Raw genomic sequence first — 67,242 nt, 5'->3', positions numbered from 1 at the left:
TGTAAAGAAATGCTGTTGACCAAAAATGGCTTAAAAATAATAAAACAATTTCAACATTAAAAAAATACTATTATTGCTATTAAAAAAAAAAACCATTGTGTGAGCAACAGTTCTGTGGGTGGAAACAACTTGTTGATAAGAGATGTCAGAGGAAAACTGCCAGATTGTTTTGAGCTGCCAGGTAGGATACAATAACTCATATAATCAGTCTTTACAACCGTGGTGAGCAGAAAAGCATCTCAGCATGCGACAGCAGAAGACTACATTGGGTTCCACTCCTGCAGCCAAAACAGCAATCTTAGAATCAAGAACAAGTTCCTATTAAAATGGCCAGTGAATGTATAAGGTAATAAATTCAGAATGTTCTTTTATTCTTTTACATGCATGTCAGCCTGAGCAGAAGCAAATTGTTGCTTAATTGTGTCAAATCTGACTTTCTAAATTTTTGCTTCTTACATGGTCTGACATTGTAAACAATGACCAAGTCAACTTATTCATAAGAGATATTCAGTAAAACCATTTGTTTTAGCAATGTAAACTGATACATGCACAATTACTGATACATAGTCTATTATTAACTCACAAGTTAATCAAATGACATGATTTACTTTTGCCAGCTTGTTTCTATACCATTAAATAATTTCCTCACAGTTGCAACAGGAAGTGTTGGTTGTTTAACTTGGATGTGCATGGAGTTGGCTATATAAAGGCAGCCAGGCCTGAAGCTGTGTTTCTGAGAAGCTCTTCACTAAACACTGGACTCTCAGAATGCCACATCAGGTGGCAGGTCACTGAGGGCTTCAATGCAAGCCCTGTGCCAGTTCTCTGCCCTACATGGTGACAAAGAGTGTGAGTTATACTGCCAGAGGCTGCAACGAAAGCTCTGTCACCTGATGCCACTGGCATCTGGGGTAGTTTGATCCCATAGTGATTCCACTGTCTTGTACACACTCCCATTTTGCACATGCTAAATACAGAGTTACTCCTGCAGTCCTTTGCCTCAAGCTTTAGTGGTTCATTCCCATGTGCTCGAGCCTTCTTTTTGCCTTGAGTCCACATTTACAGACATGACCTTTGTGTTCATAGAATTATGAGGAATACATTGCCTCAGATTTCTCTCTCTGTCAATTGTATTCTTTCTGTATTTATGGTATTAGACAAATGTTTGGACACATTGTCTATTTCAATAGTTTTTTCTTTATTTTTATTAATTACAAGACACTTCATGTCTCAAAATAATGATGGACTGTCATTTTTCTTTACAATGTAGAAAACAAAGTACAGAAAAATGTATGAATGTGTAGGTGTGTCCAAGCTTTTTCACACACACACACACACACACACACACACACACACACACACACACACACACACTATAGATAGATAGTAGGGATGGATTGCCATGCCTGTAGCCATAGTAACCATTTATGAACCATCTTCTCCCTTTCACTGTACGGCATTGAACACACCAATCCCTGTACTCGACGCCATGTTCTATCTCCACCCATTCTTCTGACTCTCTGTAATGGTATTGAATACAGAGATGATACCAGATACTAAATACAGTGACATCACGACTGTGCTTAAAACCCGCAGCGAAATCGAAATTCTCTTCTGATCACCATTAGTGCCTTAGTTATCATCATATACACTACTGAGGTTTCAGTTCCTTGTTTCTACACAATCTTCACCCATGTGTGCACACTTGCATCACGCTAACGTGCCGACAAGGTGAGAAAACAATGCAGGAAATCAGACAGATGGCCCAGATGACATGGGAGACAGTTGTGCGCCCAACCGACAAGCCGGATGAGGACATAAGGGTGCTCAACGTACAGTCTCAGGGTAGTGCATTGTTGGAATTAGAGGGCTGCAAAGTACTGTCAGAAGGGTCAACCTGAAACTCAACCACCCAGAACTGCTTCCCTCAAAACCACCAACAGGGCCAGTGGAAGAGCCAGCGAGGCGAGCCCAGGAGAGCTGTTGGTTATGGTACCAATGACCCGAGCAAGCCGGACGGCCATCACCCACAAAGGGAACCGACCCACCAGGAGAAGAGTAATCGACAACAAGATCGTTACCCAATGAGCCACAGAGAAATCATTTTGATAGGAGACCAAATCGGTCCAGTTATGGCCCCCAGCATGGGTTCAAAGGCAAAGAGACCGAACCCAAGGGCCAACTTAGGGCAGAAATAGAAACCTTGAAGGAGCTCGTGGCTGACATCAAGAAGCAGCTTGCTACGTCATATAAATGCTTCCCCCGTCCAAAGGGGGGTGGATAGCCGTAGCGGCCTCACTGCACCTTTTCTTTTTTTTTTTACTTTGCATGTGTCGCTAACCCCATAGGCATGCACCACCATTAAGTATTCACCCAATACCACTCAACTCAAGGTAATGAAACCTTTGTCCAACAGGACCAGCTGCAGGGCCTAGGCAGAACCCTGCAGGGAACCATTCTTACAGTGAACATGCACTCAGCATTAATAAATAACACCATGCACGCTTTAGACACATTGTCAGGAATTGTACGGTCAAATAAAACCTATGTGCATGAATTAGAGATCTGATGCAGGACTTGTTGAGAGAAGTTAGTAGCTCAGTTAACAACTTAAGTGGTGGAAAAATCCCTCCTTACCTAGTTCCTCTTAGCATGGTCGAGAACATACTGAAAGCTACTACCACCACTAATGTATACACCTCACAAGTACACCTGGCATACACTACCATTCAAAAGTTTGGGGTCACCCAGACAATTTTGTGTTTTCCATGAAAAGTCACACTTTTATTTACCACCATAAGTTGTAAAATGAATAGAAAATATAGTCAAGACATTTTCCTGGCCATTTTGAGCATTTAATCGACCCCACAAATGTGATGCTCCAGAAACTCAATCTGCTCAAAGGAAGGTCAGTTTTATAGCTTCTCTAAAGAGCTAAACTGTTTTCAGCTGTGCTAACATGATTGTACAAGGGTTTTCTAATCATCCGTTAGCCTTCTGAGGCAATGAGCAAACACATTGTACCATTAGAACACTGGAGTGATAGTTGCTGGAAATGGGCCTCTATACACCTATGGAGATATTGCACCAAAAACCAGACATTTGCAGCTAGAATAGTCATTTACCACATTAGCAATGTATAGAGTGTATTTCTGATTAGTTTAAAGTGATCTTCATTGAAAAGAACAGTGCTTTTCTTTCAAAAATAAGGACATTTCAAAGTGACCCCAAACTTTTGAATGGTAGTGTATAGTCTTGGCAGTGCTATTCCCATATTTGTTAACCTGCAAGACCTGGAAATAGGATTCATACTTAATCTACCCATCATTGAGAAACAGAACATCTATAGGTTGAAATCTGTCCTAAACGTAGGCTTCTGGAAAGACAACATCCACATACATATCAAAACACCACCCATGTTAGTGTACCACGATGATAATCCATCTCTATCTCATCCCTAACTTGAACATGTGCACCTCCACCAAAGATACACACTGGGTCTGCCCAAGCAACACATTCATTAGGGACACAACTGAGCGTTTGTGTGGACTGAGAACCAATGCCCCTGAACAAAAGTGTGTCGGTAAAGTTCAATCTGGAACCAGCTGGACTAAAAACCATATTCTCCAACCAATTAGTCAGACAATCATCTAATCTAGGACACCCTGTCCGTCTGGTTGTCCTGGGACTCCTCCTCAGTGGCTGGGTCATCACAACAGGAATTGCGTACATGCTATACAAACACATACAAACACTACAAACTAAACTTGACTCCATAGTCAGTCAATGTACCCAACAGCTGGAAGCGCTACAGTGTCTGGTACACCCCCTCCGCAGGCCGCCACTAACCTTCCCAAAGAATAGGCTTGCTAACTCCTATAACTAACACCTCTTTGTTTCTCTTTCCAGGTATACTTGAAAATATACTTGAAGTATGTTGAATGTATTTTGAAATGTAACCTTTTAAAGTGTAGACTACCTCATAGTTACTTAGTGTTGCTTAGTTACACCAATAGTAGACATATCATCTGCCCAGATGCTCACAGCCTTATATGTGCCCAGATGCCAAAGCCTGTATAAACTGCTAATGTTTTCAGGACTGAAAGAGCGTGAGTGGACTACAGACATGGACTATACAGCCTTCTGTTGCTCTCAAGGACTATGGAAGAACCCCAGTCTTGAGACCAAAGGGGGGGGATGTAGGGATGGATTGCCATGCCCAAAGCCATAGTAACCATTTATGAACCATCTTCTCCCTTTCACTGTACATCACTGAACACACCAATCCCTGTACTCGACGCCATGTTCTATCTACACCGATTCTTCTGACTCCCTGTAATGGTATTGGATACAGAGATGATACCGGATACCAAATACAGTGACGTCACGACCGTGCTTAAAACCCGCAACGAAATCAAAATTCTCTCTCTCTGGCGGTGAATTCCACACGTGAAAAAGAATCTGATGCATCAGTGCTTCAGAAGGACAAAGAACAAAGAATGAGCTATTGATACCAGACCTTTAGCCAAAGTTCAATGTATTTGACCTTCGCATAGTTGTAATAATAACTGAACCGGTTAGTTACGGCAGTATTTCAATGAGAAAAGGTGACCGGATCCCTTTTCCCTTTCTCAACGTCGACAAACTATAAACAAGATTTCTTCCAGATCATCGGACGACCAATGGAACACCGAAGATCTTCAGCTGACGAGCTGTAAAAGTGAAAGGAACAAAACTGTTTTCTCCCTGGACCTGCACTCCACGCTGTCTTTGGATAACAGAAGGCGCATTTTCAATCACTAAGCAAGAGTGATCTCAAGTAAGGCTGGCATCTGGGCAATTGTTAGTCTTAGTTGTGGCTAGTTAATGTGGAGAGTGTTGTTTATTTGAATTCATTTATAGTTTAAATGTACACATTTTGATTCACATGAAAGTCGGTCTTAGACCACGTGTTGTTTGATTTACTTTGTTTACTATCTGTATTTGGTTAGATCGTGCATGCGTTCTCTCTCTCTCTCTTTTTAACTCCTTCTGTCGTACTACACTTCTCAACATTGGGATTTCAGGAGTAGCTAAAGTAGAAGTAGGGTTTAAGGCCTAGCTGGACTAGTTTAAACTACAGATTCCTTTGTCTCTCTTTCATGTGCTCTCCCTGTGTTGACCATCCCCCTCTGGGCATGGCCTGGCACAAGGCTTGTGCATTCCATTCGCATTCCATACACACACACACACACACACACTCTTACTCATACACACACCCACACACAAACACGTGATTTCCCTCTCACATTTTAACATCCACTCGCCCCTACACTGTAAACTTGCATATAGCTTATTACTTCTGATCACCATTAGTGCCTTAGTTATCATCATATACACTACTGATTCTTATTTGTATTCATTGTATCACTATTTATATTTAATTATTCCTTGGCTGCTATTGTTGCTATATCTGATCAGTATTAGTTTGCTAATTCATGTCAGCTATCTCAATAAATGGTATCTTTGGAATAAACTGTGTCCTGTTTATTGCTACAACATTCACTGAGTGCCAACCTCTGCCAAACAAGTATTCTAATTGCCTTTGCCCATTTGATTGTTATATAAATGTTCTAGATTTAGAGTAAACATATTCCATTAGACCTACAATACTCAATAAACTATAGCAACATCACCACCAAGTTATTCCAGTGATTTTAACAGTTTAGCTATAAACTATTAGACACTTGAATTAATGATTAATGAATTTATGAGACTGAACCCTTTTTACATAAGACTGATTTGATAAGCCTATTGCACCTACTAATATATATATATATATATATATATAAAAGGGCGGCATGGTGGTGTAGTAGTTAGCGCTGTCGCCTCACAGCAAGAAGGTCCAGGTTTGAGCCCCGTGGCCGGCGAGGGCCTTTCTGTGCAGAGTTTGCATGTTCTCCCCGTGTCCGCGTGGGTTTCCTCCGGGTGCTCCGTTTTCCCCCACAGTCCAAAGACATGCAGGTTAGGTTAATTGGTGACTCTAAATTGACCGTAGGTATGAATAGATGTCTGTGTCTATGTGTCAGCCCTGTGATGAACTGGCGACTTGTCCAGGGTGTACCCCGCCTTTCGCCCGTAGTCAGCTGGGATAGGCTCCAGCTTGCCTGCGACCCTGTAGAACAGGATAAAGCGGCTAGAGATGATGAGATTATATATATATATATATATATATATATATATATATATATATATATTGTGTGTGTATGTGTAGGCATTATCTTAACCAGCGTCATGAGGTAGTCACCTGGAATGCAACATCAATTAACAGGTGAGCCTCGTCAAAAGATAATTAGTGGAATTTCTTGCCTTCTTAACATGTTTGAGATCAAACAGTAAATGGTAAATAATAAAAATACAGTAAATAGACCTATTCCACAACTGTAGTAATCCACATTGTGTCAAGAACTGCTCAGCTAAGTAAAGAGAAATGACAGTCCATCATTACTTTAAGACATGAGGTGTCTTTTAATTAATAAAGAAAAAACATTTAATTAGAAGGTGTGTCCAAACTTTTGACTGGTACTGTAGATATATTTACATTATTCTTACACTCACAGAACATTTTATAAGGAACACTGTTGTAATACTGAATAGAGCCTCCCTTCACTCACAAAACAGCCACAATTCTTCATGGCATGGATTCCACAAGATGTTGGAAACATTCCTTTGAGATTCTGTTCTCCTGGGAACACTCAAATGTGCTTTATTGGATTCAGATCTGTGACTGGGAAGGCCACTGAAGAACACTGAACTCATTGTCTTGTGCAGGAAGCAGTTTGAGATGACTTTTGATTTGTGGCAAAGTATATTATCATGCTGGAAATAGACATTAGAAGATGGGTAAATCGTGGTCATGAAGGGATTCACATGGTCAGGAATAATATAGATATATAAACAATGCCTAAAAGTGGAGCTCCTGATGAGTGTATGAGCAAAATATTTACAAGGGCACAAAATCAATCTGAATAGAATAATAATATTACAGTGCATGAGCCAAGTGGGAGCACACACTGACATGACATTATGAAGCATTGTATTAAACTGGTTAACTAAGAAGTTTCAGATTTGCTTACTTTATTTTACAAAAATAATCTCCCTTGAATAGTTTCCCAGTATAATAATAATAATAATAATAATAATAAATTTTATTTATAAGCGCCTTTCAAGGTACCCAAGGACACTGAACAGTAAAAAAAAAAAAACAATAAAAGCAAAACAATAAGATAAGAACAACAATAATAAAAATCATGAGAAATCAATAATGATGATAACGTTATTAAAAATCAGAGAGAAAAGGCCAAGCTAAAAAGATGTGTTTTTAGCTGTTTTTTGAAAGTGGACAGTGTTGAGCATTGGCACAACGCTAGTGGCAGGGCATTCCACAGCTTAGGGCCATTAACACTGAAAGCCCTGTCACCCATAGAGCAGAGCTAAGAGTAAGGGACTACTAATAGGTGGACATCTGTGGAACGAAGATTTAGAGGTAGCTGATTTGGAATTAGGAGATTTGATAAATAGGGAGGGGCCAGGTTATGTAGGGATTTGTAGACAAGCAGGATAATTTTGTACTGGATGCGGTATTTGACTGGGAGCCAATGCAGGTTGTAGAGAATAGGAGTAATATGATCCCAGGGCCTGGTGTGAGTGAGTACCCTAGCAGCTGAGTTTTGGACATATTGCAGCCTATTTAGTCGCTTGGCTGGAATGCCATCGAGTAGGGCATTGCAGTAGTCCAGTCTTGAGGTGATAAAAGCATGTATAAGCGTTTCAGCTGCAGATGAAGTTAAAGAGGGACGAAGTTTGAAGAGACTTTTCAGGTGAAAGAAAGCTGTTTTAGTAATATTTTTAATGTGTGAGTCAAAAGAGAGAGTAGAGTCCAGAATAACACCCAGATTTCTTACTTCAACAGTAATGAAAGTGAAATAACCAGGAATAGATAGCTGTGAGTGCTCCAGTTTTTTCAAGATAGAAGGGGTGGAAATGAGTATGGCTTCTGTTTTATTTTGATTTAGTTTAAGAAAGTTCTGCACCATCCAATTGTTAACTGCATTTAGACAGTTGACAAGATTGGACGGAGGGAATGGGTGAGAGGGTTTGGTTTGAATGTAAATTTGGGTGTCATCTGCATAACAGTGAAAGTTGAGCCCATAATGCTGTATTATGTGGCCAAGAGGGAGGATGTAAATTACAAATAGTAAGGGTCCCAGGACAGAGCCCTGAGGGACACCATGAAGGAGGGGTGATTTAGGGGATCTAAAGTCTCCACTTGACACAAACTGTTCTCTCATGGTAAGATAAGATTTGAACCAGGCTAAAGAAGAACCAGTGATGCCAAGCAGAGTTTCTAAGCGGCTCAATAAAAGATTGTGGCATACAGTGTCAAAAGCTGCTGTAAGGTCGAGGAGAACAAGTATACTGACATGGCCAGTGTCAGCAGCTAACAGCAAATCGTTGACAACCTTGACCAGGGCAGTCTCAGTGCTATGCATGGCCCTAAACCCAGACTGAAACTTCTCCCAAAGATAGTATCTGGTTAAATGCTCTTGGAGCTGATTGGCAACAATACGCTCTAGAACTTTTGCAATGAAGGGAAGATTGGAAATGGGGCGATAATTTTTAAAATCATCAGTGGCTGCTCCAGGTTTTTTCAAGATAGGAGTGATGGCTGCTGTTTTGAGAGCCTGAGGGACTAAGCCAGTTGAAAGGGACGAGTTTATTATCTTGACCAGCAGAGGGCAGAGAACTGGCAGACAAATCTTAACCAAAGGGGTGGGCATAGGGTCGAGGAGGCAGGTGGTAGGCCTGGATTTAGATACTAAGCCAAGGACATATTGCTCATCAACTAATGAGAAAGCAGAGAAAGATCCAGCTGGTGGTGGACAAGGAGAGGGGACATTAAAAGGAGTGATGGGAGTGGATTTGATCTGCTTGTATATAGAGCTAATTTTGTTTTGAAAAAATTCAAGGAATTTACAACAAAGATCAGTGGAAGGAGTAAGAGGAAAGTTTTTAGCAGACAGGAGAAGTTTGTTTACAGTAGAAAAAAGGGCTCTAGGGTTTCCTTGGCCTCTGGTAATGATGGTGGTGTAATAACTGGTCTTGGCATCAATTAGAGACTCTTTGTGGGCAGAGACATGGTCACTGTATGCCAGCGCATGAACTGTCAAGCCAGTTTTATGACTAAGTCTCTCCAGCTGTCGACCAGCAGCCTTCATTTTATGAAGCTCAGGTGTGAACCAGGGAGCAGAGTGAGAGAAAGAGACAGTGCGCGTCTTCAGGGGGGCAAGGTGATTGAGAGAGAGTCAGCAAGATGAGAGTTGTATAGCATGACTAACTCCTCAGGGGATGAGTTTAATGATTTAATGGTCAGAATAGGATGTAATGTGTCAAATACGGTAAATCAGCTGTAACTATGTTTTTTGTATTCCTGTATGTGATGGTGCGAAATGCACGCCTGCGATGGAGAGGCTCAGGGACAGCAATATTAAATAAAATGGCCATGTGATCAGAAACACAGAAATCTCTGGAATATAAATTTGATGGTTTGATGCCAGAGGTACAAACAAGATCTAAGATATGGCCCTTTGAGTGGGTGGGAAAATCTACATGTTGGGTGAAATCAAAACAATCAAGGACAGCCACAAAATTTTTAGCAAGATTACAGTTATCTGAGTCAACATGAATGTTCAAATCACCAAGCACCAGTATAGATGGACATAGAACACTGACAGATGAAAGCAGCTCAGACAATTCATTAATAAAAACAGAGGAAACTCTGGGAGACTGGTAAATGAGCAAAAGCAGTAGAGGTAGACCACCAGTAAATTTCAGAGCAAGACATTCAAATGATGAAAAATCCTGCAAGGGCATAGATACAATCCTGTAACTGGAGCGATAGATCACAGCAAGACCGCCCCCCCGCCCAGTTAAACGTGGCTTCTCCATATACTCATATCCTACAGGAGTAGCTTCATTTAAAGCCAGAAAATCATTTGGTATTTGCCAAGTTTCAGTTAAACATAGTAGATCTATGCCAACATCAGTGATCAAGTCATTAATGTAGGGTGCTTTTTTTTATTGAGAGATCGCACATTTAATAAAGCAAACTGCGCATTTCTTGAGGAAGGGCAATTCTGTGAAGTTTTAACTAAATTTATGGGACACAAGTTCGTAAAGTCAACAGAGCGCCTCTCAACAACAGTCTGCTTGATGTTACGATTCCAGCTCCAAAACGAATTAATGTTGTTTGGATGTTGGTGGCAAGCAAACGTCCGTCCAGAGCCCCTATGTATATATTTAGGCTGACGCAGGAACCCAAGATGTTTGTGCGCAAGCAGAGTGTCAGGGAATTTATATGTTTTATTCCCCAAATAGTGGAGATAGGCAGATGAATATTTAAGCGCCATGGAGAAGTCCCAGGAAAGCTGATGCAAAAGTTTTGGCTCACTGTGAAGCCAGTGTAGGTGACTTAGATCAAAACAAGGAGCCAGAGTAGAATCACTGTTGCACGCATTTGAACAGAATAACCTACGTATGACAGGTCACCATCCATCCAAGCAAGCAAGCGTAGGCTACACACAGAGCAGCTAGCCAGATGCCTGTGCCCTGATCTTAACACGTTAGCCAACAGAATACAGCACTTGACACTCCAAAGGGCAGGCAACAGAAATAGCCAGCCCTAAGAGGGCTTGCGCAAGGTAATACAGAGTAGTCAACGTTAGTAGTAACCTAGTCCATCAGTTTGGCCAACAGTTCAGTAAACTCCTGTTTTAAAGTCCGGACAAATAGATAAGATGGATCCCCAGTCAGTACATAGTCTATATCCTGATTTCAGCAGTAGCAGATGGCTTGTCTTAGGATGTCAAGAGCAAACAGGTTTCCAAGGGCGTTGGAAATATCTGACACAGGTAGTCCTGGAATCCGCTCAACAGGTAACGTTACTGTTTAGGCTAGTATTTGCAGATGACATGACATTCAAGGAAGCGTGAGATAAGAAACCCATCTCCCAGAGAAGCGTGAGATAAGAAATCCATCTCCCAGAGAAGGTTTGGGAAAATAAAACACACAGATAGCATGAAAATAAAATACTTAAAATGCTAAAAATAACAAATCAAACAGATGCGGGACCAGGGAATACCAGCAGCCAAATGCGCCAGCGTTCACAGTATGGCTAATTTTGCATGATAGATTCTTTATATATAGTGATGCACGAAAAATTGGCCACGATAATCATTGGCACTCTGCCCTCTTGGAAAGCTATCTGGAACACTGTTCTATGTCATGAACATACCTCAAGGAACCCTTAGCTCTGGCAACCTTTGTTCTTATGCTCTTGCATATTCTGACTGAAGCCTTCTCTTTTGCACTGCTCAATGGTGTCGAGCATCTTAAAGGCCCAGCCACGATGATGGTATGCCTTGCGCACACCATCGCATGTGTTACAGCACCTAAATGTTAGTAAGAAGGCCAGTAGTCTTTAGAGTTCTTTTACGGTCTCATCTATTAGCTACATTACATTATTTGTTACATTAAATAGTAAAGTGTTCTCTTCCTGTCATGGAGAAATAGCCAGTTTGAATCCGAATGTCATAGCCATCTGTGGCCAGGAGTCCAAGAGAGCAAAATTGACCTTGGGAGTGATGGCATTACTCTCTCCCTGTCAATCAGAGTGACACTAGCCAATCTGTGTGTTCATGTATGCAGAAGAGGGCAATTAGTACTTTCTTCCAAGTGTTTTCAGCTGCTATGACGTAGCATGATCAGCCAGGTGAAAAGACACAGTGGCTTGGATGGAGCACATGCTAGCCTTCACACTCCCCACATCATGAATTCTGCCAACTATCAGCATATATTAGTCAAAACTCAGTTGCTTCTTTCAGGATGCTGACTTGGCAGTAGATAGACATTTAAAGATAAGGATACCAAACACACATCCAAATAAACAAAGGAACCTAAACCTATTAATTTCCAAACTGAAGAAGATGAAACAACTCTGAAACTCCTAAATCTCCCAGTCATTGTCTAAGTATGCAACACAAATATTTGTATTGAGGGATCTACACCAAACATGTGCACATATGCCCACCCACTTCTTTTGGAAAGGTGCAACAAATGGAATGGCATTGTTGGTATGGCATTGTTTTAATGAATTTTAACAAAAACCTTGCAAGCTAAGTGTGGACATAATTGATTCAGTTCGTGATCAGGTACCAGTTGTTAAAATGTCTGCATAGACTCACAAGTGGTACAACAGAAATGTGGTCTGGTGATGGAGAGTTCAAACCATGACAATGCTACAACCACCTACAGTATACACCGTACTTCTCATTCTTATTGCAGAACAGACTATCCTGGCTGTGGTCTCTCCCCAACCACTTGTTCATCCACATCCGAACTTATTTCTCTTTTTCTTCTTTCTATACAATACAGTGCAGAAACAACCACCACAGCCACTTGCTCAGACTCCATATTGACATTCATGAAAAAGTTTAAATATTTTAATGACTTAATAAAAACACAGGGGCGGCACGGTGATGTAGTGGTTAGCGCTGTTGCCTCACAATAAGAAGGTCCGAGTTCAAGCCCCGTGGCCGGCGAGGGCCTTTCTGTGCGGAGTTTGCATGTTCTCCCCGTGTCCGTGTGGGTTTCCTCCGGGTGCTCCGGTTTCCCCCACAGTCCAAAGACATGCAGGTTAGGTTAAATGGTGACTCTAAATTGACCGTGAGTGTGAATGGTTGTCTGTGTCTATGTGTCAGCCCTGTGATGACCTGGCGACTTGTCCAGGGTGTACTCCGCCTTTCGCCCATAGTCAGCTGGGATAGGCTCCAGCTTGCCTGCGACCCTGTAGAACAGGATAAAGCGGTTAGAGATAATGAGATGAGATGAGATAATGAGATGAATAAAAACACAAAGAAGGAACTAAGTCAACAGAACTGACTGTATTCATCAGTGATTATTTCCTGTTAAGAGCAGTCAACTGAAGAGAGACTACAAGGCTCATGTGTAAATGCTGCAAGTGACTTTTACCTCAGGTGATGAAACAGAAACTGAGGTGGAAAATGCTGATAAAGTAATATAGACATTTAGGCACTGCCTAAAAGAGGAGCTCCTGATGAGTGTATGAGTAACATATTTGCAAGGGCACAAAATCAACATGAATATAATAATAAAGCACATGAACCATCGAACTGTGTCGTTTATTTCACGTTAATAAATTGCTGCATTGTCTTGTGACAGTGATACCAATAATGAGAGACACATCCCAGTTACAATACATATTTATTCCTTTCTTTGACACCGCATGCTATGTGCCAGAAACAACACCACGACATTTATTATGGTGTGACCCTGCTGTGTGCCTGTTGGACAACAGTGAACCAGCGCTTTCACTTTATATCATTACTATATAGTTACAATCAAATGTTAGACATAAGAACTAAACAATATCAATCTGTGGTAGTTTTAGATTATCTGAAACTAAGGAAAGATGCTCATAATTATTACTGAACTAGACATTAATTATGTTTATATGAGTGTGCAGCGAGGGTGACACGGTGGTGTAGTGGTCAGCACTGTCGCCTCACAGCAAGAAGGTCCGGGTTCGAGTCCAGTGGCCAACGAGGGCCTTTCTGTGTGGAGTTGGTGTGCTCTCCCCGTGTCTACATGGGTTTCCTCCGGGTGCTCCGGTTTCCCCCACAGTCCAAAGGCTTGCAGGTTAGGCTCAATGGTGGCTCTAAATTGACCGTAGGTATGAATGTGAATGGTTGTATGTGTCTATGTGTCAGCCCTACGATGACCTGGCGACTTGTCTAGGGTGTACCACACCTCTCACCCATAGTCAGCTGGGATAGGCTCCAGCTTGCCCGCGACCCTGTAGAACAGGATAAGTGGCTACAGATAATGGATGGATGGAGTGTGCAGAGTAAGAAATTGTTCAGATAAAAAGCATACAATGCAAAGATGCATTGCCCGCTATGAAAACAAACAGTAGGAAAAGACTAAGAAAAAAAACCCTATTGGAAATCATACTCTTTGACCAAATGCAATTTATGAGCTCCAAGGGTTAGAGCTTCAAACCTGATGTGTCAAACAGTTGTCTGGTTACAACTGTCAACACGCTAGTGGACTAATAAAACTGTTTTAACTAGTTTTATATGAAACTGTTGTGAATATTTTCCATAAAATGTGTTAATAAATAATCCCATGTTATTTTTAAAAAACAAATTAAAAATAAGCACTGGATAAAAGCCCATCTATTTTATGTAAATGAAGATACAAATTTCATTGTCCAGTAGTCAAGTGTTTATGAGATATGTTGCCTTGCACTTACAATTGGGTTGCCTGTGGTGGTACACATTTGTCATTTATACATACGGTGCTTAAGCATGCATTGATGTACATTAAAACAAACACAAAGCTTTTATGATCAGCTTCTCTTTGATCTCCCCCCTCCTTTTCTATCCTCCAAAACACACATCAACAACAGGTGTCCTTACTTTGCTACTCACCTTCCCTGACCCCACCCTCCATTCACAAACTGATGCTTAGCCACACCCCTGCTGCCACATACCCCCACCCCAGACTTTGAAAAATCCCTGTTCTTTAAATAAAACAGGGTGCCCACTCACACCTGATTGTCATCCCATTCATTGAAAACACCTGACTCTAATTTCACCTTCAAATTAACTGCTTATCCTAGAGGTTCACATACTTTTGCCACTCACAGATATGTAATATTGGATCATTTTCCTCAATAAATAAATGACCAAGTATAATATTTTTGTCTCATTTGTTTAACTGGGTTCTCTTTATCTACTTTTAGGACTTGTATAAAAATCTGATGATGTTTTAGGTCATATTTATGCAGAAATATAGAAAATTCTATAGAGTTCACAAACTTTCAAGCACCACTGTATATCTGCATGATTTAATGCATGGCACTGCTGCCACATGATTGATTAGATCATTGCATGAATGAGTCGGTGTACAGGTGTCCCTTATAAAGTGCTCAGTGAGTGTATATATTGCAGTCTGAAGACTGTATTGTTAAAAAGGATAAACCAAAATGAATATTGAAAAAAGATGGGAAATTGATCAGTCATTGCACAAACACTGGGTATATCCAATACAACAATTGTGTTGGAGAAGGAAATTAGCTGATAAGTTTTACTGAGCATCTTGCAGAACCAGCCACAGTTCTTCTGGAGACTTTGACTGTTGCACTTGTTTCTTTTTGCATGCAAAACCCATCAGTTATGATTTTGTCTGAAAAGTGGTCTTTTACATAATAATGTATGCTGCTTTCTTTACCAACATACAAACATAATTTGTTACTGGAAAACTAATATTTGGAAATCTAAAATGTTTTTGTACTCACTCAATGTAGAAATCTCATTTCATTATCTCTAGCCACTTTATCCTGTTCTACAGGGTCGCAGGCAAGCTGGAGCCTATCCCAGCTGACTACAGGCGAAAGGTGGGGTACACCCTGGACAAGTCGCCAGGTCATCACAGGGCTGACACATAGACACAGGCAACCATTCACACTCACACCTACAGTCAATTTAGAGTCACCAGTTAACCTAACTTGCATGTCTTTGGACTGTGGGGGAAACCGGAGCACCCGGAGGAAACCCACGCGGACACGGGGAGAACATGCAAACTCCGCACAGAGCCGGCCATGGGGCTCGAACCCGGCCCTTCTTGCTGTGAGGCGACAGTACTAACCACTACACCACCATGCCGCCCCTCAATGTAGAAATCATAAAATAAAAATCTGTAACAAAGTTTGTACTTGAAAAAAGAGGGTGCCTTAGACTTTTGCACAGTACTGTATATACACAGAATATACAACCCCAATTCCAAAAAAGTTGGGACAAAGTACAAATTGTAAATAAAAACGGAATGCAATGATGTGGAAGTTTCAAAATTCCATATTTTATTCAGAATAGAACATAGATGACATATCAAATGTTTAAACTGAGAAAATGTATCATTTAAAGAGAAAAATTAGGTGATTTTAAATTTCATGACAACAACACATCTCAAAAAAGTTGGGACAAGGCCATGTTTACCACTGTGAGACATCCCCTTTTCTCTTTACAACAGTCTGTAAACCTCTGGGGACTGAGGAGACAAGTTGCTCAAGTTTAGAGATAGGAATGTTAACCCATTCTTGTCTAATGTAGGATTCTAGTTGCTCAACTGTCTTAGGTCTTTTTTGTCGTATCTTCCGTTTTATGATGCGCCAAATGTTTTCTATGGGTGAAAGATCTGGACTGCAGGCTGGCCAGTTCAGTACCCGGACCCTTCTTCTACGCAGTCATGATGCTGTAATTGATGCAGTATGTGGTTTGGCATTGTCATGTTGGAAAATGCAAGGTCTTCCCTGAAAGAGACGTCATCTGGATGGGAGCATATGTTGCTCTAGAACCTGGATATACCTTTCAGCATTGATGGTGTCTTTCCAGATGTGTAAGCTGCCCATGCCACACGCACTAATGCAACCCCATACCATCAGAGATGCAGGCTTCTGAACTGAGCGCTGATAACAACTTGGGTTGTCCTTCTCCTCTTTAGTCCGAATGACACGGCGTCCCTGATTTCCATAAAGAACTTCAAATTTTGATTCGTCTGACCACAGAACAGTTTTCCACTTTGCCACAGTCCATTTTAAATGAGCCTTGGCCCAGAGAAGACGTCTGCACTTCTGGATTGTGTTTAGATACGGCTTCTTCTTTGAACTATAGAGTTTTAGCTGGCAACGGCAGATGGCACGGTGAATTGTGTTCACAGATAATGTTCTCTGGAAATATTCCTGAGCCCATTTTGTGATTTCCAATACAGAAGCATGCCTGTATGTGATGCAGTGCCGTCTAAGGGCCCGAAGATCACGGGCACCCAGTATGGTTTTCCGGCCTTGACCCTTACACACAGAGATTCTTCCAGATTCTCTGAATCTTTTGATGATATTATGCACTGTAGATGATGATATGTTCAAACTCTTTGCAATTTTACACTGTCGAACTCCTTTCTGATATTGCGCCACTATTTGTCGGCGCAGAATTAGGGGGATTGGTGATCCTCTTCCCATCTTTACTTCTGAGAGCCGCTGCCACTCCAAGATGCTCTTTTTATACCCAGTCATGTTAATGACCTATTGCCAATTGACTTAATGAGTTGCAATTTGGTCCTCCAGCTGTTCCTTTTTTGTACCTTTAACTTTTCCAGCCTCTTATTGCCCCTGTCCCAACTTTTTTGAGATGTGTTGCTGTCATGAAATTTCAAATGAGCCAATATTTGGCATGAAATTTCAAAATGTCTCACTTTCGACATTTGATATGTTGTCTATGTTCTATTGTGAATACAATATCGGTTTTTGAAATTTCTAAATTATTGCATTCCGTTTTTATTTACAATTTGTACTTTGTCCCAACTTTTTTGGAATCGGGGTTGTATTCAGTATTTACATAAAAGTAAACCAACATTCAGAAACCAGGTAGGAAAAATAAGTACACCCTTTGTTCTTCCACAAACACTGAGAGAGTAATTAGCAGATGTGTGCGCATGCATGCATTTGTGTGTGTGCTTGCATATCCATCCATTTTGGCATAGCACTACAGTGACATGGCCGCTCTGATGGTTTCAGCCATCAAAGTGTGGGGTTTACATTAGACCATATCAGCGGATCATCAGATTAACGTTTTTAAAACGATTCGCGTGCACACAGCAACGCCAATACATGATTCGCATGCACACAGCAACGCCAATACACGGATACGCTCGGCTCTGCAGGCATCCTGCGCTCCAAATCACTCCGCCCTGAACAGCGAGTGCCCTCTGGAGGGTGCGCACTCCGGCCCTGCACAGCTCACAGAGCGCGCGAGTGAAGCGCACGAGCAGTGATTCGGGACTCAGCCGCTGTGTGTGTGATCTCAGTGCATATCGGGCATGCGCGTCACTTACCACTTGCAAGTGGAAGGATGGCAAGCCTAAAGACAATCATAACTACACAGTGGGCAGTATTTGCGTCAGTATTTGCAGTATTTTCATACTTTTATACTCTTTAATGAAAGGTGATACAAGGCGGAAGTCCGCGCCGTTTTTCAGCAGTCGCGTCACATGACCAACGCCAGCAAATCAGGAAGGTGGATGTCACAGTGACGTTGTCCAATGACGACGCCAGCTAGAGCTCAGCACAGCGTATCCGCGTATTCTCAATGTTTACACAGCACCGGAGCTGACACGATCTGGATTGAATACGTGGACCCTGGCGGATTCCCGTTTCCCGGCGTTTCCAGGCGTTTTAATGTAAACGGACAGTGCATCCGCGAAGAAAACGAGACAGATACGGTCTAATGTAAACTTGGCCTAAGGAACATTACAGTAGTGGTTTCCTGTTTCCTTCTACTGGATTATTATAAAGGTTTTCTCCTCTCAACCATTCACATCTATGGACAATTTAGAGCCACCAATTAGCCTAACCTGCATGTCTTTGGACTGTGGGAGAATCCAGAGGAAACCCACACAGACATGGGGAAAACATGCAAACTCAACACAGAAAGGCCCCCGTCGGCTGCTGGGCTCGAACCCAGAACCTTCTTGCTGTGAGGCAACAGTGCTAACCACTTGCACCTGTGTGTGTGTGTGTGCATACACAATCCAAAATCAGAAAATTTGTGATGATAAGGAAAATGCAAACAAAAGAAGAAAGCAGTTATTCCTAGGGGAATTTGGATAGATCACTATCTATCTATCTATCTATCTATCTATCTATCTATCTATCTATCTATACACACACACACACAAGTGCATCTCAAACAATTAGAATATTGTGAAAAAGTTCATTTTTTTCATAATTTAATTCACAAAAGGTAAATTTTCATATGAAAATCAAAAAGCCAGTATCTCTAATTATTAGAATATTTCCTATGATCAATAAAAAAAAAGGATTTACAATACAGAAATATCCAACTTCTGAAAAGTATTTTCATTTATACACTCAATACTGGGTGGCACGGTGGTGTAGTGGTTAGCGCTGTCGCCTCACAGCAAGAAGGTCCTGGGTTCGAGCCCCGGGGCCGGCGAGGGCCTTTCTGTGTGGAGTTTGCATGTTCCCCCCGTGTCCGCATGGGTTTCCTCCAGGTGCTCCGGTTTCCCCCACAGTCCAAAGACATGCAGGTTAGGTTAACTGGTGACTCTAAATTGACCGTAGGTGTGATTGTGAGTGTGAATGGTTGTCTGTGTCTATGTGTCAGCCCTGTGATGACCTGGCGACTTGTCCAGGGTGTACCCTGCCTTTCGCCCGTAGTCAGCTGGGATAGGCTCCAGCTTGCCTGCGACCCTGTAGAAGGATAAAGCGGCTAGAGATAATGAGATGAGATGAGACACTCAATACTTAGTTGGGACTCATTTACCACAAATTACTGCATCAATGCTGTGTGGCATGGAGGCGATCAGCCTGTGGCACTGCTGAGGTGTTATTGAGGCCCAGGTTGCATTGATAGTGGCCTTCAGCTTGTATATATGTTTGGGTTGGGTGTTTCTCATCTTCCTCTTGACAATACACCATAGGTTCTCTATGGGGTTCCCTCCCCATGGTGCTGATACCTTGTTGTGGTGGTGGTGGGGGGGCTTGCGTGCATCAGTGACCCCTGAGAGCTATACCAACGGGGGCACTGCCTGTGGAAGGTTCTACCATGTCAGGCAGGTCTTGGGGATAGATGTCAGACAAAATTCAGCCCGTGGTCCTCCAGGTTGGGGGTTGGCCTGCTGTGCCATACCTACATTCTTACACACCCTGACTTACCAGGCCTTCAGCTTGTGGCCAAGAAAAGCACCAAGTTTTGGCTTAAAAGCCCCCACACTAGAAAACTACAGATGACTGTCATTGTTCCTGTAGCCCTATAGACCTGCTCTTCTGCCTGCCCTGTTTGTTGCTCTTCTGTCTGTTGTTCTGTCTGTCCTGTCTGCCTTTTCTGGCTTGGCTGGACTGTCAAAATAAAATATTCCACTTTTGTCCTGCCAGTGGTCTTACCCTTCGGGACATCTTACCTTTGAAAGAATTCAAATAGTCATGTTGGTTTAATAAATCTACGCAGTCACAACAACATGCCTTTTCCTGGAGGACAAGTTTCTTGTGTTTATTCTGAATCTTACCTGCTCTGATTGGTAGGCAAGCCTACAGCAAAATGGTCACGTTCTTTGATATTACAGGTGACCATGCTTTATTTACTTTAACTGAGCAATTACATACATCATAAATAATTAAAAATAAATACCCTGTAAATAAACAATAGGTATGGTGGCTAATGGCTCTTCTTGTATTTGTAATATTATCTCTTACTTGCTTTATTTTACAACATTTCCAGTATGGCTTCAAATAAAGTCATAAAGTATGATAACATACAGTAAACAAACTAAAAATGCACCTTAATAAACGTGTGCTAAGGAGGTGCTCTCCCATGCTGCTTGTTGGCGAAGATAGAGGCTGTGGCACAGCAGTAGGCCTATAATGATTTATCATGCCTAGTACACAGCTCCAGACCTGGCGGCAGAAGTGGTCTAGTAGCTGGGCATTGCACTGGTTGGGGGTGGGCACGCATTGGCGAACCCATTTTACTAGGGGGGTCCGGGGGCATGCTCCCTCGGAAGAAATTTTTGAAAAAAACACTCTAAAATGGTGTATTTTGAGTTCTTCAGACACCCTGTTCCGCTGCTATATATTGTCCGTCACTGAGCGCATTTGCAGGGAATATTCCGTTTCATACGGAATATTGGCAGTATTCTGTTTGCACACGAGTCATGTTGTAAACTCGTTCCGCATACCTAACACTGAATGCGCAAATGGATGATTGTGATTGCAATGTTGACAGCCAATTAAGATTGATATTTACAATTAAGAGTGCGCAACAGATTACATCACACTCATCCTCCCTGCACAAAGCCTAACTGCAGTAACTGAATCCCTTCTAAGTGAAACCATGCACATTAAAAGTTTTATGTCTCAAATCTAGTTTTGTGAAGCATGACAACATTAATCTTTAATACAGATGTGTTTTGTAGGTTAACTGAAATGTCAAAACCAGTTTCTTACCTCCAGTGCTTAGTTTGCAAATCAAACGCCAAGTGCATGACAGCGCAGGGCTGACGAGATGGGCGCAGGCCGAAACGTTAAGAAAACAGTGTGTCGTGTATACACATTTTAAATTAAGGACTTTTTCTTTAATATTATGCCCTTTTTAAAAAAACAAAAGCGTTTAATTGTAGTAGCCTGCGATTTATTTATTTATTTTAAATATTGTGTTAAGCTGTTGGCCCTAGCCTATGACAGGGCGGGCCCACGTGACTAAATGGGCGGGCCTGGCCCCCAAAGACCCGCCCATCGTGCCGGGCCCGCACAGCTCTCGATATGGCATTAAATATTCTCACAACACTTATAGGCTAAAACGATTAAGAAGCTTTATATAAGTTCATAATTACGCCAGTAACGCCACACATTGGCGTGCATATGTACAAACCTGTCTGAGACACCCGTCTTCAACTCAGATACCTTCTTCTCCCTCCTCTTCCTCTAAATTGACGGTAGGCAATTATCCAACTTCCGGCGAGTGCAGCATCATTAGATGCGCCACCTACCATAGGGGAGTGTGTACAGAAGGGAACACCTCTCTGCCTGTTTAGCCGTGCATAAGGCATAATTGATTGATCGCAAGTGGTTGGCGCGACGCAATGGGTAGCCTAGATCAGATAGATAAACTAGATTTTTTTCTAGCGTGAGAAATCGGAGGTATGGCGTGTGAGCGTGTGAAGACAATCAAATGCATGTGTCTCACGCTCATTGCGTGAGAGTTGGCAGCCCAGACTGTGTCATTGGTGGAACCATCTTCCCACATAAAAACATTCATAAGCTTACTTGGATCTTGCCGGATGGTAAAACATCCAACCAAATTGATCACATTGCAATTAACGGAAAGTGGCGGAGATCCCTACTAGATGTGAGAGTATGCTGCGGCGCAGAAGTATATAGTGATCACCATCTCCTAGTGGCAACCATCAAGCTTAAACTGCACAAAACTGCGATGGAAGGATTGTCAAGGAAACATCTAGACATTGCCAGACTAAAGTGCCCTAAGACTAACCAAGAATTTGTGATAGAACTGAAGAACTGCTTTGCTGCTCTCGCTGATACCAACAATGAATGCAACATGGATACTAACTGGAAGACCATAAAGAACACCTAGGTTGAGATGGCAATAAATAACCTAGGCTACAGAAAGAAAAGGAGCAAGGAATGGATAACACCAGGAACGTGGCAGAAAGTCAGAGAGAGGAAAGACCTGAAAACCAAGTTGTTGAACACTAAATCACCAAGGCTCTTACAGCAGGCCCAGACAGCCTATAAGACCAAAGATTATGAGGTGAAGAGAACTGTGAGGAGTGACAAGAGGTCCTTCGTGGATGAACTTGCAAGAGAAGCTGAGCATGCTGCTGCTAGAGGGGAGTTGAGTACTGTTTATAAGATCACCAAACAGCTGTGTGGCAAGAAAAGCTGCCACTCTCCCCCCATGAAAGACAAGGAAGGTAATAACATCACTACTGAGTGTGAACAAGCAGTGCGCTGGGTGGAACATTTCTGTGAAGTCCTTAACAGACCAGAGCCAGAAAACCCTGCCACTACAGGAACACCAGAAGTTCTCTTGGGCATTGACACTGGGCCACCCTGTGAAGAAGAAGTCAGGCTAGCCATCAAAGCCTTGAAGAATGGAAAGGCCTGTGGAGTTGACAGCATCCGTGCAGAAATGCTAAAGGCCACTATAGATACCTCAACTAAGATTCTAACAAATTTCTTCCATTCTGTTTGGGACTCAAACATCATCCCAGAAGACTGGACTAAGGGCCTCATTGTAAAGCTCCCGAAGAAAGGGAACCTCCACAGCTGTGATAACTGGTGAGGCATCACACTGCTCTCTGTACCATCTAAAGTGTTCTGTTGAATCCTTCTGGTCAGAATTGACGCAGCTACTGACAACAAGCTGAGAGAAGAGCAAGCCAGCTTCATCATCAACAGAAACCTATCTGAGTGGTTCCCTGTTTAGTCTGGTGTGCGACAAGGCTGTATCATCTCGCCTATGCTCTTCCTCCTTGCCATCAATTGGATTATGCATAACACCACAGCAGACAAACCAAGAGGTATCCGATGGACTCTGTTTTCCCACCTGAAAGATCTGGATTTTGCTGATGATCTAGCCATTTTGTCGTCCAATCAAAACCATCTACAGGAGAAGACCGAAAGACTGCATAATTTTATGAACCAGACTGGCCTGAACATGAATACCACCAAGACACAAACCATGTATATCAACCCAACTACAGCAGCACCCATCACAGTAGACAGCAAACCACTTGAGGGAGTAGATGAATTTATCTATCTGGGCAGTATTGTGAGTTCTGATAATGCAGCCGGCAAAGACATCACTGCACACCTTGGAAAGGCACAATGTGCTTTTACTGCACTTCGTTCCATCTGAAAGTCTAAACAGTACAGTCTATGCATGAAGATGTGAATATATAACAGCAATGTTAAGTCAGTTTTGTTATATGGCTCAGAATGTTGGAGAGTGATACAGAGTGACATGAGGAAGCTGGATGTTTTTCACAATAGATTTTTGAGAAGGATTTTTGGTATCTTCTGGCCAGCAGTATTATTGTGGCAGCGGGGGCGTGGTCAAGCATCGGTCTGTGACTGGAGGGCGGAGTCAGGGAAGGTGAGTGGCAGAATCACTACACCTGAGGTCGATTAACATGTGTTTGTGTGTCTTCCCCAGTGACCGCGCCCTATTTAAGGAGAGAGCGAGAGCGGCTCTCTGCCCAACCAGACGACTTGTGTGTGTGTGGCTGGGAGAGTTGATTTAGAACTGAAAAGTGCTAAATAAACGAGTTTTGGAACTTGAATTCTGGCCTGCCGTCTTTCTGTGCTCCTCCCACTCTTATGAACTGCCACAGTGGGTTTCAGCACCACTGTGGCAGTTCGTAAGAGTGGGAGGAGCACAGAAAGACGGCAGGCCAGAATTCAAGTTCCAAAACTCGTTTATTTAGCACTTTTCAGTTCTAAATCAAATCTCCCAGCCACGTGCACACACGCGCACACACAAGTCGTCTGGTTGGGGAGAGAGCTCCTCTTGCTCTCTCCTTAAATAGGGTGCAGTCACTGGGGAAGACACATAAACACACGTTAATTGACCTCAGGTGTAGTGATTCTGCCACTCACCTTCCCTGACTCCGCCCTCCGGTCACAGACCGATGCTTGACCACGCCCCCGCTGCCACAATTATCTAACCAGGAGCTATACAAAAAGACCAGAAGCCGCAGTGTGGTTGATGAAATCAAACGCCGACGCATGAGATGGCTCAGGCATGTCTTACCAACAGCGGATCCTCAAAGTTGCCCTAATGTGGACATCCCCTGGAAGGCGGAAGCCTGGAAGACCTAAGACCACTTCGAGAAGAACTATCACCTCTGAGCTATCCAAGTTAAATCTATCATGGGGTGAGGCACAACATCTTGCTAAAGACTGTCAAAAGTGGAGGTGCTTGTTATTGGCCTTATGCCCCACTCAGGGCGAAGAGGATTAAGTAAGTAAGTCTCTATGGGGTTCAGGTCAGGTGTGTTGGCTGGCCAATCAAGTACAGTAATATCATGGTCAGCAAACCATTTGGTAGTATTTTTGGCACTGTGGGCAGGTGCTAAGTCCTGCTGGAAAAGGAAATCAGCATCTCCATAAAGTTTGTCATCAGATGGAAGCATGAAGTGCTCTAAAATCCCCTGGTAGATGGCTGCATTGACTCTGGACTTGATAAAACACAATGGAGCAACAGTAGCAGATGACATGGCACCCCAAACCATCACAGACTGCAGAAACTTCACACTGGCTTTCAAACACCTTGGATTCTGTGCCTCTCCACTCTTCCTCCAGACTCCAGGGCCTTGATTTCCAAATGAAATGCAAAATTTACTTTCATCTGAAGAGAGGACTTTGGACCACTGAGCAACAGTCCAGTTCTTTAGCCTTAGCCCAGGTAAGACACTTCTGACGTTGTCTCTGGTTCAGGAGTGGCTTGATATTATGAATGTGACAGTTGTAGCCCCTTTCCTGAAGGCATCTGTGCATGGTGGCTCTTGATGCACTGGCACCAGCCTCAGTCCACTCCTCTTGAAGCTTTCCCAAGTTCTTGAATTGACTTTTCTTGACAATGCTTTCAAGGATGCAGTCATCCCTGTTGCTTATGCACCCTTTCCAGCCAGGCTTTTCAGCAATGACCTTCTGTGGCTTACCCTCCTTGTAGAGGGTGTCAATGATCATCTTCTGGACAACTATCAAGTCAGCAGTCGTCCCTGTGATTGTGGTTGCATGTATTGAACTAGACCAAGAGATATACTGTATTTATACTGTTTTACTCAAAATGAAATACTCTAATATTTTTATTTTATTTTTGTGCTGTAGGCCATATTTATCAAAATTAAAATAGAAAAATGCTTGAAACATTTTAGTTTACATTTTGCAATATAATGTGCAATACCTCTCCTGCTGGACTTTTTTCATATTTTATTTTTTATATTGGTATATAACATGCAATATAAAGTGCAATAGCTCTCCTGCTGCCCCCCTTTTCCCTTTTTTCTCCTCTCTCTCCCCTCTTTCTCTCTTCCCCATATCTTATTCTTTTTATATTTGTATATGTAAATACTTAATTTATTTTAATTTATCTAGAAGCTTTTCTCTATTTCTTTTCTCTGTTTATCTGTAATGATGCTGCTGGAATCTTAATTTCCCTGAGGGAACCCTCCCAAAGGGATCAATAAAATTTTATCTAATCTAATCTGTTAATACTTAATTTATCTAGAAGTTTTCTCTATTTTCTATTCTCTGTTTATCCTGTAATGATACTGCTGGAATTTTAATTTCCCTGAGGGAACCCTCCCAAGGGGATCAATAAAGTTCTATCTATCTATCTTGCATGTAATGAGTCTAGAATGTATAAGTTTTTCACTTTCTTAAATAACTGATGGAAAATATTGAACTTTTCACAATATTCTATATGTCTGAGATGCACTAGTAGGCCTACATTATCTCATCTCATCTCCTCTAGCCACTTTATCCTGTTCTACAGGGTTGCAGGCAAGCTGGAGCCTATCCCAGCTGACTACGGGCGAAAGGCGGGGTACACCCTGGACAAGTCGCCAGATCATCACAGGGCTGACACATATGCCGCTTTTCCACTACCAACGCGGCTGAGTTGGGCTGAGCCGTGCCGTGCTGAGTTGGGCTGAGTCGAGCTGAGTGGGGCTGTTGGAGTTGCATTCCGACTACAACCGCGCTGAACCGTGCTGGCTGGAAGTGGGTGGACACATTGGGTGGAGTCCGCGAAAGTGGGTGGACGTCATGTGATGTCGTTAGGCGGCGCAAACAGTGACATCAGTGACCTTTTAAGCGGTAGCCTCATGACCCGGATAGTAAACAATAAACATGGAGGACATGGAGTCGTTAGTGTTGCTGGTCTTGGTGCTGTGGCTTGTTGTCACCAACAACGCCAACAGATACTGGCAAGAGCGTATAGATGAGGCGAGGCGCATAAGGCTTCAGAAATTCTCGTAATTCGTAATTCTTCTTCTTCCGGGTTTACGGTGTTTACAGATCCCAGCGTGCTCGCGGGGCGTGTGTGGGCATGTGAGGACACTCCTCCTCACCAATCAGTGCACAGGGGAGTGTCTCCTCACGCCCCTAGCCCCACTCGGCTCAGTTTGGCTCGCTTCAGCCCCACTCCAAAACCGTGCGAGTTTTGGGTGCTAAGCAGGGCTGAAGCGAGCTGAGTCATGTTGCTCTAAGGTAGTCGAAACGCGAGCCGTGTCGGGCTGAAGTGAGCTGAAAAAGGGTAGTGGAAAAGGGCCAATAGACACAGACAACCATTCACGGTCAATTTAGAGTCACCAGTTAACCTAACCTGCATGTCTTTGGACTGTTGGGGAAACCGGAGCACCCGGAGGAAACCCACACGGACAGAACATGCAAACTCCGCACAGAAAGGCCCTCGCCAGCCACGGGGCTCGAACCCGGCCCTTCTTGCTGTGAGGCGACAGTGCTAACCACTACACCACCATGCCTACATTATATTCAATTTAATTTTCACAAAGCAACCACACAACAAGCCTGATCAATGTCCTTAAGGAGAAAGTTAAGGCCCGGTCCCACTGCACTTACGGATGCAAAGAGGATGTAAAACGTAAAAAAATCTTTGCCATCCGTTGGAAAACGCTATGCATCCGTTGTGTACTCATTGCATACGTGCTTCATACGCTCTATCCATCAAGCATCCGTCCACTGTGATTTCATCCGTGCAAAAAGTTTTGAGCTGCACAAAACTTTTAGAACGGATGAACTTTCCGCCGTGTACGATGTAAATCCTCGACATATACGAGCAGCAAACGTTCTATGTCCGTTATCATCCGTTAAACGTCTGCTGTATCCTCTCTGCATCCTCTGGGCATCCTCGCAACTCACATCCGCTGCAGCTGAAAATGGAAAGAGGGAGGAAAGATAAGGTACATGAAACGTCTATTCATCGTTAGTAGCACAGAAATAGAAAGGATGTAAGCGTATGCATCTCGAATATAAAGTATTCAAAACGGACAAAGCGTTTATATCTGCGATGTATCTCGTATATTTAGGATGTCTGGAGTATGTCTAGAGTATGTAGAAGGACACCTAGCGGACAATCAATATTTTGTATAAAAAGGGGGAGAAAATCATCTAGTAGTAGAGATGTATCGATGTAGCCGCCAGCACGTCTTTCCGCTTTATGCTGACGGCGTGCGTGCTGCATCCCTTTATTTCCGCGGAGCAGACGCAATTCATACCCCCCGCATGCGCAGTGAACGGTCTGCATCCGATATACATCCGCGCAACATCCCCTTTGTTTCCGTTAGGCGTACGTGATGCATTCCCTTCATCTGCTATGCATCCGCTCTTTCTGCTAGGCGTCCGCTTCTCAGTTATCACCGGTAACCCCTTTGGAGCTGTCATCCACTTCCATCCGCTTTCATCCGCTAGGCTTCCTATGAACATGCGTTTAACATCCCCGCTATATACTACCCACGTCCGTTCTTTTCCGTTCTGTTTTCGCAAATTTTCGCCAATTTTGTCCATTTCTGGAGCGGATGAAAACGGATAGAGCCACCCCCGAAATTTTGCTCGTCCGCTGTGTCCTTTTTGCATACGTTTTGTGTCCATCGGCCAGTGGGACCGGGCCTTTAAATGGAACACTGAACGGTAACATTTTCAGATTTTCATTTTACACGTTTTACAAATGCAGGAGTCGAATTGACCTGTAGGCGGCGCGTGCACTTTAGAAAACCACATCTGGCATACAGAACAAACTGAGCAAATAAAGATCAAATGTTAATGACTTTCACAATAATAAGCATTGTGTTTTTGTTTTACATTGTGAACATCGGTATTACATTGTGTGTCATATTTGCAGTGGTTGAGAACACTTTCGGTTCAAAATGTGGCACTACACTACTAGTGTTAGAACACGTGTCCCATAAGGCTGCAGGGAAACTGAATTTCCGCACTGGCATTTGAGGAAAAATAGAGCTGGAAAGGGCATTCTGTTTTAGTAACGGATTTTTCTTCTGGAAGTGAAGCACATTTGAGCTCACTGCACTTTCTTATAAGAGGCCCGGAGACACCTATCTCATACCGGATGTTTACATCGCACATGAAGTCTTTGTTTGAAAGAGGGTGTTGCCTGCCTGTTACTCTCTAATTCACTTCATTCTGGGTCACGTGGTAGCTTTAAGTCAGTGCGTTTACAATTTAAGTTTGTTTTTAAATTAACTAGATGAGTTTCAGAGTTCTCAGAGTAATCAGTTCTTCTGGCCCGAAAAACAGCCAGCTTTGCACCCACTGACACGTGGAAAGTAACGCGCCTCCTGCCCTCGTTTCTTGGAATTCCAGCGGCGCTTCGCCGCAGTCATATCCCTCCGCGCAGCGCACTATTCCCGCTCTTCGTGTGTCTTTCCTCGAAATCCCCGATATCAGACACGTTTTACAAGATTAACGATCAAACGTTTGGTCAAAACACATTATTATTTCATAATAATAAATACTCTTCAGATTAAATATTTTAGAGATAGATTTTTGGCGCGAATTTGTCCGTGGAAGGACACTAATAAGCGCTTCGGTACTATAAAGTTAAATCCCTTCAGTGCCCCACCTACTGCCGTTCCATACCGCATGCTCTTGTAGTATAGGGCTTAGGACATTTACTTTATTCTAACAAACTATTTCCTGTGTATTTCGCCAACATCTTGTTTTGATTCATCAGGGTCACTGAAGAAAAAGGTAAGTCGTTCATATTTACATCAAATACACGTAATGCAGTGTGGTCTGACTGGAAGAAGCGTGGCACATGGGTGTGCATGCCGGCTTTGCCTTGTAGAGGGTTTATTTTTCTTTTTAAATGTATATTTCTATATATCATTAGTTTGAACTCTCACAAATCGTTGGCTTTGGATAAAACCAGCTTTAAAGATACTTAAAAACGACATTTACTTGAGAGTAAATGCCAGAGCAGTATTGACTTTGGATTACTGTACATTATTTATTTGAATTCCAAGTATCGCGTAAAAGATTCTGTCAATATTAGGACCGAGTTTAAAGTCAATGTCAACTGAGAAATTGGTGAACGAAGCGGCCTTTCCAGCTGTTGCATGATGTCACTAGAAACCTGGAGGCGGAAGAGACAGGCCTGAAACCCCGCCCACTATATAGAGAAGTTTAAAAAAAAAAAAAAAAAGGAGGGGGGGGGGAGTAGCCGGTGTGGAACCGCATGCTTTAGTATTTACTTTGCCGCTGGTGCGAAGTCTATTTAACAAGCAAGATCTGGGTTGTTTTAGACGTTTATTCTTGTTTTCTAGGTTTCTGTAAACATGCTGCCGAGTCGTTCTCCGCCACACGACTGGCTTGAGGAGTCGGAACCGCTGCTGTTTGATGACGAGTTTTGCCAGAACTTAATTAAGGATCTGCAGTCGATTCCGACCCCACCGCAGTCTCCACCGATCAAGGTCGGCCTCGGCAAGTCCTTATCCAGCGTGGATCAGCTCGAGTTGGTGTCGGAGCTTTTGCTCGAGGACGGTGACTTTTTGCACTTGAACTGGAATTCTGATTTAGGTGATGTTTGTGCGAGGCAGCCTGACTCGGATGACTGTCTGTGGCCCTGCGCTGCGGAGAAATCGCTCGAAGAAAAGACGTCCGTCCTTTCTACGAGTCCTCTGCTGTCGGTTATCGATACGGAGATCTTTGCCGAGCTCGTCGGTTCCACGTTGGATTGTCGCGGCGCTGCGGCCGCGTGTGAGGCGCTCATGGAGAGCGAGAACTTCATCCTGAACACTCCTGAGCTCAGCGAGACCTCCTCCGATTATGGCTCCTTGTCTGCGGCCGGAGAATCATCCAGCGATTCTGGTGAGGAGAATATTTATTTAAAGGTTGTTTTACAATCAGGGTACGCAAACTGAAAATCACTTCAATATCAAAAGGCTTGACTAAATAAACTTGGTTGTTTATTGTAGCCCTGTGATAGCTCTATTTACCATGCAAAAAAAAATTGGTGATAACGTTATTTTTGGTGAATGTATGGCAATATATGTCATATTTAGCAAAATTACTCGTGTCATTTAGAAAAAGTGCTTTTTTTTTTTTTTTTTTTTTTTTACTACAGGTAGCTCCAAAAGGGATGCACTTAAATCATTCTTTATACCATAAAACACATATTTGGTTCCATATCATTGGAAACATAGTTAAGTTTTAATATTGAATGCCAGTAAGTTTTCAGACTATTTTGATCAAATTAGTATGTAACTGTGTCAAAAAAATGTCCTCTAATTTTTCAATATAAAATAACATATCTAAAATGACTATTTTCATCCTAAAATGTGGTCAAGATATTGGGACATAAATATTAGAGACCACTAACACAAAGCTTACAGCCTTATATTTAAAAGCACTATGGAAGTAGTGCATTCTGAATTGTCAAAAAAAAAAATGTCCTCTCTGAGAATCACTTCATTAGTTTCTCCCAGCCCTGCTTAAAGCTTCACTTAATCATCTTTATCTTATAGCAGATTACACAAAACTACCATACACACATGTCAAAAAATTACCTGAAATCTGTTCTTTAACTTGTCCTTCACTTAAAAACTGGTACAAGAACCAGTTTGAATCAATTTGAATTTTGGACCCCGGTGACACAAACTTTGTACCCTGATTGTAAAACAACCCTTAAGTTATTCTTACCACTGCTCATTTCTATGCCAGTTTTCTAATGTTCTTCACTACACTGGAGACAGCTGAGTCACAACTACCCCATATGGCTTTATTAATGCATATTTTGTTTGTCCGGCTGGTCTTCACTAGTGTTGGACTCACTTTTGCTGTAGCACTGCTCTATTGTTGACCTTGCTTGTTTTTGGTCTCTTTTTTTTTTTTTTTTCTGTGTGTGTAACGCAGAGGAGGAGATTGATGTGGTGACCGTTCGCCGCTGCAACACATTCACTCGCTCACAGCAGCAGAAAGATGATGACAGACGCGAGCAGGCGCTGAAACGCTGTCACTTTGAGATCCAGCAGCAACATAACTACGCCGCTCCTCGGCCCACCTCACCCCCACTTCCTTTGCCGAGTGTAAAACGCGTCCGTGGAAATACAAGACACTTCACCTCCCGCCATACCTGTGACCTGGAGGATGACGAGGAGCGCCGCAGGACCCATAACGTTATGGAGCGGCAACGACGTAATGAGTTGAAGAACTGCTTTCTACGTCTGCGCGATCACGTGCCTGAGTTGTCAAACAACGACAAAGCATCCAAGGTGATGATACTGAAACGAGCCAAGGAGAGCATCCGCAACTTGGAATCAGAGACACAGAGGCTCGGTCAAAAGAGAGACAGGCTGAGAAAGAAACAGGAACAGCTCAAGGCCAGATTGGAACTGCTCAAACGGCTTTGAGGCTTTTGAAGAATGTTTTGGGACTTGATACATCTGGAATACTGTTTGGAACATGGTCAGCATTCACAGGCTGTCCCAGTGATGCTGCACATGAGCAAAGCAGTATGATTTAACAACTGTTCATCTCAACGGAGATGGCTGGATTTTTTTTTTTAAAGTTTCTGTAAAGTTGTTCCTGGAGAGATGCCTCTTCAATGCAAAAATTGTTCTTGGAGAATTTCTTTAAAGCTATACCAAAACTATTAGTCTTAAAATGAGTGGTATTTTTCTATAGAGTTTGTTTACCTTAACCCTTTGTCAGTCTAAACCATCATTTAATCTGTGTAAATTGTGGTCCCTTATATTTGTTGAAAATCTTAATAGCTTGTATCCCCCCGACCCAAAGACAGAGCCACACTAGGGATGTGCATCTCCATCGCTGAGGCCGATGTGATACACATCTTGATGCAATGCCAGTGATCTGGTATATGTTAAAGGTGGATATGAAGCAACTGTTAATGCAAAACTATATATGATTTTACCCCAAATGAAATGTAGTGCATTTTGACATGATTTTATTTGGCACAATGTGAGTCAATGCTATGCAATTCAAGATTGACTTGCTAAACATTTGATTTGTAGCAATTTGATAATGTATGGCTTTTCTTTCTCCGCCATGATTGGTGACACGCCTGGGCAGGCCTGGAACTCACACAAGACTTGGCTGAGAGACTTGATGAAAATTGGTTTCAGACAGCAGTGGAGATAAGAGACATCAATCTGAATATAAAATTATTGGTCATATTTCCAAGTCATAAAGGAATTGGGCATCTTCTAATAATTGGGTCAGAGTTTACTGATGCAAAAATATTAGAAACGAATCATTGAGTTCATCCAAAATTGTACCTTTTGCAATTTTAATTTTTTTCCCCTTTCCTTAAATTGAATCTGGGCAGTCACGTCATGAACTTTTATGCTGGTGCACTGATGTGAATCAGTGAGTCTTCCCATCCCCCCCCCAATGATCATGTGCTACTGATGTATGATTTTGGGCTGGATCCAAAAATGGCCAGAGTTCTGGGGATGAATGTGATGTCTGTAAGTGGTTTTGTTTTTAATGGTAAGATTTATAATACAGTCTAGGCATTTGTGTACTGGAATGACAAGTCCATTTGCATTACCATTTGTAGTTGGGAGTGTCATTCAAAACACGAGTGTTCATATTTGAATACAGTTGTCTAGTGTTTTTATATATATAATTTTTTTTTTCATCCTCTTATCTACCTCTGCCAAAGAGACTGGGATTATTATTGCCTTTATAATGGCAACTGTATAAAATTCAGGGTTTTTTTTTTTTTTTTTGTCACTTAATTATGTATGATAAATTATTTAGATCTTTTGTTTGCAAAATTGAAGGTTTGTTCTTTTTAGCAGCACCTTTTATACTTTTTATTAAACAGATTATATATGCATGTGGTCTACTTTTGTTATTTTTGTGCGTCTGTCTGTCTTGCACATTACACTCATGAATATAATTGTGTAGAAAGATTAAAGGAACAGTCCACCGTACTTCCATAATGAAATATGCTCTTATCTGAGTTGAGACGAGCTGCTCCGTACCTCTCCGAGCTTTGCGCGACCTCCCAGTCAGTCAGACGCGCTGTCACTCCTGTTAGCAATGTAGCTAGGCTCAGCATGGCCAATGGTATTTTTTGGGGCTGTAGTTAGATGCGACCAAACTCTTCCACGTTTTTCCTGTTTACATAGGTTTATATGACCAGTGACATGAAACAAGTTCAGTTACACAAATTGAAACGTGGCGATTTTCTATGCTATGGAAAGTGCGCACTATAATGACAGGCGTACTAACACCTTCTGCGCGCTTCGGCAGCGCATTGATACGGAGCTCAGATATCAATGCGCTGCCGAAGCGCACAGAAGGTGTTAGTACGCCTGTCATTATAGTGCGGACTTTCCATAACATAGAAAATCGCCACGTTTCAATTTGTGTAACTGAACTTGTTTCATGTCACTGGTCATATAAACCTATGTAAACAGGAAAAACGTGGAAGAGTTTGGTCGCATCTAACTACAGCCCCAAAAAATACCATTGGCCATGCTGAGCCTAGCTACATTGCTAACAGGAGTGACAGCGCGTCTGACTGACTGGGAGGTCACGCAAAGCTCGGAGAGGTACGGAGCAGCTCGTCTCAATTCAGATAAGAGCATATTTCATTATGGAAGTACGGTGGACTGTTCCTTTAAGGTTTTAAATTAACTTAAAATCGCCACTGGAGTGTTTGAGTCAGGGTGATGTACTGGTGGTTATTATTTAACAGCTTAGGAGCTTACCTTTGCTCTTTTGCAGTGGGTCAGTAAAACTGGGGGATGGCAGATAAGTTATCAGAGCCTTCAGGAGCTAATTGAATAGGCTTGTTTTGATCAGTCCCAGGTGATCTTTATCCTTGACTTTGTATGAAACTTGCTGTGGAGGAGCATTCAGGCCCTATATGTATAAAGCTTCCACTAATTTTAAAATGGTCTTAGAAGTCAATGTAAGACAAAAAAATCCTCGTCAACAAGCTGTAAGTGAAATTGTGTTCTCAGAGCAATGTTTGGTTAGGAGTAAATCTTAAGCATGAAGTTTGACGGTTGCGTCATCTCATTTCATTATCTCTAGCCGCTTTATCCTGTTCTACAGGGTCGCAGGCAAGCTGGAGCCTATCTCAGCTGACTACAGGCAAAAGGCGGGGTACACCCTGGACAAGTCGCCAGGTCATCACAGGGCTGACACATAGACACAGACAACCATTCACACTCACATTCACACCTACGGTCAATTTAGAGTCACCAGTTAACCTAACCTGCATGTCTTTGGACTGTGGGGGAAACCAGAGCACCTGAAGGAAACCCACGCAGGCATGGGGAGAACATGCAAACTCCGCACAGAAAGGCCCTCATCGGCCACGGGGCTCGAACCTGGCCCTTATTGCTGTGAGGCGACAGCGCTAACCACTACACCACCGTGCCACCCTTGGTTGCGTCATAGTAAATGGATTTTATTCCACTTCCACCAAAAAAAATACTAAGTACAAAAAAATTCTACGTCTCTGTTCAATGTCAAAGTCCACTGGACCAAAAATACAAGCCCTCATAGATGCTTGGGGGAATAGAGAAAGACAGCATACAGAGAAGATTTAGGTGCAATCTGATTCGTGAGGACAAGAAAACTGTTTCCCAGGCGATGGTAGATCAAGTAATGTCTTGTAGTCAGTTGTTTTGCACAGATGATTGCAAGAAAAGATGTTCCATACTATCTGTGACTGTGGGCCAAGCCTTGAAAAATTTCATTTCATAGATTACTGGCTGGGGCGGCACGGTGGTGTAGTGGTTAGCGCTGTCGCCTCACAGCAAGAAGGTCCTGGGTTCGAGGCGAGGGCCTTTCTGTGTGGAGTTTGCATGTTCTCCCCATGTCCGCGTGGGTTTCCTCCGGGTGCTCCGGTTTCCCCCACAGTCCAAAGACATGCAGGTTAGGTTAACTGGTGACTCTAAATTGACCGTGAGTGTGAATGGTTGTCTGTGTCTATGTGTCAGCCCTGTGATGACCTGGTGACTTGTCCAGGGTGTACCCCGCCTTTCGCCCGTAGTCAGCTGGGATAGGCTCCAGCTTGCCTGCGACCCTGTAGAAGGATAAAGCGGCTAGAGATGATGAGATTACTGGCTCCTGAGTTCATTTATTTCTTTGTATCCGCATCTAAAATATTTCTGTTTACATGTTCTAAAAACATGTAAAATTTAACTCCCAGTCTGAACAGACACTATATAGAGAGATCCAATCAGGTAATCTATGTTACATCAAGAGAAAATAGGCCAATAAGATTACTTGTTTGGTAGGACAAAAAGACTGTGTAAACATTACACATGAATAGTGGAGCACGACAACACATTTTACTGTAAAAGTGTTTATTTTTATCTAATTTCATAGAAATGCAGAAACAGGGGCGTCGTGGCTCAGTTGACTAAGGCACCATACCATAAATCCGGGGACCCGGGTTCGATTCCGACCCGAGGTCATTTCCTGATCCCTCCCTGTCTCTCTCCCGCTCATTTCCTGTCTCTACACTGTCCTATCCAATAAAGGTGAAAAAAAGCCCAAAAAGATATTAAAAAAGAAATGCAGAAACAGAAGGACTGATATGAAATGGCATGTCTTTGAAGTACTTGTCACATTCTAAACATTTCTCACATTACCCATCTTGTTTACTGCAATGACAGCAGCTATGCAGCTCTGACATTATTAATCTAAAAAATTTCAAGTCTTTTAAGTCCTGATTGTGAGTCGGGACCTCCATGGATTAGACTTGTTTGTCCATCACATCTGATAGATGCTCAGTCAGATTGAGATCTGGGGAGCTTGGACTCTGTCATGCTCCTCAAACCATTCCAGAATAATTTTTGCAGTGCAACAGGGTGCATTTTCCTGCTGAAAGAGGCCACTGCCATTAGGGAACATTGTTGCCATGAAGGGGGACCCAAGCAGAATAACACAGCATTGCCGAGAGCATCACACTGCCCCTGCTGGCTTGCCTTCTTCACATAGTGCATCCTGGTGTCATCTCTTGCCCAGATAAACAACGTACACATCCAGCCATCCATATAATGTAAAAGAAAATGTGAATCATCCGACCAGGACATCTTCCCTTGCTGCATAGTCCAGTTCTAATGCTCATGTGCCCATTGTAGGCACTTTCAGTGGTGGACAAGGGTTAGCGTTGGCACTCTGACCAGTATGCAGCTATGCAGTCCCATATACAGCAAGCTGAGATGCTTTGTGTGTTCTGACACCTTTTTACCATAACCAGCATAAACCTTTTCAGCAATTTGTGCTACAGTATCTCTTCTGTGAGATCGGACCATATGAGCTAGCTTTTGCTCCACGTATATATAGAAGTAGATAGGCTCCACACCCGCAGATAATAACGAACCATATATAAAGCTTGTTTTTCTGGTTCGTACATACCATGATAAAGTTTAATTTATAACTTCACATAATATGACATCAACAACAATAACTAAAAATAAAATAAATATAGCAATATACTGTAATAAAAGTTATATGAAGGTGTGCTCTCTCTCTAATAAACAGAGTTCTGATGTTTACTTTTACCATGGATACAGCGGTCCCCTGTATACACCTTTTGAGATGTAGGGCTGTCTCTGCGAATTTTGGGCAAAGGACTTGATTCCTACAAGGGGGAAAAAAAAATTGCATTACGTCCTTGTTTAAAGACAGACTGTCAAATTTATGTCATCTACATTGCCACCGCTGCCTTCCTTGGCAGATTTTCCACAGTCGCTACTATCTCCCGTGTCCTCGTCCTCCTTTTCGTTGTCCGTCACCTCCATCATTGCCAAAAGTATATCGTCTGTGGTAGTACAGTAGCGGGGAGTCTGATGACATTTGTGCTGTCCATGCCAGTGGTGTAATCCTCTTCTTTCCGTTTCTCATTTGCATCTTTTTTGTTGTTGTGCCGTGCATCTGTGTGAAATGTTTTCTCTTGCTCTGGTTGGTCTGTGACAGTAGTGGTGGCTGTCTCAACATCATTTTTCTTTTCTATCCCCTTCACCATCAATCTTGCTTCCCACAGACGTGTATTCAGAGTTCTCCTTCTTCCACTTCCAATTTGTCCATGGTTTCACCGTCATCCTTCCCTTTCTTCCCCACCCCTCCATCACAGTCAGATGAGTCTTCCATGATGGCACTCGTCTTCTTCACCTGCTTTGTGGGTCTCCAGTTCAGGTCATCGTTCAAACCAGTAGACCATCTTTTCTTCGCCAGGGTGTTACTGAGGCCCAGGGCCAGCTCCAAAGAACACCTGGCCTTACGCGATTCAGCAAAGTCTGGTTCTGCAACATAGAAACAATTGGCCGTTTTGGCACTGTGGCACATTATTTTCGAGACAAGGAGCTGCTCCTTCTCCAGCAGGCTCCTTTCAATCTGTGGACCAAACAATACAACAAAAAAGGAGAATAAAGTTACCAAACTCTACCTGCAACTTGGTAGGTGTAAACAATTATACATTTTCACATATTTCCCATCTTCCTGATTGCACTCTTGAAATTCCTTAGACATGAGGTTTTGTACAACGCAGGTTCAACGTTTGCTGATGACATAAGTATAAGCATGAGTAGGCGGCCAGCATACCTACACAATGGTTGATGTTCTCTGCATCAGTTTGGTTCTTAAACAAGTCCTTTGCAAAACAAAAATAAAAATTCAAGGCAAGGCAAGTTTATTTATATAGCACATTTCATACACAGTGGCAGTTCAATGTGCTTTACAGAAGTAAAAGCAAAACAGTAAGCAATAGAAAATAAAATTACATAAAATAAATGGGGAAGAAAAATAATAAGAATTAAACAATAGTAGAAATAAAATAAAGTTTATTTAAAAAAACAGCAGAATAAAATAGAATAAAAGTTAAGTAAAATTTAAAACATGCAGAGACTGTAAAAGTAAAGAGTTTAAAACATGTAGAGATGACAATATTAATAATTTAGCAGAAAGCATCTGAAAACAGCTTGGTCTTTAACCTAGATTTGAAGCTGCCAACAGCAGGAGCATTTTTGATGTCCTCTGGCAGTTGGTTCCATAGCTGTACTGTATAGTAGCTAAAAGCTGCTTCACCACACTTTGTTTTAACAACAGGTTTTACCAGTAAATTTTTCTGCTGCGATCTGGTAGATCTGATTGAGTTAGGCCGCTGCAACATATCAGAGAGGTAATTGGGCCCTGTACCATTTAGAGATTTGTACACCAGCAGCAATGCTTTAAAGTCAATTCTGTAGCTTACTGGAAGCCAGTGAAGGGACCTTAGAATTGGAGTAATGTGCTCTGTTCTTTTTGTTCGTGTGAGAACCCTAGCTGCTGCATTTTGAACCAGCTGAAGTCGTTTGATGGTCTTTTTTGGCAGGCTCGTGAAAAGGCCATTGTAGTAATCAACCCTACTAGAGATGAAGGCATGTATAAGTTTTTCCAGATCATTTTTTGACATAAGTCCTCTTAGTTTGGAAATGTTTTTTAGGTGATAAAATGCTGTTTTAGTGATTGCTTTCATGTGACTGTCAAAGTTTAGCTCACTGTCAATGAAAACACCAAGATTTTTAACCATTTCTTTTGTTTTAATCCCCTTTGTGTCAAGAATAGTGGTAATCCTGAGTCTTTCATCTTTTTTTCCAAATAGAATTACTTCTGTTTTATCTGTGTTCAGCTGAAGAAAATTTTGTGACATCCAGTTGTTGATTTGATCGATACACTGGTAGAGACATTCAAGGGGGGCATAATCATTAGGTGATAGAGCAAAATAAATTTGGGTGTCATCTGCATAGCAGTGATACAAAATTGAATTGTTCTTGATAATTTGCCCAAGTGGGAGCATATAAAGGTTGAATAGTAATGGTCCAAGAATCGACCCCTGGGGGACACCACAGGTCAAGGACATTGATGTTGAGGAACAATTTCCCATGGTAACAAAGAAGCTTCTATCTTTTAAGTATGATTTTAACCAATTGATAACTTTACCAGTCAACCCAACCCAGTGTTCAAGTCGATATAGCAGTATGTTGTGATCAACAGTATCAAAAGCTGCACTGAGGTCCAGTAATACCAGGACCGATGTTTTGCCTGCATCAGTATTAAGACGTATGTCATTTATAACTTTAATCAACTCTGTTTCAGTGCTATGATTGGCACGAAATCCTGACTGAAAGTTATCAAAACAGCTGTTTGATATCAAGAAGGCAGTTAATTGATTGAAGACAATTTTTTCAAGGATTTTCCCGATGAATGGTAGATTTGATATTGGCCTGTAGTTATTTAATACTGAAGCATCCAGATTATTCTTTTTAAGTAGGGGCTTTACAACGGCTTTTTTCAGGGACACAGGAACAATGCCAGTCTCTAGGGATGCATTTATGATTTGAAGCACATCTGTAATTATAAGATGAAGAACAGACTTAAAAAAGTTGGTGGGCAGAATGTCCAATTCAGATGTTGAGGAACTGAGATTTTGTACAGTTTTTTCAAGAATCTCAATCAATTAAACAAAATTCTGACATTGTGTTGAAGTTATCTGTCTGTGTCACTGGTGATTGCAGTTTTTCAATTATTTGCAACTGAGATATATTATGAGCAATATTCTGCCGTATTTTATCAATTTTACCTTTGAAGAAGGATGCAAACTCATTGCATTTATTAACTGAGAGAAGTTCAGGTGCTAATTGTGGTGGGGGATTAGTTAGCTTCTCTACTGTTGAAAATAGCACACGGGCATTGTTCATATTCCTGTTGATGATGTTGGAGAAGAAAGACTGTCTTGCTTTATGAATTTCATAATTATATTTACAAAGCATCTCTTTATGGATTTGATAATGGATGTGAAGTTTAGAGTTGTGCCATTTTCTTTCAGTCTTTCTACATTCTCTCTTTAGCAGTTTAACAGTTGGGTATTGCTTCCATGGTGCTTTCTGCTTATTATTGACTCTTAATTTTGAATGGAGCAATATCATCCATAATTTGGGTCATATTTAAATTAAAAATTTCCAGTAAATCATCTACAGAGTCTGACATTTTGGTTGAGATCCAAGAGAGAGCTTGCTCAAAGAGAACACGTGTTGTCGTTTATGACTCTCCTACCCATAGTCGTTGAGCTGTTCTGAATGTGAGGAGACATAGAAACATCAGAGAAAACACAAAAATGATCAGATAAGGCCAGGTCAACAACAGTAGTAGAAACAGTAAGACCCTTTGTGATGACGAGGTCAAGGGTATGACCACAAGAGTGGGTCGGCCCCTGTACATGTTGTACTAGGTTGAAGTTGTCAATAAGTGCAAGTAGTTCTTTGGCATAAGTGTTTTCAGGATTATCTACATGCAAGTTAAAATCCCCAGATATAATAAGACAGTCAAATTCTAAGCAAATGACTGACAACAGTTCACCAAACTCTTCCAGAAAAACTTCAGCTGAATGTCTCGGAGGCCTGTAAATAGTTAATAATAATATGTTAGGAGAGCATGTAACAAGTGCACATAAGTGTTCAAAGGATGTAAAATCACCAAGTGAGGATTGTTTACATTGAAAAGAGACTTTGAATATATTTGCAATCCCTCCACCTTTCCCCTGTCGGGTAACATTCATAAAATTAAAATTTGGGGGAGTTGCTTCAATAAGGGTGGTAGCACTATTTGCTTGATCCAGCCAAGTTTCAGTTAGAAGCATGAGAAATGAGAAAGTAAAGTATAATAAAGATCAAGCAGGAGCAAAGCAGGAGCAAAGCAAAGAAGCATCCTACTCGCTTGAGTAGGAGGAGCAAAAGCAACACAAACAAACAAACAAACAAACAAACAAACACAAATATTCTCATAATAAGAAGAGTCAACCACTTACCTAAAGCTTCAAAAATCTGTTGCTTCAGTTCAAAGCCAACTTCTACAGGCTGGGCCTCGACAGCAATCTTTTCTCTTTTTAGCTCTCACCTGCTGTCTGTGCATAACAAGGTCTTTCGTCAATGCTTTCATTTCCTTCTTCAGCATCTTATGGATACTCGAGAGTCTTTTTTCTCCCAGGTGCACCGACAAAATAGTCTTGTTGATCAGGTATTAGATAAACTTTGACACATCCAGCATGTAATGCTTGCATGTGGTGGCCTTGTAGTTTTTCAGCCGCAACTTTATCCAGCCTATGATCTTTTCCGTGTCATTGATGAACGTCAGATTGGTTTGTAGTGGATCCTCTTGCCTTTAACCCCACACAAAGTTGATAAATTACTTGATATGTGTTTCCTCTTGATTGGCATTTTCATAAACCTTTTTAGAGCTTTTAACACTCAGCACTTTTTTTTGCATTCTCTAAGCATTGACTCTGCAAACAAACAAACAAACAAACAATAAAAAAAGAAACAACATTAAAGGAACAGTGAAGAAGAACACTTACCTGCCAAAAGATTCCTTGGTGACAGCACAGGTGCACCTCTGGTTTGACTGGTTGTTGGCATTGTTGGTTGTTCCTGCTGCTGCCACTGCTGCTGGCTTGTTAGCAGTTCAACTTTGTGGTTAGTTCCTTGAGTGGATGATTGCCATTTTCATTCCTATTTAATTCTTTACAGCTGTTCTCGTTAATCCCTCAGCAGTTTCTTGATTTCTTTTTTCTTTGTCAACATTGTCTTCAGTTTGCCCCTTCCACTTGATGGGCAACTATCAAGTGGTGTTCAAGGCAGTGGAGTTGTGTGGACATGTGATCTACTACTGGACAGTCCAGTGGACCATTGTACCTCATCTCATTATCTCTAGCCGCTTTATCCTGTTCTACAGGGTCGCAGGCAAGCTGGAGCCTATCCCAGCTGACTACGGGCGAAAGGCGGGGTACACCCTGGACAAGTCGCCAGGTCATCACAGGGCTGACACACAGACACAGACAACCATTCACACTCACACCTACGGTCAATTTAGAGTCACCAGTTAACCTAACCTGCATGTCTTTGGACTGTGGGGGAAACCGGAGCACCCGGAGGAAACCCACGCAGACACAGGGAGAACATGCAAACTCCACACAGAAAGGCCCTCGCTGGCCACGGGGCTTGAACCTGGACCTTCTTGCTGTGAGGCGACAGCGCTAACCACTACACCACCGTGCCACCCACCATTGTACCTGCCAGGCAAAATTCTGTTTAAAAGCCTTCTGTCATGCAACTTGGAAATTTTTTTGAACTGTTGCAAAGAGCACATTCCAAGAAAGCACTTGGCAAAAATAGCACCTTCTCATCTCATTATCTCTAGCCGCTTTATCCTTCTACAGGGTCGCAGGCAAGCTGGAGCCTATCCCAGCTGACTACGGGCAAAAGGCGGGGTACACCCTGGACAAGTCGCCAGGTCATCACAGGGCTGACACATAGACACAGACAACTATTCACACTCACATTCACACCTACGGTCAATTTAGAGTCACCAGTTAACCTAACCTGCATGTCTTTGGACTGTGGGGGAAACCGGAGCACCTGAAGGAAACCCACGCGGACACGGGGAGCGCTAACCACTACACCACCGAAAATAGCACCTTTGCTTGTTGTTTACCATTGCAAGAAGCCATTGCCCCTGCAGCTACACCCAAAGAAGGGGGGATGAGGAAGAAAAAACAAAAGAAAAAATGCCCTACCCAAAAGTTACCCAAAAGTAAAATTTGTCCATTTTTACCAAATGTGTCACAGCGAAACTATATGTCCTTCTGCTAAACCATGGCAAGCCTTGCAACATGCACAAACAAGTAAAAATGTTGTTAAACTGAGAAAAGCATGATAAAAATTAAGAAATTTGTAATTATTAATAAAATGTATGTATGTCTGTGTAGTGCCCTCCACAATTATTGGCACCCCTTTAAAGATTCATAAAAAAGGGTTAGAAATAATCCACCTTTTGGTGAAGTAGCTTCATCTCACACTGAAAAAAGAGAAAAACCTTTAATTGAAAAATTTATTTAGAGAAAAACAAATCCCTCATCAAAAAGTAATTATTTTCAACAAAAAAAACATGCCAAAATTATTGGCAGCCCTGCATTTAATACTTTGTACACCCTTTGCCAATAAAACAGTACTGGGTCTTCTCCTATAACATTTTATAAGGTTGGAGAATACAGAGGAAGGCATCTGAGACAATTCCTCTTTACAGAATCTCTTCACACCATCCAGGGTCCTCGGCCCTCTCTTGTGCTCTCTCCTCTTCAGCTCATCCCACAGGTTTTCAATGGGGTTCAAGTCAGGGGACTGAGATGGTCATGACAGAAACTTGATTCTGTGGTCAGCTAACCATTTTTATGTTGATTTGGACATATGCTTTGGATAATTGTCCTGGTGAAAGATCCACTGATGACCCACTTTTAATTTCCTGGCAGAGGCAGACAGGTTTTTATTTAAAATGTCCTGGTATTTTATGGAGTCCATGATGCCATGTACCCTAACAAGGATTCCAGAGTCTTTGGAGGAAAAACAACCCCACAACATCAGAAAACCTCCACCACATTTTAAAGTTGGGACAGGGTTCTTTTCATTATAGCCATCTTTGTTTTTATACCAAACCCACCTTGACTGTTTATTGCCAAAAAGCTCCATTTTTGTTTCAACGGTTCCAGTCAAAGTTGTAGTAGATTTTTGCAAACTCCAGGTACCTCTGTTTGTGGTTAAATGACAAAAAAGGCTTTTTTTTTCTGGCAGACCTTCCAAATAATCTGTTGGGAAGGAGGTGGCATCTGATGGTGGTTTTGGAGATTTGGTAACCCCAAGATTTTACTTTTTCTTGTAATTCACTAACAGTGATCCTTGGGAATTTTTTTTTTTTTTTTGCCTCCCTTGCATCCTCCTTTGGTCTTCTTCCAGGCACATTTGTAACAGTTCCAGTTGGTGTCAACTTTTATTATTATTATTATTATTATTATTGCCCTAACAGTAAAAATGGGCATTTTCAGGTGAGTAGCTATTTTTTTATAACCATTCCCTGACTATGACGATTAACACACTTCTTTCTCATTTGTTTTGTGTGTTCGCTTATCTTTCCTATGTTGATGGATGATTAAGGGAATTTGGCTTTTGTGTTGCCTCATATTTGTACCCAAGTTTATCAGCAAGTCATGAATTACAGCTTGAAAGTTTCTACACATGCCAATCAACTAAAAAATGTATAATTTAAATGGGAAATTTCAGTTAAATTTAGTTACATTGTATTCTCTCTAATTTCCAGGGGTGCCAATAATTGTGGCTTATGGGGTTTTGTTGGAAATAGTTATATCTTGATGAGGGATTTGTTTTTCTCTGAATAAATTTATTTCAATTAAAGGTGGGATTTTTTCTAATTCTTTTCAGTGTGAGATGAAGCTACTTTACCAAAAGGTGCATTTTTTTCAAACCCTTTTTACTAATCATTACAAGGGGTGGCAAAAATGGTGGCGGGCACTGTATGTATGTACACTGGGACATACATGATTAGGAGTAAAAATTATGTAATGCTTATGTCAAAAAATAAAAGACCCTAAATTATCCTAAACTACCAAAAAGAATACCGTAATCTCTACAGAGAACTAATGTTATTCTTAGAAATTTGCTCAGACCTTCCCTAATAATTATGTAATTCTAGCATAAGAAATATGTAAATGGCTAAATCTTTCTAAAAACATGATTATTAAGACATCCTTCATCCAGGAAAATAACATCAGTCTTAGGAAATCCTTAGGGCAACAAGTCAACCCATCCCCTTCTCTCATTTTGCCAACATATGTTCTTATTTAAATATTTAAACTGATACATGGTAAAATGCCTCACCATTATTTGAAATAAGAATTAATTCACACTTATATAAGCAACATTTAAAGATATTTTTTTTCAAATGACAATAAGAAATATGTAATTTATTCAGATTAACAACATTAATCTTCTAATTTTCCTTAAGAATTATATCATTTTAAATATTTATATAAATTTAATAAACGTGAATATTTATAATATGTCCCCACCCAGCCACAGGACAGGACTGAGATATCAAATGTCAAAGCTCTAACCGCTTCGCTTGCATGTTAAATTAGGGAAAACTCTTTAAATTCTGTCTTGTTTTCCCATTCATGTGTATTGGCAACTTTAATCATTTAAAATATTGACACAAATTCACTGGCTATAGTCACATGCATGTGCTTTGGACCATGTTATCTACATGTCCCACAACACTGAGATATCACATTTCAAAGGTCTAGCTCCTTTGCTTGTCAAATTAGGGAAACATTTTCAATTCTGCCTAGGTCCTCATTTTCCCATTCATTTGTATTGGCCATGTTAATCATTTAAAATATTTATATAAATTCAAGGCAGCATGGTGACGTAGTGGTTAGCACTGTCGCCTCACAGCAAGAAGGTTCTGGGTTTGAGCCCAGTGGCTGACAAGGGCCTTTCTGTGTGGAGTTTGCATGTTCTCCCCATGTCTGAATGGGTTTCGTCTGGGTGCACCGGTTTCCCCCACAGTCCAAAGACATGCAGGTAAGGCTAATTGGTGGCTCTAAATTGATCGTAGGTGTGAATGTGAGTGTGAATGACTGTTTGTCTCTATGTGTCAGCCCTGCAATGATTTGGTAACTTGTCCAGGGTGTATGCCGCCTCTCGCCCATATTCAGCTGGGATAGGCTCCAGCTTGCCCACGGCCCTGCACAGGATAAGCGGTTACGGATAATGGATGGATATAAATTCAGTGGTTGTAGTCATACACGTGCTTTGGAATATGTCATCTTCATGTCACACAATATCAAATTTCAAAGGTCTAGCTCCTTTGTTTTCTTGTCAAAGTAAGGAAACATCTTTAGAATATGTCTAGGCTGTGTCAGTAAACCTGCTGGTGAAGCGCTGACTACAAACATGGACAGCTCAAACTACAACTCCCAAAACACACAGCACCCTCTGTCTCCCACCTTCTAACACACAGTTGACATCCATTTCTTCATCACCTGCCCCTGCACATAAACACCAGTCAGGCAAGCGCTCAATGCGAAGTATCGTTTCAGTTCACTGATCATACCAAGCCTTATTATCTCTCTGACTGCCTTTCTATTATTCTGGCCTCTGCTAGTGTTTCTTGTTTCCTCGATCTTTGTTTATCTCTGATATTCTGTTTGCCAATCGCCAGACCCTAGAGTGTTTACTGACCTTGATTCCTGTCTCTCGATTTGGCTTGGTTCACTGTCTTCCACCGCACATATAGTGGTGCTTGAAAGTTTGTGAACCCTTTAGAATTTTCTATATTTCTGCATAAATATGATCTTAAACATCATCAGATTTTCACACAAGTCCTAAAAGTAGATAAAGAGAACCCAGTTAAAAAAATGAGACAAAAATATTATACTTGGTCATTTATTTATTTATTGAGGAAAATGATCCAATATTACATATCTGTGAGTGGCAAAAGTATGTGAACCTTTGCTTTCAGTATCTGGTGTGACCCCCTTGGGCAGCAATAACTGCAACTAAATGTTTCCGGTAACTGTTGATCAGTCCTGTACACCAGCTTGGAGGAATTTTAGCCCATTCCTCTGTACAGAACAGCTTCAACTCTGGGATGTTGGTGAGTTTCCTCACATGAACTGCTCGCTTCATGTCCTTCCACAACATTTTCATTGGATTAAGGTCAGGACTTTGACTTGGCCATTCCAAAACATTAACTTTATTCTTCTTTAACCATTCTTTGGTAGAACAACTTGTGTGCTTAGGTTACATTTACATTAGACCGTATCTGTCTCGTTTTCTTCGCGGATGCACTGTCCGTTTACATTAAACCGCCTGGAAACGCCGGGAAACGGGAATCCGCCAGCGTCCACGTATTCAATCCAGATCGTGTCAGCTCGGGTGCTGTGTAAACATTCAGAATACGCAGATACGCTGTGCTGAGCTCTAGCTGGCATCTCATTGGACAACGTCACTGTGACATCCACCTTCCTGATTCGCTGGCGTTGGTCATGTGACGCGACTGCTGAAAAACAGCGCGGACTTCCACCTTGTATCACCTTTCATTAAAGAGTATAAAAGTATGAAAATACTGCAAATACTGATGCAAATACTGCCCATTGTGTAGTTATGATTGTCTTTAGGCTTGCCATCCTTCCACTTGCAAGTAGTAAGTGATATGCGCTGGGATCACACACACAGCGGCTCAGTCCCGAATTGTGGCTTGTGCACTTCACTCGCGCGCTGTGTGAGCTGCGCAGGGCCGGAGTGCGCACCCTCCAGAGGGCACTCGCTGTTCAGGGCGGAGTGATTTGGAGCGCAGGATGCCTGTGGAGCCGAGCATATCCGTGTATTGGCGTTGCTGTGTGCACGCAAATCGTGTATTGGTGTTGCTGTGTGCACACTAATCGTTTTAAAAACGTTAATCTGATGATCCGCTGATACGGTCTAATGTAAACATGGGCTTAGGGTCGTTGTCTTGATGCATGACCCATCTTCTCTTGAGGTTCAGTTTATAGACAGATGTCCTGACATTTTCCTTTAGAATTTGCTGTTATAATTCAGAATTCATTGTTCCATCAATGATGGCAACCCATCCTGGTCCAGATGCAGCAAAACAGGCCCAAATCATGATACTACCACCACCATGTTTCACAGATGGGATAAGATTCTTATGCTGGAATGCACTGTTTTCCTTTCTCCAAACATAACACTTCTGATTTAAACCAAAAGGTTCTATTTTGGTATCATCCGTCCACAAAACATTTTTCCAATAGCCTTCTGGCTTGTCCATGTGATCTTTAGCAAACTGCAGATGAGCAGCAATGTTCTTTTCAGAGAGCAGTGGCTTTCTCCTTGCAACCCTGCCATGCACACCATTGTTGTTCAGTGTTCTTCTGATGGTGGACTCATGAACATTAACATTAGCCAATGTGAGAGAGGCCTTCAGTTGCTTAGAATTTACCCTGGGGTCCTTTGTGGCCTCACTGACTATTACACGCCTTGCTCTTGGAGTGATCTTTGTTGGTCAACCACTCCTGGGGAGGGTAACAATGGTCTTGAATTTCCTCCATTTGTACACAATCTGTCTGACTGTGGATTGGTGGAGTCCAAACTCTTTAGAGATTTTTTTTCACCTTTTCCAGCCTGATGAGCATAAGCAATGCTTTTTCTGAGGTCCTCAGAAATCTCCTTTGTTTGTGCCATGATACATTTCCACAAACATGTGTTGTGAAGATCAGACTTTGATAGATACCTGTTCTTTAAATAAAACAGGGTGCCCACTCACACCTGATTGTCATCCCATTGATTGAAAACACCTGACTCTAATTTCACCTTCAAATTAACTGCTTATCCTAGAGGTTCACATACTTTTGCTACTCACAGATATGCAATATTGGATCATTTTCCTCAATAAATAAATGACCAAGTATAATATTGTTGTCTCATTTGTTTAACTGGGTTCTCTTTATCTACTTTTAGGACTTGTGTGAAAATCTGATGTTGTTTTAGGTCACATTTATGCAGAAATATAGAAAATTCTAAAGGGTTCACAAAATTTCAAGCACCACTGTACATCCGTAAGTGCATACTCACAGGATACTTCAGCATCATGGATGTAGTGGAGGATCAAAAGCAAACAGCTCTCAATGCCCAGGGGTGACTGCTAGGAGAATACCAATAGACCCCTTTCACATGATGTCACCGCGCCGCGAGATTTTGTTAGGCGCCATATTGGAAGACCAAGTACATGCACTCACAATATAAAACAAAGTACGAGCGAGAGTAAAGTGACACGATGGATGATAATTCGGGTTATGTGAGTACATTACCAACTGCAAGGGCACGGTATGTGGAGAAACTGGCTGTGATTGATGGGTTTGACCCATATGATAAGACTTGCGGCAAGGGAGAATGGAAACATAAGGAGGACCGGACACCAATTCTGCCATCTGTTTGCTACCCAAACATTGTAAACTATTTGTTGTTTACACCCAGTGCCTACACTCAGTGTTCGAACTATGCCGATATTTTCGGGGGGGTCCCTTTTTTTCCCTTGGGGTGCTTGCGCTTGTCTTGGAGCGCAGATCTCCAAACACATGAGAAGCCTTGCACTTGTCTCGGAGTGCGGATCTCCAAACACATGAGAAGCCTTGCGCTTGTCTCGGAGCGCGGATCTCCAAACACATGAGAAGCCTTGTGCTTGTCTCGGAGCGCGGATCTCCAAACACATGAGAAGCCTTGCGCTTGTCTCGGAGTGCAGATCTCCAAACACATGAGAAGCCTTGCACTTGTCTCAGAGCGCGGATCTCCAAACACATGAGAAGCCTATCTTACGCACATATCACGCAGACTCCACACCTCCACACACGCATCGCGTCTGAAGTCATAACTCATCAGGGGAAATCGTGTCCACATTGGCATGTTCAAAAAACAACCTCGCATCAACAATGATACCACACGCAAGAAAAAAAAACAGTCAGGCTACTCAACAACCAACCTGGCAGCAGCGACCAAGCCCCAAACCATCCTAAATTATTATTATTATTAAATTATAGAAGTCTGGGAGGCTTGCTCCTCATACAGTTATCAACTTGGGGCCAATTTAGCATGTTTTAAATCTGAATTTCTTGCGTTTGCTTACCTCAAAGTGTCTGCAGATCATGCACAGACTTATCCATTATATCCACAGTTTTTTGCCAAGTCTCACACAGGTTTCTTTCAAGTCTACTGTTGGGCCAATAAATCATAAATAAAACAGCTCAGATTTGTTTGTTTAAGTTGTTTGCCACTCCACTTTATTCTCGTGGGTTCACATACCGCTGCCATTATTTCCCCCTAATCACGAGTTTGTTGGTCTTCCAATATGGCGCAGGGTCTATTTACTTCCGGTTTCGGGTGACGTCAGTGAAAGGGGTCTATAGATGCTCGCCGATCTCAACACCAGGATGGCGCAGCTAACGACGGTTATGTCGCAGGCCCTCCTATAGACCCCTTTCACTGAAGTCACCCGAAACCGGAAGTAAACAGACCCTGTGCCATTTTGGAAGACCAACAAACTCGTGATTAGGGGGAAATAACGGCAGCGGTATGTGAACCCACGAGAATAAAGTGGAGTGGCAAACGACTTAAACAACCAAATCTGAGCTGTTTTATTTATGATTTATTGGCCCAACAGTAGACTTGAAAGAAACCTGTGTGAGACTTGGCAAAAAACTGTGGATATAATGGATAAGTCTGTGCATGATCTGTGGACATTTGAGGTAAGCAAACGCAAGAAATTCAGATTTAAAACATGCTAAATTGGCCCCAAGTTGATAACTGTATGAGGAGCAAGCCTCCCAGACTTCTACAATTTAATAATAATAATAATAATAATAATAATAATAATAATTTAGGATGGTTTGGGGCTTGCTCGCTGCTGCCAGGTTGGTTGTTGAGTAGCCTGACTGTTTTTTTTTTCTTGCGTGTGGTATCATTGTTGATGCGAGGTTGTTTTTTGAACATGCCAATGCGGACACGATTTCCCCTGATGAGTTATGACTTCAGATGCGATGCGTGTGTGGAGGTGTGGAGTCCGCGTGATATGTGCGTAAGATAGGCTTCTCATGTGTTTGGAGAGCCGCGCTCCGAGACAAGCGCAAGCACCCCCCCAAGGGAAAAAAAGGGACCCCCCGAAAATATCGGCATAGTTCGAACACTGAGTGTAGGCACTGGGTGTAAACAACAAATAGTTTACAATGTCTGGGTAGCAAACAGATGGCAGAATTGGTGTCCGGTCCTCCTTATGTTTCCATTCTCCCTTGCCGCGAGTCTTATCATATGGGTCAAACCCATCAATCACAGCCAGTTTCTCCACATACCGTGCCCTTGCAGTTGGTAATGTACTCACATAACCCGAATTATCATCCATCGTGTCACTTTACTCTTGCTCGTACTTTGTTTTATATTGTGAGTGCATGTACTTGGTCTTCCAATATGGCGCCTAACAAAATCTCGCGGCGCGGTGACATCATGTGAAAGGGGTCTATTGCACACCGAATCTCCTCCTCACCCAGTGTTGCAACTCCCCACCCCGGAAAAGTTCACTGGCGACCCCACCACATGTAAGGGCTTCTTGCTACAATGCTCTTTGTATTTCGCTGCCATGCCAGATATCCTGGAAGAACATAAAATCATGAAGTTTCTGTCTCTCCTCTCCGGCAAAGCACTCCGCTGGGCTATGGCTATCTGGAACAAAGGTGGAAAGCCAATGGGGTCATATGAACTTTTTATTTCCCTCTTCAAAAAGGTTTTCGACCATGAACCCGAGGGAATCAAAGTCGAGGAAAGCCTTCTCACCAGCTCACAGGGCACTAGAAGCATCACTGAATACACCCTGGATTTTAGGACCCTCGCAGCCTCCACTGGATGGAACAACCCAGTACTCAAAGCAGTCTTTTGCCAGGGGTTGCGCCCTGAGATCCTCAGTGACCTGGCATGCAGGGATGAGAACGTCTCACTGGACACCTTGATTGAACTGGCTATTCATCTGGACCAGCTGTTGAGACACCGGCCTTTGCTCCTCACAGATAAGAAACCAAACCCACCTCCAGAGGACCACAAACCCATGGAACTCTCTCACTCATGGGTGTCACATGCTGAGCATGCCAGATGGTGTAAAGAGGGTTTGTGTTACTACTGTGGGAGTGCCAATCACAACCTCCAGCGCTGTCCAGTTCGACTTGTCCAGGGAACCTCCACCAAGAGATCCACTTCCTCCCTAAGTCCAGTGAGAAAGCTCCACTCTAAGTCCTTCAAAATCCCCATATCACTGAAGTTGGCAAGGCAAGGCAAGTTTATTTATATAGCACATTTCATACACAGTGGCAGTTCAATGTGCTTTACAGAAGTAAAAGCAAAACAGTAAACAATAGAAAATAAAATTACATAAAATAAATGGGGAAGAAAATTAATAAGAATTAAACAATAGTAAAAATAAAATAATAAAATGAGATAAAAGTTCAATAAAAAAAAGAGGGTTTGGCATCCTCCACTCATGTTCTGTCTGCCTTCATAGATTCAGGAGCAGAGGGGAGCTTCATCAGCAAAGCTCTCGTACAGGAGCTCCACCTGCCAGTCACCTCTCTGCAGAGCATGCTTAGCATCTGGACCATTGACGGCGGACCCATAGGCGACGGCCTGGTTACTTCCCGGACACAGCCACTTCAAATACAAGTAGGAGCCCTCCATCACAAATTGATATCCTTGTACGTTGAACCACTGATCACCATGATATCATCCTTGGCTACTGGCTACAACTGCATGACCCCCTCATCTCCTGGCAGAACAAGGAGGTCCAGTGGTCACCTACGTGCTTCCAGAGCTGCCTCTCTCATCCTCAACTCATTGTCTCCTCTACCTCAGTAGAGAGCCCACTTCCAGCCTCCATGGACAACGTTCCTGAATGCTACCAGGATCTTTTCGAGGTCTTCAGTAAGGGGAAGGCCTGCAGACTACCACTGCATGGACCCTACGACTGTGCCATCGAACTGGTACCGGGCACGGCACCACCAAGAGGATGCATCTACCCCCTTTCCCAGAAAGAACATGCCACCATGGAGGAATACATCCAAGAAGCTCTCAAACAAGGTTACATCCAGCTGTCAAAATCTCCTGCCTTGGCCGGCTTCTTCTTTGTAGAGAAACGAGGAGGTGGACTACGACCCTGCATTGACTATCAAGGGCTAAATGAGGTCACCATCAAGTACCCATATCCTCTCCCACTGGTACCAGCAGCTCTGGAGCAACTCAGATCAGCCAAGATCTTTTCCAAGTTGGATCTCAGTAGTGCCTACAATTTGATCTGGATTAAATGTGACGAGTGGAAGACAGCATTCAGGACAACCACTGGTCACTTCGAATACTGGGTCATGCCGTATGGACTAGCTCCCAGCGTGTTCCAAAGTTTCATCAACGATATACTGGGGGACATGCTGGGGAAGTATGTCATCGCATGCATAGATGACATCTTGATTTACTCCTCAGATGTCCACTGTCATCAAAGCCACGTCAGAGCCATATTAAAACGGCTGCTTGAAAACCACCTCTACATCAAGGCCAAGAAGTGTGAATTCCACCTAGACAAGATCTCCTTCTTGGGCTACATCATCAGCTCAGAAAGAGCCAGTATGGATTCAGCCAAAGTCTTAGCCATCACCTCATGGCTGCAACCCAAGTCAGCCAAGGACCTTCAGAGGTTTCTAGGTTTCACCAACTTCTACCGCTGATTCATCAGGAACTTCAGCACCTTGACCTCACCTTTGACCACCCTCCTGAAAAAGGGTCCCAAGTGCCTTAGGTGGAATCCTCAGGTGGAAGAAGCCTTCAACCAGCTCAAGGCTGTATTCACGGTGGCTCCCATTCTGCAACATCCAGACTCCACGAAGCCATTTGTCGTAGAGGTGGACGCCTCTGACACGGGAGTTGGAGCCATCCTTTCCCAATGATTTGGAGAAAGGCCAAAACTACACCCAGTGGCCTTTTTCTCCAAAAAGGTTACCCCTGCTGAGAGGAACTATGACGTGGGCAATCATGAGCTGCTGGCCATCAAGCTAACCCTAGAAGAGTGGCGACACTGGTTGGAGGGAGCAACTCATCCGTTCACCATCTTAACCAACCACAAGAACCTAGAGTATCTCAAGAGAGAGAGAACGCATGCATGATCTAACTAAATTCAGATAGTAAAGAAAGTAAATCAAACAGCACGCGGTCTAAGATCGACTTTCATATGAATCATAATCCATGCATTTAAACCATAAATGAATTCAAATAAACAACACTTTTCACATTAACTAGCCACAACTAAGACTAACAATTGCCCAGATGCCAGCCTTACTTGAGATCGCTCTTGCTTGGCGACTGAAAGTGCGCCGTCTGTTATCCGAAGACAGCACGGAGCGCAGGTCCAGGGAGAAAACAGTTCTGTTCCTTTCACTTTTACAGCTCGTCAGCTGAAGATCTTCGGTATCCTGTCAGTCATCTGATGATCTGGAAGGAATCTTGTTTGTAGTTCATGGATGTTGTGAAAGAGAAAAGGGATTCGGTCACCTTTTCTCTTTAAAATACTGCATGGGCTGCAGTATTTTATAACCGGTTCAGTTATTATTGCAACTATGCGAAGATCAAATACATTGAACTTTGGCTAAAGGTCTGGTATCAATAGCTCATTCTTTGTCCTTTGTTCTTCTGTAGCACAGATGCAACAGCGTTTTTTTCATGCGTGGAAACCCACCGCCAGAGAGAAAGAATTTCGATTCCACCGTGGGTTTAAAGCACAGTTGTGATGTCACTGTATTTGATATTCGGTATCATTTCTGTATCCAATACCATTATAGGAAGTCAAAAGAATGGGTGGAGATAGAACATGGCATCGAGTACAGGGATTGGTGTGTTCAACGCTGTACGATGAAAGGGGGAAGATGGTTACTATGGCTATGACTTGTCAGCCCCCCCAACATCCCCCCCCCTTTGGTCTCAAAACTGGGGTTCTTCCATAGTCCTTGAGAGCAACAGAAGGCTGTATAGTCCATGTCCGTAGTCCACTCACACTCTTTCAGTCCTGAAAACATTAGCAGTTTATACAGGCTTTGGCATCTGGGCACATATAAGACTGTGAGCATCTGGGCAAATGATATGTCTACTATTCGTGTAACTAAGCAACACTAAGCAACTATGAGGTACTCCACACTTTAAAAGGTTACATTTCAAATACAGTGGGGCAAAAAAGTATTTAGTCAGTCACCAATTGTGCAAGTTCTCCCACTTAAAATGATGAGAGAGGCCTGTAATTTTCATCATAGGTACACTTCAACTATGAGAGACAGAATGGGGGGAAAGAATCCAGGAAATCACATTGTAGGATTTTTAACGAAGTAATTGGTAAATTCCTCGGTAAAATAAGTATTTGGTCACCTACAAACAAGCAAGATTTCTGGCTCTCACAGACCTGTAACTTCTTCGCTCGATCTGGGGCTCCATGCAAGATCTCACCCCGTGGGGTCAAAATGATCACAAGAACGGTGAGCAAAAATCCCAGAACCACATGGGGGGACCTAGTAAATGACCTGCAGAGAGCTGGGACCAAAGTAACAAAGGCTACCATCAGTAACACACTACGCCACCAGAGACTCAAATCCTGCAGTGCCAGACGTGTCCCCCTGCTTAAGCCAGTACATGTCCAGGCCCGTCTGAAGTTTGCTAGAGAGCATTTGGATGATCCAGAAGAGGACTGGGAGACTGTCATATGGTCAGATGAAACCAAAATAGAACTTTTTGGTAAAAACTCAACTTGTCGTGTTTGGAGGAGAAAGAATGCTGAGTTGCATCCAAAGAACACCATACCTACTGTGAAGCATGGGGGTGGAAACATCATGCTTTGGGGCTGTTTTTCTGCAAAGGGACCAGGACGACTGATCCGTGTAAAGGAAAGAATGAATGGGGCCATGTATCGTGAAATTTTGAGTGAAAACCTCCTTCCATCAGCAAGGGCATTGAAGATGAAACGTGGCTGGGTCTTTCAGCATGACAATGATCCCAAACAGACCACCCGGGCAATGAAGGAGTGGCTTCGTAAGAAGCATTTCAAGGTCCTGGAGTGGCCTAGCCAGTCTCCAGATCTCAACCCCATAGAAAATCTTTGGAGGGAGTTGAAAGTCCGTCTTGCCCAGCGACAGCCCCAAAACATCACTGCTCTAGAGGAGATCTGCATGGAGGAATGGGCCAAAATACCAGCAACAGTGTGTGAAAACCTTGTGAAGACTTACAGAAAACGTTTGACCTTTGTCATTGCCAACAAAGGGTATATAACAAAGTATTGAGATGAACTTTTGTTATTGACCAAATACTTATTTTCCACCATAATTTGCAAATAAATTCTTTAAAAATCAGACAATGTGATTTTCTGGATTTTTTTTCTCATTTTGTCTCTCATAGTTGAGGTATACCTATGATGAAAATTACAGGCCTCTCTCATCTTTTTAAGTGGGAGTACTTGCACAATTGGTGACTGACTGAATACTTTTTTGCCCCACTGTACATTTTCAAATACATTCAACACATTTCAAGTATATTTTCAAGTATACCTGGAAAGAGAAACAAAGAGGTGTTAGTTATAGGAGTTAGCAAGCCTACTCTTTGGGAAGGTTAGTGGTGGCCTGTGATGAGGGGATGTACCGGACACTGCAGCGCTTCCAGCTGTTGGGTACATTGACTATGGAGTCAAGTTTGGTTTGTAGTGTTTGTATGTGTTTGTATAGCATGTACACAATTCCTGCCATGATGACCCAGCCACTGAGGAGGAGTCCCAGGACAACCAGACTGACAGGGTGTCCTAGATTAGATGATTGTCTGACTAACTCAGTGGTTCCCAAACTTTTTGGCTGGGGACCCCCTTTTGGACTTCAGAATATTTTTGGGACCCCCTGACATCGACCCACCCCCACCACCACCACCACCAATTATGCAGTGTGTAGTGTAGTAATAATAACCATAATAATAATAATAATAATAATAATAATAATAATAATAATCAGACGGATATTAAAGTTGCTATTTTTTATTCACAGAAGAGCATTATCCACAAAAGAGCATTGCACATCATAATAAAACAGAACATTACACAGAACATCAGAATATTTTTTCAGTGACTTGTGTGTACTTGCTTTTCAGTACAGAGTTTTTCAAATCTTGGTGATAACTGTGAGATCGCCACCCTTAGTTCATTTTCAATGTTCAACTTTGCCCTGTATTTGGTCTTGATGGAGGCCACTGCAGAAAAGCCCACCTCACAGAGGTAGGATGTGGCAAAAGGGAGGAGTATGGCCACAGCCTTTCCACCCAACAGTGGGTAGTCTTTTTCCACCCCAATCCAAAAGGCAGACAGTGACTTGGCCCTAAACTGCTGTTTGTATCCTATGTCTGAGGTCACATCAATGAACTGTTCCTGTTCAGTAACACTGAGATGAGCAGGTGGCCTTGTATTGAAGGGGTCTGTGATCCATTCATAGTGTGCCAAATCCATAACAGGAAAGTACCTCTGAAAATGTTGTTGGAGGGCAAAAATGTGTGAATGAATGCATGGCATGATTGTGTTGTGACTGTTGGTGTTATGGAGAAATGAATGCAAGTTCTGAAAGCAATCTGTTGTTCCCTCCTCAATCATCTTTCCCCACAGTTCCAATTTCCTTGTAAATGACTGCATTTTAGCGACAAGCTGAGGGAGATGGGTGTTGGGTCCTTGCATTTGCAGATTCAGTTCGTTCAGTTTTTGGAAAATGTCACTGAGGTAGGCAACTGTCATCAGGAACCGTTCGTCATTGTAACAGAGTGCCAGTGCATGATTCTCCTCCTCGAGAAAAATCCGTATCTCCTCTTGCAGCTCAAACACCCTGTTCAATACCTTCCCACGTGACAGCCATCGCGCTTCGCTGTGAAACAGAACTGCCGTGTGTTTGGAGCCCATTTCTTCACAGAGAGCAGCAAAGAGTCGAGCTTTAACAGGGCGCGTTTTGATATAATTGACAGTGGCGATTATGTCCGTCATCACCTTGTTCAGTTCGGGACTCAGCTGCTTCGATGCCAACGCTTCTTGGCGAATCATACAGTGGGTCCACTGCACATTGGGGGACACATGCTTTATGAGCGCTTGTAGCCCACTGCGCTTCCCAGCCATAGCCTGAGCCCCATCCGTACACACTCCAACACAGCACTCCCACTTCAATTTTGCCTCTTGCAAATAAGTGTCAATCACTCAGAACAGTTCATCAGCAGTGGCTCATGTTTTCACCTCCTTGCAGAATAGCAGATCCTCTCTCATGTCCTCTGTATCAACGAAACGGATGTACGTGATTAATAAACAGTCTCGGTTGCTGTCAGTGGCTTCGTCGACCTGCAGAGCAAACCGGGTGCTTGCACGTACTCGGTCGATGAGCTGCTCCTCAATGTCGCCAGCGATGTCATGTATGCGTCTTCCAATCGTATTATTTGAGAGGGGGATCGCCCGTAACTTGTTTGCTGTTGCCTCGTCGACCATGGTCCTCACCGTTTCAATGGCACAGGGCAGGATCACCTCCTCCGCTTCTGTGTGTGGCTTCTTGCTCTGCGCAAGGAGGTAGGCCACTTTGTAGGAGGCGAGCTGGGCATTGACATTGACAGACGCAACTTTAGTGAAGTTCACCCGTTGTGCCTGAAAGTTCAAAAGTTTCCGCCGAAAGAATTCAACTGGCTTGTCCTTGTGCTCGGGGTGTGCCATGTCCAGGTGACGCTTCAGCTTGTTTGGCTTTAAACTTTCTGTCGCCAGCACCTTCAGACAGAGAACACACTGCGGTCGTTCCTCACCACCCACCAATGTGCTCGTAAAGCCCATTTCGATGTATGCATCATCATACCGCCTTATCTTTTTCGCTGCCGAAGTGCATGGGAACTCGTCCTGTGCAGCAGCCTTGCGTTTTGTAGGAAGCACGCGTAGAAACTTGTCCATGTTGTCATAAAGTCGCCGTCCGATGTTTTGTTCTGAATCTCAAAATAGGGACCTGTTTTATACAGTTTGTATTCACAGGAGGAGGGTTTGCTAATAACAACAACAATATCAGAGCAATCCAACAGATTGGCGGTTTAGCATAAATTGAATGGAATTAATATTCAAGGGTGGAGCGCGATTACTGAGTGAAAGGGAGCAATTGAATTCTAATGACCGTGGCAGCTATACGGCTGACGCATTACCAACATTCCGACGCCATTCAAAACATTCCAATGCCCGTTTTTTTTTCTGTGTTATGCAAACAGTCCTGTCTCTCTGCGACCCCCCTGGAGTCCCTCCGCGACCCCCAAAGGGGTCGCGACCCCCACTTTGGGAACCACTGGACTAACTGGTTAGAGAATATGGTTTTTAGTCCAGCTGGTTCCAGATTGAACTTTACCATTTTAGTCCCTTCAGCCAGGAGCTGCTGTTGAAGGGTGTCATCAATGCTCAGGTCGTGACCTTAGAATGCAACTATCATTTCAATTTCGGTCTCATATCAATCAGGGTTGAGGTGATGTAACGCAATGTCATCTATATGAATGGTAGCTCCCTGTGGGACATTGAGGAACACCGTCTGGTTGGGAATTTTCATCCTAGTGACTGTGTCATGCTGGGCGTAAGACATCAGGATTTCAATGTTTGGGGTGTTAACTATCCATCGATTACATACTCTTTGTACCCTAGTTTCAGCGCTGACATCCTTGATGGACATACTACCGACACACTTTTGTTCAGGGGCATTGGTTCTCAGTCCACACAAATGCTCAGTTGTGTCCCTAATGAATGGGTTGCTTGGGCAGACCCAGTGTGTATCTTTGGTGGAGATGCACATGTTCAAGTTAGGGATGAGGTAGAGAGATGGATTGTCATCGTGGTACGCTAACAAGGGTGGTGTTTTGATATGTATGTGGATGTTGTCTTTCCAGAAGCCTACGTTTAGGACAGATTTCAACCTATAGATGTTCTGTCTCTCAATGATGGGTACGGTAGATTAAGTATGAATCCTATTTCCAGGTCTTGTGGGTTAACAAATATGGGAATAGCACTGCCAAGACTATATGCCAGGTGTACTTGTGAGGTGTATACATTAGTGGTGGTAGTAGCTTTCAGTATGTTCTCGACCATGCTAAGAGGAACTAGGTAAGGAGGGATTTTTCCACCACTTAAGCTGTTAACTGAGCTACTAACTTTTCTCTCAACAAGTCCTGCATCAGATCTCTAACTACACATGCATAGGTTATATCTGACCGTACAATTCCTGACAATGTGTCTAAAGCATGCATGGTGTTATTTATTAATGCTGAGTGCATGTTCACTGTGAGAATGGTTCCCTGCTGGGTTCTGCCTAGGCCCTGCAGCTGGTCCTGTTGGACAAGCAGTCTCTGTTGGATTTCTGGGTGAGTGGTGGCGCATGCCTATAGGGTTAGCGACGCATGCAAGGTAAAAAAAAAGAAAAGGTGGCGTGAGGCTGCTATGGGCTATCCACCCCCCCCCCCCGGACTGGGGAAGCATTTATATGACGTAGCAAGGTGCTTCTTGATGTCAGCCACGAGCTCCTTCAAGGTTTCTGTTTCTGCCCTAAGTTGGTCCTTGGGTTCAGTTTCTTTGCCTTTGAACCCGGGCTGGGGACCATAACTGGACCGATCATTTGGTCTCCTATCAAAACGATTTCTCTGCGGCTCATGGGGGTAACAATCTTGTTGTCGATTACTCTTCTCCTGGTGGGTCGGTTCCCTTCATGGGTGATGGCCATCTGGCTTGCTCGGGTCATTGGTACCATAACCAACAGCTCTCCTGGGCTCGCCTCGCTGGCTCTAACACCCACCCTGTTGGTGGTTTTGTAGGAAGCCGTTTTGGGTGGTTGGTATTCCGGTTGACCCTTCTGACAGTACTTCGCAGCCCTCTAATTCCAATGGTGCGCTACCCTGAGATTGTACTTTGAGCACCCTTACGTCCTCATCTGGTTTATTGGTTGGGTGCACAACTGTCTCCCATGTCATCTGGGCCATCTGTCTGATTTCCCGCATTGTTTTCTCACCTTGTCGGCACGTTAGTGTGACGCAAGTGCGCACACATGGGTGAAGATTGTGTAGAAACAAGGATCTGAAACCTCGGTCTTCTTCCAGGCCTGGTGCATTTCTGCCTTGGAAGTAGGCGTTCCTCAATCGCCTGTAGTAGTCTCGTGGGGGTTCTGCTCATTTATGCTTAATTTGAATGGCGCTGATGGTCACTGACGTCTTGTCTGTGTAAGCCAAGTACTCTTCACACAGAACCTTGCGGAGTCTGGAGTACTTGTCGCGGATACGGGGCGGCTGGGTTTCGATGAACGCATGTATGCTTCTACTGGTTGTATTCCAGATAAGCTTCAATTTCTCCCTTGGTGTGACCTGGGGCAGGTCAGAGAGGCAATGTTCCACTTCCCTGAAGTAATCTTCAGTGTTGGAGTTGCGGCTGTCGGGGTTGAATCGCTCGATGTCCTTTGCAAAGGAGTCAATCTGGTGCATATGGAGGCTAGGGGAATGGTTCCTTTGTGTTCTCCTTGACCTTTGGGGAGGTTTGCTCTCTGAGGTACTTGATGATGAGTTTGATGGAGGGGGATACCTCACATGGTACTCATCAGAAGAGGAGAAGGAAGAGAACGAGTGTTCGTAGGTGGGGTTTACCGCTGAATACTTCTTATTCTCCCTTTTAATGGTTGGGAGCTTTGGGGGCCCCTCAAGTGCAGGTAGGCATGATTCCACTCCATTGGGATTGCGAGAGGGGGCAGTGGCCTGGCGCTTTGGTTTGGAAAGGGGGGGCATTTGGCAACCGACCAAGAAATCTTCGGAGTCTGTGTCAGACTCGGCCCCTCTCCCAGCTCCTGGCTCTGTTTCTGCCTTTGCCTCCATGGATGGTGCTTGAAGCACCGCTTGGGCCCTGGCGCACGTTTTGTGACTTTCTTCCTGGGCCAGGTTGTTGGCAGCTTTCCTGCTAGACCGTTCAGCTAGCTGGAGTCTACTGGCACACTCCTCTAGCGAATAGTTGGTAAGCTTGAGTTCATCGCGCAGGGTCTGATTCATTGCATCTAGCCGGTCGTGGCTAGTGCTCAGCTCCTTGTTCTCCCCCTGGAGAATTTCCAGCTCCCTGTTCTCCCCCCAGAGCATTTCCAGCTCCAAATGGGTATGTTGGTGATGGAGCAGAAATAACTTGCCTACCACCTCTTGGATGATGATGACACTGCATTGGGGATTCTGCACGCATTGTATCAAGCTGTCAATCTCTGTTTGACACTCATCCTGGGTTAATTGCCCAAGTTCTTCCCTTTCCTTAGGAGAGATTTTGAGGAGATCAGAGATGAGGTTAGAGAGGGGAATAGGTTCCAGAGGAGGAAGACTATCCTCCTCACCTCCTGACATATGTGGAGTACTATGGTGGCTCATCCTGGCTGCCTGGTTTGAGCACAGACCTACACCTGATGAGCTAGTGACATAGGCACTATTTTTCAGTCTACCCCTTTTAATGTAAGCTAATGTCATGGCTACGATGTGATGACAGACAGGCTGTGCTCAAACAGCAAAAATAAGAAAATGCACAGGTGAGGCTTCTAACCTGTGGCTCTTGTTTACTATCATTCTCTCTCAAAATATGCCAACTAACTATTGCAACTGTACTTGTTTCTACCAATGGCTACTGGTGATACAGTCACTTACTCCCTACTAGCTGTGTTCACAGTATGACTGACACACAAGAATGTTAGTTAAACAACACTATCACCACACAGCAATTAGTTCAAAATAACACTCTGGTATAGCCTTGGCAATTCCACTTGACTAGCCTCTCATCTCATCTCATCTCATTATCTCTAGCCGCTTTATCCTGTTCTACAGGGTCGCAGGCAAGCTGGAGCCTATCCCAGCTGACTACGGGCGAAAGGCGGGGTACAACCTGGACAAGTCGCCAGGTCATCACAGGGCTGACACATAGACACAGACAACCATTCACACTCACATTCACACCTACGGTCAATTTAGAGCCACCAGTTAACCTAACCTGCATGTCTTTGGACTGTGGGGGAAACCGGAGCACCCGGAGGAAACCCACGCGGACACGGGGAGAACATGCAAACTCCACACAGAAAGGCCCTCGCCGGCCCCGGGGCTCGAACCCGGACCTTCTTGCTGTGAGGCGACAGCGCTAACCACTACACCACCGTGCCGCCCCTTAGCAAATCAGTCTCATGTAAAAAGGGATCAGTCTCATAAATTAATTAATCATTAATTCAAATGTCTAATAGTTTATAGCTAAACTATTAAAATCAATAGAATAACTTAGTGGTGATGTTGCTATAGTTTATTGAGTATTGTAGCTCTAATGTAATATGTTTACTCTAGATCTATTACATTCATATAACAACCAAATGGGCGAAGGCAATTAGAATACTTGTTTGGCAGAGGTTGGCACTCAGTGAATGTTGTAGCAATAGACAGGACACAGTTTATTCCAAAGATACCATTTATTGAAATAGCTGACATGAATTAGCAAACTAATACTGATCAGATATAGCAACAATAGCAGCCAAGGAATAATTCAATATAAATGGTGATACAATGTATACAAATAAGAATCAATAGTGTATATGATGATAACTAAGGCAATAATGGTGATCAGAAGTAATAAGCTATATGCAAGTGTTATAGTGTAGGGGCGAGTGGATGATAAAATGTGAGAGGGAAATCACGTGTTTATGTGTGTCTGTGTGAAAGTGTGTGTATGAGTAGGTGTGTGTGTGTGTGTGTGTGTGTGTGAGTGTGTGTATGGAATGTGAATGGAATGCGCAAGCCTTGTACTAGGCCTCGCCTGAAGGGGGATGGGCAACAAAGAGAGCGCACGAGGGAGAGAGAGAAACAAAGGATCTGTAGTTTAAAAACTAGTCTCAGCTAGGCCTTAAACCGAACTTCTACTCAACCCTTAGCTATTACTGAAATCCCAATGTTGAGGAGTGTAGTGCGATGGAGGGAGTTAAAAAGAGAGTGAGAGAGAGAGAATGCATGCACGATCTAACTAAATACAGATAGTAAACAAAGTAAATCAAACAACACGTGGTCTAAGACCGACTTTCATGTGAATCAAAGTGCGTACATTTAAACCATAAATGAATTCAAATAAACAACACTCTTCACATTAACTAGCCACAACTAAGACTAGCAATTGCCCAGATGCCAGCCTTACTTGAGATCAATCTTGCTTGGCGACTGAAAGTGCACCGTCTGTTATCCGAAGACAGCACGGAGTGCAGGTCCAGGGAGAAAACAGTTCTGTTCCTTTCACTTTTACAGCTCGTCAGCTGAAGATCTTTGGTGTCCTGTCAGTCGTCCGATGATTTGGAAGGAATCTTGTTTGTAGTTCATCGACGTTGAGAAAGGGAAAAGGGATCCAGTCACCTTTTCTCTTTAAAATACTGCGTGGGCTGCAGTAACTAACTGGTTCAGTTATTATTGCAACTATCCGAAAATCAAATACATTGAACTTTGGCTAAAGGTCCGGTATCAATAGCTCATTCTTTGTCCTTTGTTCTTCTGTAGCACAGATGCAACAGCGTCTCTTTCAAGCATGGAAACACACTGCCAGAGAGAAAGAATTTCGATTCCGCCGCGGGTTTAAAGCACAGTCGTGACGTCACTGTATTTGGTATCCGGTATCATCTCTGTATCCAATACCATTACAGGGAGTCAGAAGAATGGGCGGAGATAGAACATGGCATCGAGTACAGGGTTTGGTGTGTTCAACGCTGTACAGTGAAAGGGGGAAGATGGTTACTATGGCTATGGCTTGGCAGCCCCCCCCCCACTCCTTCCAACCAGGGTCCAAGAACACTAAAGCAGATGCTCTGTCCCAGGCTGTAGATCCATCACCCAGAGACACAGAACCCCAACCCATCATCCCACCCCAACATTTCATCCAATCTATCACATGGGATTTGGACAGTGAAATTCATAAGTCTCAACCTCAGACTACTCCTAACAACATCCCACCTGGTCTTCTCTTTGTGCCCACACGTCTACGCAGCAAACTCATCACCTGGGCGCACTCCTCTCCTGCCACTGGTCACCCCAACAGCTATCACACCTACCAAATGCTGACAAATAGGTACTGGTGGGACAACATGTTGACCGAGATCAACCATTTCATCACTTCCCGTTCTGACTGTGCACAAGCCAAGGTTCCCTGAGCTCCTCCAGCTGGCAAACTTATGCCTCTACCTGTCCCACAGTGACCATGGTCACACTTGGTGATCGACTTCATCACAGACCTTCCTGCATCCCAAAACAACACCACAATCATGGTCACCATAGACTGGTTCTCGAAGGCCTTGAGGCTCATCCCTCTTCCGGGCATTCCCACTGCTGCCCAAACAGCGAAACTCCTGTATCAGTGAGTTTTCTGCTACTATGGCATCCCTGAGGACATCGTAAGTGACCGAGGTCCTCAGTTCATATCCAAGTTCTGGTCAGGCTTCATGGAGAGACTGGGAGTGTCTGTTAGCCTCATGTCAGGTTACCACCCCCAGTCCAATGGGCAGGTAGAGCGGGCCAACCAGGAGATTGGCTGCTTCCTATGCATCTACTGCATGCACAACCAGGGGGACTGGGCACGTTTCCTGCCATGGGCCGAGTATGCGCAGAACTCACTGAAGCATTCTGTGACTCAGCTAACACCATTCCAGTGCATACTTGGCTATCAGCCACCCTTGTTCCCCTGGGACAATGCACCCAGTCAAGTCCAGGCAGTCGATGAATGGTTCAAACACAGCCAAACTGTTTGGGAGGAGGTTCACCAGCGACTAGAAGTTGTCTGCATGAAATACAAAGCCTATGCTGATAGTCATAGAGGACAGACCCCCACATACCTTCCGGAAGATCGAGTATGGGTGGCAACAAAGAACCTATGAGAGACACAAACCTGTAAGAAGCTCCAGCCACATTACATCAGACCCTTCAAGGTACTACAGTGCATCAATGATGTCTCTTACTGACTAGAACTTCCACTGCACAGCAGAATCTCTTCCACTTTCCATGTATCCAATCTTAAACCCGTCATTCCAGGTCCGCTCTCTGAGAACACACCCACTCTAGACCTTCTCTCTCTGAACCTCGATGGAGAACCCATCTACCAGGTCAACAAGATCCTCGACTTCAGGCGAGGAGGCGGCCAGATCGAGTACCTGGTAGATTGGGAAGGATACAGGCCAGAGGAACAGAGTTGGGTAAAGTCCAAAGACATCCTCAACCCGCTGCTCAAGCAGGATTTCCATGCTCAGCATCCCAGCAAATCAGCACCTAGAGGTCGAAGACACCCCCGAAAGACTTTAGCTCCCGGAGGTAGCTCCTTGGGGGGGGGGGGGGGGGGGCTCTGTCAGTAAACCCACTGGTGAAGAGCTGACCACAAATATGGACAGCTCAAACTACAACTCCCAGAACACACAGCGCCCTCTGTCTTCCACCTTCTAACACACAGCTGACATCCATTTCCTCATCACCCGCCCCTGTATATAAACAACAGTCACACAAGCACTCACTGTGAAGTATCATTCTGGTTCACCAATCATACCAAGCCTTGTTATCTCTCTGACTGCCTTTCTATCATTCTGACCTTTGCTAGTGTTTCTCATCTCCTCGATCTCTGTTTACCTCTGATATTCTGTTTGCTGACCACCCAACCCTAGCATGTTTACTGACCTTGATTCCTGTCTCTTGATTTGGCTTGGTTCGCTATTCTAAAGCTGTCTTCCACCACACATACATCCGTAAGTGCCTGCGTACTCACAGGCTGTGTTTCAAAAATTTAAATCTTCCCACCAAGAAGTCAACCAAACCACTTCCTTCATTTTCCCAATATGTTTTTATTTAAATACTGTATCTTGTACATAGGAAATACATTAGGACTCATTACATCTCACAGATGACTTTAATTCAGGTACCATATGCATATTAGTTAATTTGTCAACTATGGCAAAGAGTATTTCTCATCATTCCTAGCTGCTTTATCCTGTTCTACAGGGTCGCAGGCAAGCTGGAGCCTATCCCAGCTGACTACGGGCG

At 43.1% G+C, this 67,242-nt stretch overlaps 1 protein-coding gene across 1 annotated transcript; it reads left to right on the top strand.

The window, feature by feature from the left end:
- The first annotated feature begins 29,319 nt into the window (after positions 1 to 29,319).
- mych (myelocytomatosis oncogene homolog) lies at positions 29,320 to 33,486 on the top strand. The gene is made up of 3 exons (XM_060918202.1): positions 29,320 to 29,443; positions 30,019 to 30,562; positions 31,607 to 33,486. Exons 2-3 carry the CDS (start codon positions 30,031 to 30,033, stop codon positions 32,101 to 32,103), a joined length of 1,029 nt encoding a protein of 342 aa, XP_060774185.1. The 5' UTR covers positions 29,320 to 29,443; positions 30,019 to 30,030; the 3' UTR covers positions 32,104 to 33,486.
- The last annotated feature ends 33,756 nt before the right edge of the window (positions 33,487 to 67,242 follow it).

The sequence above is a fragment of the Neoarius graeffei genome, chromosome 4 (assembly GCF_027579695.1).
Source record: "Neoarius graeffei isolate fNeoGra1 chromosome 4, fNeoGra1.pri, whole genome shotgun sequence".
In the NCBI taxonomy this organism is placed as follows: Eukaryota; Metazoa; Chordata; class Actinopteri; order Siluriformes; family Ariidae; genus Neoarius; species Neoarius graeffei.
This window is presented reverse-complemented; position numbering and strand designations above follow the sequence as displayed.

What these genes read in the sequence shown, in the direction of transcription:
- mych (XM_060918202.1), top strand. Translation starts at nt 30,031, where the DNA reads ATGCTGCCGAGTCGTTCTCCGCCACACGACTGGCTTGAGGAGTCGGAA. An exon ending in AGAATCATCCAGCGATTCTG is followed by an intron (nt 30,563 to 31,606) that starts GTGAGGAGAATA and finishes TGTGTAACGCAG; the next exon opens with AGGAGGAGATTGATGTGGTG.